Below are 68,215 nucleotides of genomic sequence, written 5' to 3'. Positions count from 1 at the left end.
GTGTGTAAGCACATAATTAATTTCCACAAATCGGTTTATTTTTGATCTGTATTGATTAATTGTCGATTATTGATAAACAATTTCAATATGGCCATCGATCAATGATTTGTAATATACTTAAAATAATGTCTATACGAAATTGCTTCTTATTGATCATGGACGTATCTGTACTGTACAAGAACATTCAATTCATATTGATTTTTTAATTGATTATTAATAAGACAACTCCTTATCAATACTTGTATCGCAGTTTTTAGTACAAAATGTTGTGGGCCTGTAGTTATCGAGCAGCTGTTAACATATAAATATCAGAGTTTAGTCTAGATCGGAATTGGAGTGACTGGCAGCGCCATGTTTAACCAGACTGGTTACGATAACAGGAAAATCCTGACAAGTGTTTAAGTGTATTTATGTTAGGTAAAGAGAAAGTACTTTGATATCCCCAAATCGCACTTCAAACAAAAGAAATTGGTACATTATTGGTATTTTTTTGTCAAATACAGCTGTTTAAAAACTCCCAATTCAAGAAGTTCTTTTATACATACTGTTCTTGGGTTGTAACAGTATTTCCAACAATAATGTAGCCACTATAAATAATCTTTGTGCAGGAAAATCATGACAAGTGTTTTATGTGGAGAAGAGGGGAAAAATGGAACATTATTGATACACAGATATTTAAAAACTTCATATTCAAGAAGTACTTTGTTAAATTTGGTTTTATCAGCATTTCCAAAAATAATCAAGCCACTACTTTTCTGTGCGTTTCACGCCACCCAGTGTCTTGAGCAAGATGTACCCTTCCCCTATCTCTCCGTGACTGTTTGCTTTGGACGTCTTCACTGCATATAACCATAGAGACAGTATACCCAAGCCATTCACACTGCCAATCATGGCCATGAACTCTCCCATGCCCAAAGGCAACCAACGACTTGCATTACCACAGTCAATACAGGCCTTTAGGCTAGCTAGTTTAATCCCGTCATAGTAACAATAGGACGTGCATAACCAGAATACGGTGTCTAAGATGGTGGGAAAAGACATACCACTAATATGACACTTCGCATGACTCAAGCATGGTGGCAAACACGGCAGTAAAAATAATGAATGCATCGCGACGAATTGGTGTAATGTAATTAATCCAATGCATTAGCGTATACAGCGCAATGAACCCAATTTATTAAGGCATCACCTCTGCCATTTTTTTGGTATCTCTAAAGTTCGGTGCTCGAGTTCAGCGTGTTTTGTTGTACAATGCCGTCGGCTTCAGTGGCATTACTGAAGTGGGGGAAGAAGAAGCCACGTCATTAATTTTAGAAGTGGAATAAGCTTGAGCTAACATTCTTCTTTGAATCTATAGTCTGGTTGCCCTCGGAGTTGACGCCCAATGACCTTACTTGTATACGGGATATCGGACGAAAACAGTTTTCCTTTTGCATCCTGTCTTCTTCGGTAAATTTATTATGGTCGATATAAATTTTTATTAGTTTAAAATTGTGTTAATATTCTTCTATTTTTCACCTCTCTTTTCGTTTGCATAATATACTCAGACTTAAATTTAATATCAGATGAAATTCCTACTGGATCTGAAATATACTGCACCCTAACCATCGTTTTGATGTAATTTAATAAAAACAACATTTGTGTAACTTACTTCCCAAAACGCTTAGGCATAGGACATTGGATTTAAGGTCGAAGGTCGAGATTAAAATGGGATGACGTCACCAACGACAGCCCACCGTAACACATCGGTTTAATTTGTTTACACTTAATGTAAAGTGACTGTTTCAAATTATCCAATTGAAATGAATAACTATTTGATTAAATGTCTGCCGTACTGACTTAACCACATTCACTATAAAAGTGCTCAGCTTGCATTTCCCTCTGACTAAAAATATATTGTCATACAACACACAGGCATTGCTATGAGATAACATTACATTCTAATGAATATTCTCCTCGGCTTTCTCTTGAAAATGACCCGAGCTTACTAATCGAAACGTCGAGTTTGTACACCACTGGTTCTTTTAGTACCAACATAACTTATTATCAGAAAACCTTTGGATATAAGGTAAAGGGTGTACAAAACATTGTAAAGGGTGTATAAAACAAGTGTTCGTATTTACACTTTACTGATGGTATAAATTAAGTCGTGGTAGAAACAAATTTCCATGAAATATTTTGCTGGACATGCTGTATAGTTTGAGAAATGTAAAACAACTAGTTTTAATCTCGCGAGTCCATAACTTGATGATGTGATGTTTCAAAGAAGTGAAAACTAAATTACGATATTTGTTTTTCACTATTGCACTACTCAAAGACAAACATTTAAAATGGCGGAATGTGGGCGAAATGGGCGAGTCTCCCCAAAAAGAACAAACTCTGGTTTTCATGTTGGATTTACAGGTTTTTTCCTGCCTCCTCCAATCTCCAAAATGACACTAAGAATCGCCCCTCGCCAATCTTGTTTTGTTGTTTTCATTATTGGAAAAGTTAATGCCTACGGAAATTTCTCACCAGCAGCAAAAATAAGAAATCAGACTGTGTCTCTAATATAAATTCAAATCTTAATGGAGCATCAGCTTGATGAGCAATGTCCAAATTGCTTTACAAACGGCCCTCGCATGTCCACAGTCAATCAGTGCATGTAGACGTAATTACTACAGTCTACACAATAGGAACGTACGTGAGTGCACAATGCTTTTGTCTCCTTCATGACATAACCAGCCAACCTGTGTCACTCGTTCCCCTCTGTCCATCTTGTGAAGATAGTGAAGATAGTTTGGTAATCATTCTAATATTAATATCGATACAAACTTTCTAGGCTCAGACGAACAGCAGTTTTCGAGAACCTTAGAATCTGAGAAGCATTACTGACAGTAATGCTTCTCAAATTGTGTATTTTATTGCAAACTATTTTTCATGCGTGGACATAATCACTTCAGAAATTCGGCAATATTTCACATTTATATAGGACTAAAACAATCATACGGTTAACAAAACAAAGGCATATTTTCCCCGTTAAAATGCATTGGCTTTGGAGAGACAAATCTGTTCAATTTGTAGCTCTCGTTAGACAAATTTAAGGTAAAATGTGAAACTAATCAAGTTAAGTGAATTCGTTTCGGTGAAAACAACGATTCGTTATCGTGAACTTTGTGCACGTTATATAGACACTGGACAGGTTTTCTATGTAAAATGATAATTTGCGAATCTTTAAGTTATTTCTGGACTTTGACAGATTTTCGAAACATTCATTTTTGTTCTAGACGATTTGCAAACATTTGAAAAGTATCATGAGCTTCCAGATGGAAACTTATCATTTTCTTTTCCCCGTAAAAAAACAATCACTGTTACCAGTCTTTAACGCAGACTATAGCCTACATCCAAGGCACACCACCAGTAAGCATGTTGCACTAATCCAATTGCCCTAGACGAATCCTGGTGATTACACCAAATGACATGCGCCTTTTTGTATATACCAAACCCCCACTAATAGAATTGCGAGATTCCTTAGTGAAATCTCATTGCGAGAAGCTGTAAGCCAAAATCCTCTCAGGACAAGAGTTTTCTAGGCATCTTCAAGCAGCCCAAAAATGGTTTGCATTTTTTAAAGCTGCAAGTGTTAAAAATAAAATTGCCAGTGACGCATACCTATTATCAGATACGGTTTCATCTCTATATACCAATGGGGTGTTTGTGACCCATCTTACGGCATGGCTCCACGGTGACGAGTGACCTAATTTACGATAACCAGTAATTATTCCCATGAAAAACAAGCTGTTCAGGTTTATTAGTGGCTTGTCCTCGTGTTTTGTTTACGGGACTGTCGTGCGCTATCAAAATGAAACGAGCAAATCAAGCTCAATAAAATCATCTTCTTTGACAGATATCATAAATCAAGATAAAACCATCTGGTATAAGAGTTGCGAACAACTCTAACTGGTGCAGTAAAATTTAACAATCTTGAAGTTGACTTCTATCTGTTGTTTTTGCAAGAATAATTAATTGATTATAGTTTTCAATAAAAGTACTACAAGCAACCATAAAAGTCTGAGATTTTCATTTCACTGACTTTGCTATGTATCTCATACTGAATAATGTTGTGTTTTGTATCGGTCTGAAATAGTGAGATTTCAAATTGAATTGAGTAAAACAATTTCCAACTCATTAAAAAACTGGGAACTTCAATTTTAAAAGGGAATGTACAATTAGTACAACTTATTTTGGCGTAGGCGTACCATAATTAACGCGGAAGCGCGAAACCATTTCAATTGTAGACATTGGTAAGAGGATCGCTTGGGAAGGTTCTTTTTAACGAAAATCCTACCCCCCCCCCCTCCCATTTGGCCAAGGCTCATGTATATTACTTTTTATTTTTATAGGCTAGTGTAATTTTTGTGTTTATGAAAGCTTGTATTAGCCATTTGGGGATAAGCTCACCCGCTTACTGTGGGACTGTGACGTGTTTCGTAAGTAATGGATGACACAAGTGTCATTTACAAAAAAAACTGTTAACCCATTTCTGCCGATTTGTTCACGATTTTCTTTCAAAATACTATGGCTACTGCGGTAATCTTAAAAGCATGTCACTTATTTTCTTGTTAGATATCAGCTTTATTTTTTATAGGTCCTCGTTTCTGTTTCTGACTATTGTTAGAATTGTTAATTCAATCAGGTGTCCCACTTCTGCGCATCTAATGAACTGGAAAATGATTTGAGTCATGTTATACTTTACGCGCACAAAAATAGGCACTTCGCAAAATCGAAGCCATGTGCTGTGTTTGTACGTTTGTACAACACAAGCTGCACAGTGTTACCAGTTAAATACGTTGTATTAAAAGCTGTCCTCGTGGAAATCGCTAGCTCCTAGCTCTATGGGTATACATAGATAGAATGTCATGGCACTGTTGAAGCTCCATACCTTTTTTATCATGAGTGGTTGTTACAAATAGGGCCTACTCTTACTCCTGACTAAGGTTTTAAAACATATTCATCTTTCTTATATGATTGCTGAATCACATAATATCTCAGCGAAGTTGCCGCCCGGGGTGGAATTGACCTACCTGAAGTTATTATTAAAATTCAATCGCATTGATGACCGCGGGTTACATCTTAAAACACTATAGTATTACAAATTACTAAAACAAAATGTGCAGTTTCTGGAAATCCATTTCTCTGATGAATTATGCCGAGACAAACCAGCGAGCTCTTGTAATTCGATTTGGTGTTTTTTATGTAGAATTAAAGTGATGATGTTTTAGTCTCAAAGATCAGCTTGTGCTTGAAAAGTACAAACTACTATTATGTTAATAGTGGTATATAATTTGGTTGTACTCATACCGATGTGTGTAATAAGCACTGTGAACTTCAGTACTGTCCCCCAATTCTGTGAACAAAACATAGGCTTTTTATACTCAGGTTGGATTCGAACATATTATATTAAAATACTAGTGATATAGGTTGTTTTAAGTCACAAAACTTTATTACTTTGTTCCTTCTTTTGAAATTAGGGTTCATTTGGAATTATCACTTGGGATGCAAAAAGAAACAAAATCACTGTCGTATGCGATTATTTTGTTTAATCCAGTCACTCGAATCAAGTGTGTCTCTATGCAGGACCGCGTGACTTCATTTCAGAATAAAGGCCTAAATACTAACAACTTATGTCCGCAAAGAACATTGCTTGACAATAATAGCATCCTAGGAAGTAACTGTATCTTATAGCCTATATCTGTATTTGGTAACGAGACATTACTTCCCTTTTGCTGCTTTCGAACATTTCAATTTTAAGCTCCGCGACATTTTCATTAGACAGGAAACGTCGACACGTTAGTGTATCCGTTCTAACGAACCGCATCTGGTAACTCGGCCCTTAATGTAACCCTTATGACGAGATCATGCATACTGTATATGAAATACCTCCTGGGTCCAGAGTGTTTCCCACCCACCAGGTTACACGCAGAGAGCCACTTGCCGGATCGATATGTCAGGGCTGGGTTTCATCTCGACCTGGGTTCATACTCAGCTAATTGAGTGCCCATTAGAGAATAGCTACCCAATTTGGAACATTTGCAGGAATTTGTCCATACTTGTAGTTGGTTACAGTTCAACCTTTTTGAATCCATATCCTGTAGTGAATGTTCATAAGCTTTGTCAGGTTGGGGAGGCTCATTGATCCGACGAGTCTGTTCAGGTTGTTCAAAATTCGGCCCAAATGCAGAAATATTGCTTAACAATTGTCTGCTAATCAGAAACGAGCAGGATACCAGTCACAATCTGTACAAGTGACAAGGTAGTTTGGCGCGTAACCTTTCTTTTGGTAAGCAACATTTGTTGTGCTTAGCTACATTTCGAGCTTAAGCAGCTCCATGCAATTTGGCACTGATCGTTTAGCTATCCAAACTTCTCATTGTACAAACGTTTCTCAGCAACTATAATTAAGTGTTCAGGAAACGTTACCTATATGATGGTAATGCTATCAGCATCATGCGAGCTCATCACAACAAAAACTCTGTATAATTCCTCGAAAACAGAATAAACTGAAATGGACAGTAACATTTCCTTCACTAAGTTGGGAATCTATGGGAACTTGCACATAACTTATCATGGTAAAGTATTTGAGATGATCTCACGTAAACAAACAACAGACTGATGAGAAAACATTTTTAGGAAAGCAAAAATACAAATTAAGCACCATGGGACTGCAAAACTGGGGTGTTAAATTGATTCTGTTGGTATCTTAGATGAGACTACACCGACACGGTGTTAATTTCACCAACGATATAGTAATGGGGGATGAATAAAGCACTATGTTGGTGTTGTCACATATAGATTCCAGGAAGGATCGATTTAACACCCCAGTTTTTTCAGTGTGGTGTCATAGTGTACTCCCGTATGCCGTACAGTGTTTCTCTGTGATAAATTAAACCATGTAGGATTATGAACATAATTTTGCAACAACCAATGTAAACTCGTTGCTTTCGTCTCGTTGCTTTCGTATTATGAATTAAACTAGAAGAGGTTTGTGTTGCCGCAAACCTCCCATTATACTTCCACCATGCAAAGTTTCAAATCATACTTATTATGTGTTTAATCAGGACATGATCGAACGACCCTCTGATGACCAGTTCAACCAAAGGGTCAACACAGCTGCATGCAATAACCTTGTCCCTGTAGTGACAAAACCAACACATCTAACTATAGAACCAAAACAAAACAGTGTAGCATGGGTTGGTACCTTCCTATTGTTTCTGACTACATTGGCGCCATTTTGCCTGGCTGCCATCTGTGCTCGACGGTTGAAACTGTACCTAACAACAGATTGTAAAAAAAAAACATTGAAGTTGTTGTTCCACAGACCTGGATGTTTATCCAAGGTAATTTTGATTAAATTGTTCTTTTCAAAAATAGGTTAGACTTCTATGATTTTAATCATTTTAAATTGCTTTTTCAAAGAAGGCTTTAAATTTGTTGGCGACCCTTTTTGCTGACGGCAAAATCTGAAAGCTGCAATTAAATAGTATTATCTAAATTATGCACAATAATGATGTTTGCAGATTTCTGGAGTAATTGCTTTTTATAGTGTACGATAATTATTCCACCAAACAAAATGCGGCATTTTAGTTGTAAGACAAATTAAAGTAGCCATCTTGTTTTTCCTACCGCTTAGATTATACGGTAAAACCGAAGCTATAAATGGGAAAAGGCCTCTGCAAACCAGCCAATCCTTGCGCGTATTAAAACTTCCGGGGATCTTTAGGAATCCTTTGAACTTCAGTTAAGATTAAGGTTGTCTTTGTTAATTAGTTTTCGTTTGAATGGAACACAATCGCACACTTGTGAAAATTTTCGATGAACTTAGATAAAATCCAGCATTTGCTGTGAGAATGAAATCATTTAGATGCTGTATAAAGGGATCTACTAATAATATGCACACCACAATGCAAATCTACAAGTCTTATCTATGTTCAAGAGAGAACACTGCAATAACCAATCACCGTTGCGTAAAACCACCTGGAGCTCAACTGTGGATACGAGGTTAAATCCACGGTTCTCTTCACAATCTCCACAACCTCCAGTGGATGCGTTCTTCACAAAAAAACGATTACGCCTTAATCCCATCCTTGGATGTTTTGATTGAAGTGAATGTGGTTTACAACGAGAGGTTCGCTCGTTGGAAACATCTCGTGATGAATCCATCCGTACATTATGTAACTGGTTTTAAAGGGAGGGTACACGTTTGGTAATTGTCAAAGACCAGTCTTCTCACTTGGTGTATCCCATCATACCCATTAAATAACAAGCGTGTGAACATTTGGGCTCAATTGGTCATCGAAGTTGCGAGAAAATTATGAAAAAACCTTGTTGGACGAATTTGTGTGCTTTCAGATAAGAATAAAAGACTTCTAGCAAGAAGTCTTTTATTATTTTAGTGAGAAATTACCTCTTTCTCAAAAACTACGTTACTTCAGAGGGAGTCGTTTCCCACAATGCTCGTTACCAAGTCAGTTTTTAAGTTAATATTTGTTTTGAGTAATTACCAAACGTGTATATTCCCTTTAATTGTACAACTAATGGGAAGATACAAGTGAGAGCTATGACGTGCACTCACACTTACAAACCAAAGAACTTGAGCAAATAAAGATAAAACAGGGGAAGTAGTGGTAGCACTTGTGACTGCTAATTACATTAAAAAACTGCACAAGCTTTCGTAGCAATAAGTTCGTCATCAGATTTGCATCTGATGAATATAGTTGTTGCTACGAAAGCTTGCAGTTTGTTATGCAATTGGTTAGTCTTTAAGTGCTACCACTTTACCTTTTTTGTTTTATCTATCTGACAAACACGAGAAGGTTTTATTATTGCAAATAAAGATGCACCATTTCGTTTTAATTGATCAAACTGCATGATATGAAATGGTGACAGTTAGTGAATCGTTGCACGGGTGTGTTACAAATTTTGACACCGATGTATGCAATTGTTAAATAATTACTGTTAACACACTAATAATTATAATACTAATAAAGACAAAAATACGCACATATCAACCATGCTGTGTGTTCAATGTGCAGTAAAACCAAACAAAAACGAAAGAAAACAGACACAACAAAATTAGTCCTCGAAAACCTGTGACTAAACTGGCTATCAACCTTTTTTTATGTAGTTGTCGCCTGAAATATTTATGATTCGGATAACATATAGTCCACGGAAAGAAACAAATGTGTTTGCCGGTTGAAATGTGCAACTGGGTGGTCCAATCAATTCTTGAAGCATGTTGATATTTTCTTCAAATGATACTTTCTGCACAGGTGCAGCGTATCAAATGTTCCCACATCTTTCCCGCCAGAAAAAGATGTTCCAGGGAATTACTCATTCGTGAGTAATGATAATGTGCACGTAATGGGCGGACCCATTTCCAAATTATTTGTTTTTCTTTGGAAATGACCTAATGGACTGGAATGAAGTGACGAGTCTACTTGTTAATTTGACGTGTCATATTGGAGCATCACATTAACTGCAGCGTTTATCAAATAATGATATTGGTACACAGAAGTATAAATAAAGACATACATAACAAAATTTAACGAAAAAATAAATACCAAGATACAAAACTTGAAAGTGTGTCGTAGGCTTCTTCTATTAAAAACACGTCACCATTAAGGCATTTGCAAACACCAATTGTCTTTTGTCGGCCTATGTTTTCAAACTATATCTGTATAATATTATATTATTAATGTACATCAACGCATCAGTGTACTCTATTCGTCGAAACAATCTGCCATTTTCAAACTGAAATGCATGTGCATGTATTTTCCCTTGATTCATCGGTTCTATAAAAAAAATCGATCCAAAGAACTTACCCTGAATTTCCAGAATTGCTATGAAGAGCACTAACGCCATCCACTTGTAAAGCGCTGCCATAGCTGCCCACAACTGCTGACCAGCCTGAGGTCGCTGTGAACAACACGTGCAGCAGCTGATGCTTACCGTTCACAAACTTTCCAACCAATATATCGTCAGATGTCGGTCGCGACGAAACATCCATGTGTGCCCGGCCGTCCCCACGTAATGAATTCCTCCACAGCTGCTACTGTCCAGTAATTTTAATTTTCATAAAAGAGCAAACGTTGACGCCGGTGCAGAAGCGGTACTACACGAAGTTGTCATGTTGGACTGCCGGAGCTATCTGAGGGTTGGCGAATCTCTGAGAAGAACAATATCACAGTACGGTGGCATTTTTTTTATTAGGACATGACAGTCTCCGGCCAGCGGTGGCAGCGCGGGGAGTGCGTTGTGTAATGACACCGCTGGGGTTCTTGTCTCTGTTACTCTCTGCGCTCTCTATCTCTCTCTGTACGGGTTTCCTGCGATCGATGCGGGAATGTTATCGTGTATTTCCTAATGAGTGCAACACTCGTAACCTAGATGTTAGGAGCCGCAAGTACTGCTGCTACTGGGGAGCAGTACACGGTGTGGTGTGTAGCTTAACCATGCGCCTGTGCCTCTCGCACCTCGTGGTATCAGGAGGTTTCGTCTTCTCTATAACACATCAATTCCGCTAACCACGCTACTATACATCCAGTACAGTGAATGCAGGAGTGTGTTGTTGACCGTGTCGTGGAGTGTAACCTGGTGGCCTGAAGGACAATCACCGACCCTGACTCGCCAACCACGATCGGCGGGACATCACAGTAATTAATTTGACGGCTCGTTCGCCATTCGGCGACAAGTTGAAGGAAGAAGACACCCTTGTCCATTGCCTGAGGTCTGCGTAGGGAAATCAAATCTGTTAGAGTCCTAAGACATGAAAGTAGATTAGATCTTAAGGTCCGATGAAAGAACCGATGAAAACAAAATTCATACACAAATAAAAAACAAACAAACAAACAAACAAACAAATAAACAATCACCTCCACAAATACAAAATTTACGTTACGTCCATTTAGTTTATAATAGGTGTACGCGACAGAATGAAACCTAGCCCAAAGAAAAAATACCTATTTCATAGAAGTACATGGATATGGGTCGTGTATATTTGTACAGTCCCAATTATAACCCATACTTTCTGATTGGTGCGACCCAGTGAATACACAATTCAATTATGAATATTACATTAGCTAGTCATGGACCATGAGATATACCATTCTAAAGATTTTGGTGCTTATTGTTGGTGTCAGTTTGTTGTTTAAAGCCAAAAGCTGGTAAATGGTAATCATAAAACTTGCAGGGTTGCGGTGGCAAGCGACACATCAATCAACCGAACGTACTGGTCATACTGCGCGTAATATTAATTCTCCCATAACTTGTTCCGTTTCAGTGCTTTGTAGAATAACAGCTCAGTGCATATTAAATGTGCCAACAATGTGTTAGTGTTTCTGTATCCTTCATAACCACATGAACTTTTAATGCCCATGCGTTTGTGTTATGATGCAAACTTGACAGGAAAAGTGGTCGAGTGCCGAGTTCACGTTCTATTTTAAAGTATCATCGTTAGTTGTGATAATATGCGACTAATTTGCTTTCAGGCAAACAATAACTGATGTGTGTTGACGTTGTCTTGCAACGCAACTTTCTAGTTTGAGAGTAGCCTATACTCTAGGATTGGTTCTGAGCGTCAGCCTGGTATTCGTCCGCGAATTCAAACGTGTGGTTCCCACACGTGGGTTCATGACAAACAAATGCAGATGACGTCATACGTGTATCCGACCAACAAATGTGTTGGTGCGCTCCCGTGGTGATTTCTTTTGTTCTTTCTTTTAGCCAACTGACTCAGAACTAATTAATGCGAAAACACAAAAGACCTTATTCAGTTTGTAGGTTGCACAAATTAGGCTGCAAATAATAGCCGGGAGGGGGATATTATTAATATTGATTAGGTATATTTCTAAGAGGTTAAATTTATTAATTTTTAAATTAGCAATGCCACAGTTATCTTTTAAGTGGACGAAAATACAAGCCATATGAACGTAATTTTGTTTTCGCGACCCTGTTTTTACATAGTTGACATTTGGCTTGAAGGGTGTCGTCTTTCAAGTACAGGAATTAACCATCTGGTTTACGGCTTACGCGGTCGGATCGCCGACGCTTCCAATTCTCTTGTGTATCTCTATGGGATTAAAGCTGTCACAGCTGACAAGTGAACATTCATGGGGACTTGAGACTTGTATGTATACTGACTGAGACGTGCTCTGTTTGAGTTCGCTGACTTGGATGCCATAAGACGGTATCATTGCTTTTCCAGACACCTTAAAGGAGTTACTTGAAACCCTTTAATGAATGAAATATTTATAAGACTTAGGAAGAGCAAAAATCAGCATGCGATTTCTATCGCTTCAATTTGCGAACCAGCTTTTGATCGACTTAAATTTTTCAACTTACGTTAACATTAAAAGGCGTAAACAGTATCATGTTTTTAAAAATTTAAACAGAATACGAATATCAGCACACGACTGTTTTACATAAAGGTCCTGTGTCGTAAAAAACAATTATGTTTAATGTATCTGTTATACTTGTCTTATCTTATTCTTTAGTTTCAATTTTAAATTAACTGAATTTCCGTCCAGGGAAACGTGTTTTTAAGAACATTTGTTGCCTTACAAAAACACAGGACTAATATAAGGAGGCTGTTAAGAACGATCAAATTGACTTACACAAAAGCCTCGCTCATGCGGCTGGTGACAATTGCCATACTCTTAACTGGTCCCCCGCTATTGTCTGCTACATCGTAAATCCATGTAAATAGTAAGATGTAAGATCAGATGTGGGCTAAACAACTCCGTTCCCTAGTTTTGTGTGTTGTAATTGGACTATTATCTGTTTGACCCAAATAGCCAAGCTGTATAACAATAACATGTTCCGCTGACATTGCCACCTAATTTATTGGTTGAAAATATTGATTTGGCAAAGCTTGGTTTTGCGAGCCTATCTTTTTTGCAAACCTTGTTTTTCGAAAACAGATTTTGCAGACCTTGTTTTGTGAAGTATATCTTTTTCAAACTTTTTTTTATTTTATTTGTTTACTCTTATTCGGCAACAATTTTTATTGTAAAAACATGGTTTGCAGAACAGAGAATTGGTTGAAAGTTTTCAAAGGCGTTCATGGATTACCGGAGCTAAATTTTGTAGTCACTTTAAGTACACTGGTAATTGTCCCCTGTGGTGTATAAGTGTAATATTGAAAAAATGCCGTGACATAGAAAAATTATGGATCCGTGGCCATTATTATTCTATTTATTGGGTCAAAATGGGGCGAGCCATGGAGAAATGTTGATCAATGAAACCTTCAAATTCTTTTTGTTTAATGCGTCCTCGAAATCAATGGTGCCCAGAATTCTATGTGTTTTTATTTGGGGCACATTGTCCGCATTTTTAGAAAAGTAAATGTTTACTTTACATGAGCTTGGTTTTGCTAAAGGGCCTAATATAGTGCATGTAGTGCATGGAACGTGACAAATTCCATTCGGGACTGTGTGGAGTTCTGGTATCATGGGAGAGAGTGCATAGAGTCAATGTTTTGTTTATTTTAAATTGTTGACCGTATTCACACTAACACAGGTCCATTGAGACTACAAATAAGAAGCATATTCAGAATATGAATATGAATATTGCCCACAACATCTTTGGACTATAATAAGGGTATGGGAGCTGGGTTTGTTATTCCCTACGAAGGGACGGAACCGAAGAGGAATGAGGTAATGTTGAATAAGGTCAATGACCCTTGTACCCAAACGATCCTCCCGTTTGAGATGCCTACACTCCCAACACCAGCAGCTCTGTGTTGCAGTTACTCTGTGGACATTCCTTTGTTGTGTAGTGTACACTTAGAAAAATCCTATTCGTCAACACAGTTAAAACACTGTGTGGACGTTTGTAAGTCCACATAGTGTTTCATGTCTCTAGATGGACCTCTGTTGTTCCGTGGTGCACACTTCGTTCGACACACTTCTTGTGTGTTTTGTTATTTCCATTTGATCCACCTGGTTCAGTTAGTTCTTTATAGAAATCAGTGATGTGGGAAAATGGCAATTTTTATCTTCCTACATTCTTTGCTTTATATCCAAGCTGGCTAACTACCTCAACCAGGTGTCTTTTTAAATATTGTTGTATTTCTCGTTTGAGGTTGCGCTGTACATTAATTGGATTTATCGTCAAGGTTCAACTCTCAAGGGGGTGTCTGTGGTGTTCCTCAGTTTGAGTTAGAAACTAATTCAGCCCGGGCAGAAATATGCGTGTGAAGCAGCCAACGATTTCAGTAAATTGCAGATAATTTTCCATCCCGTTTCCATGAAGCAACACTTCTGACACGAAGGTCATTCCCTATTTTGCATACTTAAAATAACAATCCAAATCGCGCATGCGCATTCCATGGGAAACACTTAACTGATCAATATTTATAGGGACCTATGTGTGAAATTCGGGAACGGGTTATTAGAAATTTCTGGGAAAATCACGAATACTCAGTTAAAAAGCGCTGTGGACTACCGTACATTAAATCTTGTATATATAAATCACGTTCGCGAGAAATGAATTCAATTCTGAGAGTTCCTTCAATTTCTTTTTCAATATTTTAAAGGTGTATACTGCACACATTGTAAGACAGCAACTCATAGATCACTCAGTAATGTTTAATGTCAATTTATATTACTTCTAAATAATATGTAAATTTCTTACATTCATCTCCCCAAAAAACCTTAATGGCGTTGATGAGATATTTATCTGAGTCCCTGCTAGACTGCAGAGAATTGTCTCATGAGATTATGAATCTCTTGATCTTACCTACGAAACAGGTTTTGAAGAAAGTGGTGTCATTTGCCTTATGAAGAGTGGTGCCATTTACTTTTCTGCGCCATAATGGGATGAGAACAAGCCACATTTTCTAGTTCTTAATGGACATAAAATAATTATCGTAATCAAAACCAATCGCCTTGGCATATTTGACAGCTCTCATTGTCATTTGCACTAAGGTTTTAGAGGCAATTAATGCATCTCGCGTAATACATTCCGAGAACTCTAGGGCGTGTCCTCGACATAGTCTTGTTTTCATGGGTTGTAGGAATGCAGTCGTGTTATGCAAAAGTTCTCTGTCAAAAGTTTACACATATTTGAAGAAAACGGAAGTTCTCGGTCATTCTGTAATGTAAGACTGTGTGTATATTATTGAGTGTTTAAGATAATGTAAAGGTTGCCCAAGGTGGCAACAATTTATACTATTTGAAGCAATTAAACATGAACACTGTTGTGTAATCTCTATACACATTAAAAGCAATTAAAGAATTTTGTTAATTAGGTTGACTGCCAACGCTAATCTATTTACTTGTGCCTTCAATCAAATGCATTTTTATGCATTAGCTTACCAGAACAAAACAGACTGCTCAAAATATTCGGCAAGCAACTTCAGTCTTTGGAAGATTATCTCTCTAATTTGAAACTTGACATGAGCAGCATCCTGACCTAATTCGGTGTCGGGTCACTTTAATTTGACATCTGCAATTTGGCCTGAGGGTCAATATTCAAAACTGGTAGAGACTGCTCTGTGTGATGATTAGGTGTAGTCGGGTGCCCGGCAGGAGGACGATACATGACCTTCCGCACATCATTGCGATTCAACATAGTGTCGTAATAAGCAGCAACATGACTATTTTGTTTTAGAAAAACTTCGTGAGTGTCATGTTTGTTGCCGAAGTTAATACTCCAATTGAAACATTTAAACTCGGGTTTCTTGAAACACAATTTGTACATTGTTTACTTAGACCCGTTGCGGATGTGCATACTTTTCAAACCTTCTGTCTGGAACACAATTTTTATTTTGTTCAGCTTTTACAGATAATGTTCATTGGTTACATTGTAGAAATTGTTAACTGTGGTCATTTTGGTTGACCACTGATGGATGGAGTAGGAAGTAGTCTGGTTCGTTTTAAGGCAGTTTCCACCAACGCAATGGATACAGGGTACCCGACTTAATGGACAAAGTCCATGAATATACGTTTGGCAATGGAATTGATAATAGTCAATAACTGATAATTGATTTAATCAGAGGAAGAGCCAGACTATGGCATAAAAATACAGCGGAGGCTCAGAAAGAAGGTCATCACTGATACTACCCCATACGTCCCAGCGCATGACCATACCCGAGAGGCCAGCGCACCGTTCACGGTGAACGGCAAGGGCAATGACACCATGGAATTACCCCCACTGCCAGCAGCTGATATCCGATCGAAACGGGACCTTTTACCCGAGGACACTGAATCCTTACCCGTTTATTGAAGGATAAGTGGGGAGGCAAAAGCACCAAAGATCGGCAAATTATCCTCCTCCCATGGCTTAATTAGGCCTTGTAATCAAATGGATTAAAGCATCTGCCATAAGCGATAAGTTGGTTTCTGTCGTGGTGTATGTAAACCCGAGGTAGATTTTCAGAGTATGGCTTCATTCATGATAATAGAGTGTGAGTCAAGGCCCTTGTATGCTTTCTTTGAGTCCACGTGTGGTTAAACATTGTATTCTGCATGTAAATGTTAAAGAGGCGGGCTCCAAGGTCAAACTGAGTTCGTGATGAACTCATTTGCCAATGAATAGAGTTCTTCTAAAAATGGAAAAACAATCTCTAAATATCACTTTTAAATCGAGTAAAACCCACTGTGTTTGACACAAGTGCAACTTCTTTGTCAAAATCCAAATGTCGATATCTCCTTAGAATTTATTTCCAAGAACATGTTTCCCTCCATCCTAAACACTGGACTGTATATAGCAGAAATACCAATTCATATCATCAGCTCCCTGAGTTATTTTCAGGCTAAATATTCTTTTTTTCGGGCTGCAGACTTACATTAGTCAAATGAATAAAAATAAATAAAAAAACATAGATATACCTCCTGCATCTTACCAAGTGAAAAGGGGGACTTTTAAACGGGCCCAAGGCCACACTCTTTCAAAGTCGGTGGTGATACTTGTTAGCCGGCTTGTGGGTCTTATCAAGATGATGTTACTCGCTCATCCTTAGTACTTCTTTCAAAATCTGAGACACTTTTTTTATAAATAAATGTTCCAATGATCAGCTCATTTTCAGGATAGAGTGCGAAAAGCACAACATTCTTTTGTTTTAATTTCATGGAAGTTGAAAATACCTTTAAGAAGGACCTTTAAAAAAGAAAACATGAAATAAGTCTACGGAAACTATTTAATATAAATATCTGGACAGAATGATTATTTATACAGTATTAATCCAATTTTGCCATGATTTAGGCTCATATCCAAGTAACATCCTTAGCTTATACAATCATACACGAGCCGTTAGTTTTAACTGACATGTCAAGTCATAACGAAGTAAAGGTTGTATCTCACTTGTTTGTTCCCCAAAATGAGCAATATAATACAGGAGTGCTTGCGAACAATAAGATAATTAGCTAATCAAAGCACAGTTTTATAAAAAGAAGAAATTTACCAGCCAACGTCTTAACTTTACTGTTTGTAACTTAACTTTACATAGCAGGGTAGTACTTCAGGCAGATTTGTGTCAAGGTGTAACTAAACTGAACCACACTTCTTTATAGTTCATTCCTTCATCAGTGCTGAGCATTGGTGTGTTTCAGATCTCCATCAAATGTTTACAACGTTAAAATTCACCCCAAATAGGCAATGACCCAATATTATTGATGTGTTCAAGCCCGAAAATATTTTTCTTTTTAAACTAAACAGACAATCAAACACCCCAAGAAACAACAACAGTAAGACAACATAAGTTATTCGGAGATAACTGAGTGCGTACCTCATCTGTGTACACCATCGCCAACAGAGGGCGTTCGGGTACTTACCATTGAAATGCGTAGCACAGATCATCAGCCTATTTCTTATAAAAATTTAGTTTTTTAAATAAGATATTAAAATAGCTTATTTAAAAAGCTTTTTCTATTTTCAGGGGTGTTGGTTTAATTCTAGGTTCAGAATTAATCCAGGGAGTCAAACTATAAGCTGGGTCGGTATAAACCGACTGTCTAGTTAAAATGAACAGGAACCATGGTTAGATTGACCCGAATATTTGTCATATGGAACCATGGGCCATTTTGAACCTTAAATCGGTCATTTGAACCGAATTGGGTCGTGCTAAACCGGAAAGTGACCGTCCTTGACCGGAAGTGGGTCTGACCTACTAAAAAACAGATCTTAATTTTGCGGTTTTCTTTCCTCTTAGTCATGGGTATATATGCATAATTACATGCTGAACGTTTTGTCATTACCAAGGTAAATGGCAGTGCCATTTATCAAGGTCAGACGACATCAATCAATGAACCATGGTCAAGAATTATTAATTAAAGCATCTCTTCCAGCAAATGTTCGGCTAGTGTGGAAGATTTAAAGAATAATCATCATACTTTTCGTTTAATATTGAATATCTTTTTGACCTGTAATTGGAAGGTGGTTCTTAGTTCGCGAGGACCCCGCGGTGACGTGCACGCGCGGCTGCCTGCATGCAGCCGCTGGCTTTTTTCAATTTAATACTGGGGTCACGATATTAGTAAAGTACATGGTATTCCATAAGAAACAGTAAAACTGTCCAAGTAAGAATGATTCCCAATACCAAATCCAGCGTGCAACCTTTCAAGGGAACACGATCCTCATCCCCAAAAAACCAGAGGTTTATTCTGAGCAGTTTGGAGTTGATCGTATAAGTTTAGATATTGAAATAGATTTGCATGAAGGTAACCCATCACAAAATAATGCAATTCACAGTCTACATTGTAACTCTTAAGGGTCTATGAAATTTAGGGATTCATATACAGGTTGGGCTGACCTAAAAACCTCACTTGATGGTTCTCGTATTTTGTGAATATACATTTTGTAAACCAACATGGCGACCAGCTAATAGAGTGTTTAGACTTATTCTTTACAAACTCATGAAAAATGTAGACTAATAATTATTGCTAACTCCCTGTCGAACTCCGACCCTCACATTTTATACGATTTCAAACACACTTGTGCATTTGTACCTCGGATCGACGGCTGACCCTAAAACCGGTAAACTTGAAATAAGTATACTCTCTGAACCATTGAGGGTCAGATTGTTGTCACATGGTATCCTTATACCGAATTCAGTACTGAGATAATATTTGATCCAATGGAGGGTCAATTTGAACTTGGCAAGATCATACACCTGGGTCGTTTCGGTTAATGTTGCACTATCACTGACCCAATTATGGGGAAATCCATCCCCGACAATATCAGACAAAAGGTCTTTGCTCTGTGATCTAACCAGGGTCAAGTGGATAGTCACTGATCTATTATCGGAGATGATCGAACACCAACAATAATATCTTATACAGTGTGATAATCATCATGGTCAATGGGGATGCCCGATGACCTAGTGGAAGGAGTCAGTCGAACACTGATATTGTTAGACATGTGATATTGTTAGACATGTGTGACTTATCCGGAGTCGAATACTCACTAGCCCACTGAAGGGGTCAATATTGATCCCAAATAATGATCTGACGCGTGGAACACTTATCCAGGGTCAATGGGATATTAATGGATTATGATTGGCTTATCCAGGGTCAAGTGGATACCCATTGACCCAGTAACTGGGTCAATGAGCTTCCAATGTGAGACTTATCCAGGGTCAAATGGATCCTCCTAGACCAAGTTCTGGATCAATTGAACACTGATAATGTCTGATTACGGGAGGTTTATCAAGGCTCAATGTACTACTCCCGGTGTGGAGTTGAATCGAATCCAATATTGACACCTGACAGCCTTGTCCCTACTCATTTGGGATGTCTGACACGTTGTCAGGATCAACTGCACCCTTATTGTATGAAGGTGACACAATCATTCGCATGCGTTTATAAGTTAACCATACCTCATACGGGGCCAAATGGCCCGCTAAGACATATCCCGAGACACTGTCCTGCTGAAGATCTCATCCTTGAAGGGGCTCAGATCCACCGTCGGCATCAAAAAAAGAACTGCATCCAAGAAGTCATTTTCATGGGCTAGCAATTGGTTCTTATCCTCATAAGATATACGAAATCGTATACGAAATCTGTGCTTGCTGTTAGGTTGCTTAATCCAAATTCTTCCAGGTTAAAAGCTAATTCAAAATTATTTACTCCTTTGTACAAATACATAACTTACCACTGTCTCAAAGACAGTCAGAACACTCTTAACGAAGTTTCGCTGCACAGCTCAAAAGAGGAGTATATTATATATATATATTATTTATATGTAAATTATATCCACTTGTTTCATACATTGAGGTTTTTTGTAGCAATATAATTCCACACGACTAGAGAACCTACGCTTAGCAGAAAATGTGGATAATAATAGTCTATGTATAATGTATAATGGGAAATCACCGCAAGATAATGCATCAATATAATGTTATTTTCGAAAATGTAAACCATCGGTACTTTGCCTTTATGCAAAAACTGCAGCTGAACATAGCCTGTGGATTTTGTTCTCCACAGCCGTAGAATTTGAGAAAGCACTGAGTATACACTGCCTAATCACTCATCGGTGTAAGGAATTTTGTTTAAAGAACAATTATGTTAAAGATGCTTGTCAAATGTAGGCCTAGCTGTCAGAAAATTGTGAAGGTCAGTGTTATTTATACTTTTTATTCAGCATCAAAGTACCTGGTTGATAGGAATTTAAACGAAGCATTTTTGTGGATGAGACTATACACCTTTCACTGTTACTAATTAAGGAGGGTCTGTTCAACATCAGAGATTCTTCTCTTCTTCATGCACCGAAGAAGAACGCCTTAGCGTGAGGGGACTCCTCTTCTTCATGCACCAAAGAAGAACTCCTTAGCGTAAGGAGAATCATCTTCTTCATGCACTGAAGAAAAACTTCTTAGCGTGAGGGGACTCCTCTTCTTCATGCACCGAAGAAGAACTCCTTAGCGTGAGGAGACTCCTCTTCTTCATGCACTGACGAAGAAGAACGCCTTAGCATGAGGAGACTCCTCTTCATCATGCACCGAAGAAGAACTCCTTAGCGTGAGGGGACTCCTCTTCTTCATGCACCGAAGAAGAACTCCTTAGCGTGAGGGGACTCCTCTTCTTCATGCACCGAAGAAGAACTCCTTAGCGTGAGGAGACTCCTCTTCTTCATGCACTGACGAAGAAGAACGCCTTAGCGTGAGGAGACTCCTCTTCTTCATGCACCGAAGAAGAACTCCTTGGCGTGAGGGGACTCGAATATGATTCCCGCATTGCCTGCAAAGACGGCACACAGGTAGGCGATGAGGAAGATGCGATCCACTACCATGGCAATGTATTTCCAATCTTCCTTCTCCTGCAAGGTGGGAAGAGCAATCAATTAACATTTCGTTTATGTTGGGAAAAGACCTAATAATAGTAGGTATGTCATCACGGGGAAAACTCAGTTTCCATGGGACTCTTATAACACAAACCAACATGAAGTAACGGATTTGTGTGGTTATAACTTTCGGTCGTAACAAGGTGTCGAAACAATCATTGAGCTTTAGTGTGGCTCGTATAAAGTAGTGTCGCATAAATCGAACATCGTTTACGTGATCGTGTAGAATCTTAAACATACAGAGTAACCTTTACTGTAGCTGATTGGCACCTTTGCTGCTTTGTAAATCAACATAAAATTGCTGGAAACATTTGACCGTTTAGGACGCGCCATTCTCAATTGCCGTTTCTTCTCGGGTCTGCGGCCTTAATAATGATAATTAATTTATGTATGTAAGTTTCCCATAGGGCAACTCAAAATGCTTATCACCAAATAAAAGTTCACACAGTGTTTTATCAGCCATTGCCAACACAAGGACAACCCCCAAATTCTCTTATAGAAAAGTGTAACGGGTTTTTCCACATGTATTATACAACACACGGTACCAACGGCTTTACGCCCCATCCGAAAGACGAAGCAATAAAGGTTTTCGAAGCATATAGTGGAACCTCACTTAAAACAAGTGTCCAGACCGAGACTCGAACCCACACTCTGCTGTTAAGAAACACCAGTGCGCTTGACCACTCGATGGGATACTCCAATAATATCGCGATAGCCAAAAAAATGAGAATTTATTTTACCCTTTTATCGTCTTCCTCATTGGAGCATCTTGTTGTGAGATACATGATCTCTTCAATTGCATTGTTGACAATCATGGCCTCGGTACACTCTGGATCTACATGTCCAGTAGGCAAGTACCGCAATGGCTGCATGTTCCCTGCGAAAAAAAAGATATAATACAAAAACATGAAGTTATAGTTATTCCGAAGTTTTCTGAAAGTTAAATATACAATTTGTTAATGAACCCTGCAATGGAAAGAAACAATATTAACGTCCAATAAAGGATACTGTTTTTAAAACGAACGAAGCTAAAATGACAGTGCATCAAATAAGAGAGCGAATATATACCGCTTATGTACAGCATTATTTTAACGATTTACGTTAACTTTTCGGTTGCCTCTCATCACACAACTGACAGATTAATCAGCGCGTGTTTGTTTCTAAAATTGTAAAATTCCTTGGAAGAAATGCCACCAAGAAGTGTCATTCGGAGCGCCAACATATCGTCTTCTTTCTCAGACAGCAACCAGTTTTAGTTGCTTGCATTTAAGACGGGAAAAAATGAACGCAGCCAGGTCGTGGCTGGACGGTAGATTAATTTGGTTCCCTCTTGGTTATTAATTTTGGCTCTCATTATTAATTGACTATACATTGATCAGACATAAAGTTTAATGTCTGGCATAAGACTGGTTGTCAGTCACATATCTGCACCAATAAAGTGCAATGGATTGAAACATTTTGAGGTGTAATGTCATGTGTGTTAAAGAGACAGATAATATTCTTATAACACTTGCTGTAGACCAGAGAACTTTGGTTTTATCAGCAACTGAAATGTTACCGATAGATTGTTTAACTTGGGGTGATAAGTACTTTTTAGAGTGGTTTACATGGAGTAACAAGACATAAATATGAATGTCGACTAAAGACCGGTTTGCTCGACACCAGCATCCACCGGTTGTTTCATATCATTGTGCTATTTTATTCCAAATTGGGCACATCTACATTCCCCAATTGGACAATCACCTTGTAAGTCGTTATCCGACTCGTCATCATTGTCCAGCTCAGCACGCATGCGCACTGTGTAGTTATTGCCCTTGTTCTCCATGACGATTTTCCTCGTGTCCAGGAAGTTGGACGGACCCAGCGCATCTCGTGTGATGCTGACCCCGACATTGCGGTACCTCAAAGAGTACCGCTCCGGTCTCTTCATCCAGAGGTACTTGGGTAGTGTGTCTATCATGAGCCACCGTACCCACTTGGGCATGGTGTGGGTCTGGGGAGACCGGAACCGGATGTTCAGAATGAAAACGGTGAATACGATGGACGAGGACACCACTACCATGGTGAACAACAGGTACTTGACGATCAGCGGGAAGTCAGTGGCGTTGGCCGGGATCTGCTGCGTTACCAACAGGAGGAACACGGCCATGGACAGCAATACAGATGTACACAACGCCATCTTCTCGCTGATGTCCGGTGGTAGGTAGAATACCAGGACCGTGTTGAAGGAGATCAGGCCGCACGGCATCAGCAAATAGGCGAAATAGTACAGTGGCTTCCTCCGCAGTATGAAGTGGCAGGTTATATCTATATACAACGACTCACAACACAGGTACTTTTTGACGTTTCTAAAACACGGTGACTCTTTCATGACCCATTCGCCATTCTCCCAGTAGTCTTTCCTGCCGGCCTCCTGCTTGAGAGGCAACAGATTCAGGGCGTCACCGTCGTAGGTCCATGACCCGAACTTCATGGTGCAGTTCTGCTCATCGAACGGGTAGTACCGGACATTGATACGACACGAACTCTTGTAGACTATTGGCGGGAACCAGGTGACTGTCCCGTTGTAGTTGATGTTCGCCCATGTCTTGGAGGAAATGCCGAACGGCCCATCAGCGCTGAAATGTAAAGTGAAGTTGTCGGTTAACTGAAGCTGTGCCATTTTATAACTTCTTCTTATCCTAACTCTTAACCCAATATGCATCAACTTTGAGATGGAAATGACGAAGGTATTGAATGCAAATCTGACAAAGAAGATAACCTGAACCTGCTGCGTCGTCCCCTGTACTTCTCTATTACTTTTACCCCATTCCCATTGCGTTATTGTGTGAATAAGGCATCCTGTGGAATTGTACGGTGAGATCGGACACCAATTGGAACGAGGTGGCTCTCAATTCTTCTTGCATGATACAGATAATTAGTATCAGATAAGTGTTTCCTTAAACATGGTCTTAAAGAGCAAACACTTTACTATTATAACGACGACCCTGCCTATAGGAAATACGGTGCTTTGAAAACTTGAAACAGAACCAGATCCGAACCTTACTTAAAACCCAAAATCAATTTAAGCTTTGCAAGCATTCATTTTGTTTAGCACTCATGCCTTACAATTTGTCATCGTTTCAATATTGGTTCTTCGCAGAGAGTTGATAACTTTTGATTGATAACGTTTGCTACACAGCGCCCCCAAGAGAGTGTATTCCTACTTGTTCTTACTTGTTATATATGAGGATATCAGGAATCCATATCTTTTGTGTAGGGACTTTTATGTTGGTGATGTCAGCAAAGTCTTTAGGATCCCACCAAAGCTTTGGATCCGTCCAAACCTGCAAGTAATTTACAACATAAATTAATTTAAAGCAGCAGTTACAGTCATGATTAAAAGTAATTATCCAAACGAGGAACAGGTACCCTCGTGTCACTCGGGATTACTCGTTACCAAATACAAGCGATTAAGAACGACTACGCACGATAAATTATCAAGCTTGCGAGCTCCCTAATTGGGAAAATAATTCGTTGTGAACCCAGAAGACTGACACAGAGTTCCTATTTCCCGACACACAAGTTTTGTCCCAGTAAAAGATGGACAAAACTTTATACTATAAAGCCGAAAAATGGCTACTGAAAAACAAAACGATATTCCTGTTCTACCCCAAAGACATCATACATTTCCCTCCCATGCAGAATATGACTTTCCTATAGGATGACTTTTAAATGGCAGAAAACAAACCAAAACTCAACCCAAATTGTGTTCGTAAATGTAGCCCACAGTTTTTTTTAAGTTTAGTTGTCACAACAACATAATTTACAGTGTTTTAAGACTAAGACTTTCAGTAGGAGAACATTGACTCTTCAACTAATCATTTTCCACTCTTACTATTTTCAGAAATGTTAAAGTGGTTTTTATTATGCACATATTCAAGTACCAACCTGTTTCATCCAAACCTTTGACGTAAAGACCTGATTTTTCTCGTCCTGTAAATAAGAAGAAGAAACAAAAACAGTACATTAAAACGCTTGTGTCTCGAATAAGTAGACAGGTGCATGTAACTTTGTCTGCCAGTCGGTGTGGTTTTCGCCGTATTATGTTTACGTCCGTATACCTTAAGGGTGAGATTACGTACAGACATCTGGGAGAAAAATGACTCGTCTGCGTGCATTTTTCAAACTAGTTGAACTATTATTTACTACTATACATTGTGTCTTATCCCTACACATAATAATTGGTCATAATTCAAGTTTGTTGGATTTTGTACCGCCAAATAATGCCACCGTTCATGTGGTACAATATGTTATTAGCAACGTGCGGTTTGTCAACCCATGATCAACCTGTCATAAAGTATTAGGCTTACCTCAACTGTTGTTACATTGTTTCGTTAAACTTTTGGTATACGTTTATATTTATGCTTCGTGACCACTCGCTTTTGTTCGAAAATACAACTACATCACATCTGGAAATGGACCAAATTAATAATTCAATACTCACAACATCAACTATTTGTGTGACAGCCAAGTCGAAATACACAGTCAGGATGTCTGTGGCGTTGACCACCGGTAGAGGGCGCTTGTTATAACCGTTTTCGAACAGCTGATGGTGCAGCCGACCCTCTGCCTCTGACGCCATACAACCTGTGGGCAAAAACAGAAATTAAACTTGTCAGTTATCAATCAATGAAAGTTATTAACAGGCAGTTTACAGTAACAGAATACTGCATTATCGATTGCGTGGATTATGTTCCCATGTTTTGCTCCCTATGAAAGACCTTCGATTTTCGAGCCTATGTTGGTTTTGTGTCATGGCGTGTTATACAGGTATCTTGTAAAGCAGTCCACTAAAATCGTGATTTAATATAATTACAATAACATGATGTTTAATTATTGTACCGCGATCTTTGTGGTTCTATATGTGATTTTGATATGAGTTTAATCAGCCGTGGCAAAGTAGTTTCACGTTCGTGTTACGATAATGATTTGTGCTGGGGAATTAAATTAAAATCGTTATTACGTGAAATGTACGTTTTTGAATACAGAATCCCACAAAATTGCATGTTTCTTATGATTTAAAGCGACTGCATCCAAAATAGCAACAGCAGCAGAATTAATCAAGAACAACCCTTTTTCGATGACTGTACTCTTTATGAACAAATTGAGCTTACACGGTCAAATAAAAACCGAGAATCCTAGCATTGAACGAGGATTTGTATTTGCAGCTGTACCGTCTATAGTGTCAATCGACCGGTAGGTTCGAAGTATGGATGAAGCCCACGATCCTCGTAAAGCTCTATTAAATAAGAAGCTAATCGGGGTGTATGTTTTTTTCGATTGTATGTCGGATAGGCTAAATCATACGGGATTATGGTGGAAATAGTAGTGTGCATATAAATAGTCCAATAATTATGTTAACCTAGTTTCAGACACCATGAACCAAAAGGGAAATAAAATCAGTAACTGTCCGATTGCTGCCTGGTATAGCAGAACTAGTGTAGTAACATTTGGCCCTTAAGCACTTCATAACCGGTGAATGACATGTAGGAATTGTGTACCATCTCCGTTGTTGTTGCTGTGTAAAACTTCTGGTTGATTCTCGCTCAAAAGGTATGGCTGGTTAAAATGTACGTTTGTTTGGCACCACTGCTAGCCCAGGTAGTTTACAGTGGAATTTCGTTACGGTGCGCGTGCAGTTTGCCGTTTCGCTCAAAACCCACAACAAAAACAAAACACACGAAAGTAGGTTTAACAGACTAAGTGATTTTTAGTCTGGTAAACCTACTTTCGTTTCTAAAACCTGCATCCGTTTCTAAATAATAATATGCATATCGATAAACGGAATTATGCGAACAATTTGTTCAGATTCACACATTCGAAAATGGTTCATTCTGCACTGTTACAAACAACTTTGCACCATGTTTACAAATCGTGTCTCCAAACCACCTCTAGCATCATGCACGGCTATGTCCCTGCACTTCACAAAATCTCCAATATTCATATCAACCATAAGACTATCAATCAACGGCCTTGAGTACCGCGGCGTGGGCAATTCACGCCGAGATATGTCCACTAATTACGGCGACGACGACCGAATGGCACGCGCTGCTGTTTTATTGCCATACTTACCCGGTCGGCCGTTTACCAATTACTATCAAAAAAGTGTTTGGGCGGTGAGAAAAAGTCGGGTTTAACGGTAATTCTTTATGGACTTCAACTTAGAAGATAATGCAGGCGTGCTGCTTCGCTAATAAATAACTATGCATCACCAAGCGATTGTAATACTTTGAGTCTCAGTGATGCCACTTACAGCGTTGAAGCAATTTAATTTCGATCAGTACAGCTGAGGTGAACAGTAGTTCTTACTCTCTCTCTTCTCACGAACTTTGATCTGTTCTTATGACTATTTTTGTTGTAGCCGCTCAAAGAGTCAAACGTTGTAAAAGTTGCCACACAAGTTTTTACGTATGTTTTAAATGTATATAACTTTTGCAAATGGCAATCCAATTTAGTATACCCCAAGAATGACAAATCTTCAAGGGCAGAACATTTTGGTGTGATCATTGTAGGCCTTGCAATGTAAATTTTAACATTGTAGCCAACTCTGAAAGGGCTCTGCAATGCAAAAGCACATGCAAAAGGGAGCAGCCAATCAGTGACGAGTAAGCACGTGCATTTTGTAGGCCCGCGAATGACACTCATTAATTGTTACCAGGCAAATTTTTCCCACTTACAGGGACAACTTTGCTTAGGAAAAATGCTTTAGTTTCTTCATTCTTAAGGTCAATAGCAGATTATTTGTATGTGTTACCAATGCGTGTTGCGTGTGAGCTACAGACTAAGAAATTGGTATTTATAAGACAGCAATTCACCCGTAAATCAAGCGATTTAGAGTTTCTTTAATCAGCCTTAAATACGTCATGCTTAGTGAAACGGTTGCTTTGGTTACCCTTGACATTGAGAAGAAATGGCGAACACACTAGCCAGACAGAATGAGGAAGGGCGCCACGACCGTTCATGCATTGAACGCTGATCTATTTATAGCTAACGCATGTCCTTGCAGAAAGAATTATATTGTCGAGGTAGGATTTTCTCTTTCTTCAAGAAAAGCAGGAAGTGAATAAATCCTAAAATAATTGCTGCTCGGCGGATGTTATTTATGTGTTTACTTCACATAGTGCATGGTTAATCAAGATATGATTTGTGCACATAGCGAGCAAAGCTTACCAGCCGGTATTAAGGCACAGACTCGGGTATTCCTGCTATTTGTGTGGCAAAGGTTGTCTCAGGCAACTGCGTGTAAATACCAAATTAACTTTGATGAATACCAGCATTACTATGTGGAACGCACGAGATTGCATTATAATTATATGGATTACAGAAATCTTTCGGCAATGTCATCAACTCAAGAAAAGACTATACGTACGGAATTCAGAAAAACAGAAAATGCATTGACGATTGACACGTAAACCAATAGTATGAATGAAATTCACTGTTTTCCTTTTGTACTATAACGTCCGAGACGAGTTAAATGTCTTGACAACCGTTTGGGCAGGATTGTACAAAATATAGAAAATCAAGCACTCCAAATATAAATTGCCAACGAAAATGGAGAAAACAAAAGAAAACGTAAAACAAACAACGTTTAAAATACTATAGGGAACCTTTCTTTTAAACAATCATAAATGAGAAAAATACCAACAGCGATAATACTTGTGTTATTCGAGCAATGCTTCGTGTATTGGGTTCCACAATCCACACGATGTATAATTTTATTCACAAATAAGAATTCTTCAAAGTAGATCAAGAGGTACTAGAGGTGGCGCGATTCATCCTCACTCTGTCTCCACAAGATGAGCAGAGGAGGATCTTAAGTGCCTCCATCCGACAACATTGACTTCAAGATGAAACCCAGGAGCGGGTTGGTTGAACCCGAGTGGCGTTCGTTCGGGCAGGACCCAGTTTTAGCAAAGATGCCCTGACCCCAAGGCTGTCAAGTTAGTTTGTGTTGGTTGACCGGTGATGATGAAGCCTGGGTGTGGTCAAAGTAGGGTAATAACTCTGGCAATGATGGACATTCCAACATTATGGGATTTAATTAACTTGACCACAAAAAGGTCAAAAAACGTTCAAGCTTCGACCCAAAAGCTGTCAAGTTGGTCCAGATTGACCGGTGATGAAGCCTGCATGGGTGTGGCTCGGGTAGGCTTATGATGTTCCTGGTAATATTGGGCATTCGTAAGAAGGTCAACACACTTCCAAATCTGGATTCTGACAACAATCTAAGATACGTGCTGCTGACTGACAAACAATAATCAACAACATTAAGTGCACAGACTCGAGCTCCGATGACCGAGTCATCTGACCGTGAGTTCGAATCCGGTCACGATGTTTTTTTGTCTGTTTAGGCAAGACACTTCTAACCATAAATGCTTCTCCTCATACAGGAGTAGGTACGTATACGTCCAAATGTGAAGAATGTTGAATCATGATAACCTGTGCGACTATTTGGCTGTCGGTGCTGCATACTCCAAAGGAGTGGAAGATATTTCAGGCATGCTTAAGGCTCAATGTATATAGAAGTAATATAGAGGCGGCGAATTGTTGCAATGGGTGTTTCCCCAAAAGTTACCCATCAACTCCTTGCACCCAAACATGGTTTCCCACCCAGTACCTATTAAGGTGAACACTTGGGTTGTCAGCGCCTTTCATGAAATCTATAGCTGGGTCAAATTCAGGTTGGCTCAAAGATACTGGAAACTCACACCTCTGTTTGTCATTGATGTACCGACTAAGAAGTGGTAGGTTGTACATCGTACATTGACACTCCAGCGCTCTTTACTTCTGTATTGCCAGGTGTTAATGGTATCGTTGCGTAGTGTTGAATTCCTAGCGTCAGACTGTAGGGTTCAGAAGTACTCGTTACATCACATTCACGTATACATGACGTTGAATGACCTGCTCTGGTTTTCTTCATGTAGCATTGATGTTGACATTTACTCGAGAAGAACATGCAATTAATTCGTATGGTGTTTGCATCGATCATTATTAAAGGGATAGATCATTTGCATAGCTATTTTATTGATGACTGCGTCTAAAATGGTACGGCTATACGGCCGTTGCTAAGAGTGTTGCTCGGAACGACCTATGTTCAACGTATGGTCATCAGCCACAGCCGTGTAGCTGCAGTCACCAATTCGGACACGGCCTATATGGAGCTATATTTTAGTTCGGACTACAATACCCAATTGGCTTACCAAAAATGTCTGAAGGTGCGATAAGCGTTTCCTGTAGTAATGTAATCCCATATTTAGTCAAAAATCAGATGTCTCTCTAAATGTGAATGCCGTCTCTGATTGCTGACACCAGGTGCAATATGAGCCGTGCGGAGACCCCGCTCTTACAGCCTCGCTTGACACTCTCCCTGCTCGGCACGTGGCGGCACGCGCCATCACGCTACGCCAAGCCACAGTCCCCCATTGAAACAATCCCCTATGCCTGGTAAGAATAATGCTTTTCTGTGCTATAATCGGTGATAGGGTAATTATCTTAGAAAACAGCCCCTGGGAATGGCCAAACATTAAACACGGAGGGGAGTTATTTTCATGAACGTGTAACATGTTGGGCTTTAGGTGGTAAAACAGCACTCGCAATATCTAAATCGAATATAGAATAACAAGAAAAATATGCGGTTAGGTACCAAGCCGTTCCAAGGGGCCAAGCTCCTGGGTAACTCGGCGGATGTCCGGCATCGGGAAGATTAAAAATAGTGACACTTTTTCCTAGCAAGACCATGGTGGAGATCGGTCATACCAATCCTAGTTGTATAACTAAAATATGGGGTTGAACAAGTCAAATGCAGATTCTTCAAATGCTATTGTCAGACATAACTATTTCAAATGAACTTTCAGATGAAACTACAATGCAGTACTTGTCTTCAATTTTCTGCTTATCAAATCAGCTCCATACATACTTGTTACATTTTTCCTGATTATTGCTAACTTATATAGGATTTGAGGCATTGCATAGTGAGGTATCAATGTATGTTTGGTTTGCGGTAACACCATGTGTGTATCTACTTGCCAGGTAGAGTTTAATCTTAGAGAACTGTCTTGCTTTATTCTCCCGAACCTCCGATAATATCTACTCCGCGGCAGTAGAATAAAGCAAGACAGTTCTCTAGGACCAACCTCTACCTGGCAAGTAGATACACACATGGTGTTACCGCAAACCAAACACATATTGCTAACAAATGTAGGGCCTACTTGTTTGTTACGAAAGTTTAGGAAATAAATGTCTGAATTAAATTGAACTGAAATTCCATGTGTGCGACACGAAAACTTACATCAGGGCAACGTGCTTTTCCGAGTAATGTTTGGTTTAACAAAAATATAGATTCAATGAAATATAGGACACAGTTGAGAACTGAGTTCTATTTACTTCCCAGATACCAATACAACACGAATATTGCTATAATCTAAAATCGTTTGTATGAGCAATCATGTGGCCAACTATATCTACCCCTGCTGTGTTTTTTAATAACTACTGATCGTAACATTGAACTTTCCCTCATCCTGGAGTCATTCGCCGTCTCGGTGTTCACCGTGCGTCACACGCTCGACGGTGGGCGGGCAGGGGCCGCCGGCACCCACGGCTCTCGCCCGGACAAATCACCACTTTTGTTTCTCAGTTATGTTTTAGTCTTCTTATAACATTCATCACCAGCAACTGCTTGGAAATTGTCCTGTCAATTATTGTTAATGAGGAGCTGTTGAAAGGTATCATTTAAAAATACTAAGCACCGTGGAAGTCTTTTTGACTGAGCTCATGAGCACAGGAGAATTCTGGTCAGCATGACCAGTTTTAACGGGTCAACTTGGGGTCAACATGACCTGGACTCTGAGTCAGTTGAGTGTGTTTGGATCAAATGCATGTTGACTATACAAAACAAAAAGTATGACCTATACCGACCTGGGTCAAATCAGCCTGACCCGGTGCCAAAACAACACTGCCCATTGGTGTATCTGCAAAGCACACAGGACAATCTTTTAGCACGTATTATATGCCAAAATATAGTTACAAGTGCTAAACAATTTCCGGGTCCAGACAAACATTCGGATAGATGGACGGTTGGGCAATATTTAGCAAAAATGAACAGTATTTGGTAGGAAGTTTGTGGACATTTTGGTAGCAACAATATTCAACAGGATCGGACAGTATTTGACACTTTTTAGAAATGACCTGATTATTTCTACGCTCAGCCTCCCATAACCCTCTAGTCCCTGCACCGCCCGATTTTGCTGAATAGGTAATTGGTTTTCAAGATACTTCCAGTAAATTACTAGAATCGTGGTTTAAATTTCAGAGGATGCCAGTGTCATTTTCGGTAATATTTATTAAGAAGTAGTAAGTCCCTAGGGAACAACAAACGCCTTTCGTTAATGGCTACCGGTAATTTGTATGGCGATTATTTTGGTTTAAAGGTTGAAATGAACACAATAACCTTTCAATGCTTTTATCTTGCTCAATGCTCATACTGATTAATTGCTAAGGCATTAGTTTTCGACAATATCATCAGTGATGAAAGACAAATTAATTTGGTTGGGTAACAGCTTAATTATTTAATCATCATTAGCTTCGACATTTTACAAGTCAACTGTGAAGAGGAGACTTAATAATGAGCTAACATGGATTGACCAATGCGTATAATGAATATCTCTAGTTACTTATGACGCTACTTTGTTCTACAAAAACAAGCTAGCAAGGTTTCCTCCTACTGCATGTTATAGTGCATCGCTTTAGGCGGCTTGGCTGTACAGTGACAAAAATTATGTATTAAAACAGTTTATTAATTTTTCCGACCAAAACAAATGCTTAATTTTGAAGATAATGTATGTTACGATGATCAAAGGACGCACAGACGGCTATGCTGACCTTATGGTAATGTACGGATATCAATCAGCAACATGCGAGAGCCTTGGCAGGGGGTGCACTCTATCTGACCTATCGATGTGGACATAACATACACTCATCATACATACACTGGTTGAATAGAATCGACATGATGACTGCATCGAGAGATAAAACATCATTGGAAGGGTACAACCATTCATGTTATCCTCTGGCTTCCAATCAAAACACTATAATGCAATCAATGTGTGAAACTTTCATCAAATTAGGTGAGCATGCTTTTCGTGAGAACATCAAAATGTTCCTAGTGTTTTTGTTATAAACGATTTGTGTAACTTAATCTCGTGTTAAAGTCACCTGGAAATAGATTTTTTTCTTTCTTTCAAACATAAGAGTATATGCTTATGAACCATTAAACAATTTTTTTAGTAATTGTTTAAAGTTGTTTGGGGGCTGACTCCGCCTACCCCTTTTGTGACGTCAATCGAGGCAGACTTTGCCTGCAATGCGTATAGTAAACACACGTGCAAAGTGCATGTATGTAAAGTCGTGAGTTTGTACAATTACAAAAATGTGTTTTTCTGCATTCGGCAGCAATACACCTGGTCGGCATTGCCGGAAAAATGCAAAACAATCTTTTTTTGAAACGTACAAACTCACTACATGGACCGTACATGTACTTTGCAAGTGTGTTTACTCTACGCACTGCAGGCAAAGTCTGCCTCGATTGACGTCACGAACAGCGCCGTCTCGGGTCGGGGCCTTCTCTTAAATTTGTAAATAACATAAGAACTAATTTGTTTAAACCTTACTTAACTGTTTATTCACATTCCACTCATCAAAACACATATATTAGTGACAAAAGCTTCATTTTGAAAAAAATACCACTCCCAGGTGACTTTAAGGTCGATGACAGCAGGGCGCGTTAATTTATCATATAGCCATATACTAGCGTAACCATAATAACCATAACCATAACAGTAACCATAAACATAAACATAACGTTAGCATGACCAAAGCATTACCATTACCATAACAATAACCATGCAAATATTGTTTTTTCACATTCATAAAAAACGGTACAAAACCACATGACAATCAAGCAATCATGTGTACAGCGTGTGTCTTTTTAATATAATATAAAAGATCGAACATAACATTCATGATGTTCCCGGTTTTGCCTACAAGATCCCTCTGACAGTGCGTTAAGGGCTAAACTTAATTGGCGAGATCAGTTTCCTCGTCATCGAGATCAATACTAACGCAGATTCATCGTAATTTCAACTTAAATTCTCTATGATTATTAATTTATTTCAATAAGTTACACTGGTAAACCAATCTAAATCAATAAGTTAAGAAATTTTAACCTGACGCACAGTACAAGAGATGAAGCGGTTAATATGTTACTTTATTTGTGTGTCTTTTTCCTGTCACATGAGATCAATGATGAGAATATATTCCTATCGATATTTCCACCTGACTTTGCCTTAATGTGATCGCAACGTAATATCCATTTCACTGTTTTAATTCAGGAACTCCTACCAGATCGATCATGAAACTCGGTAACGACTGACATTCACCGTCACCCTATACCCCACCCATGCTACCCTCTTCAAACACTCTTACAAGCAATGTTGCAAAAAGACGCGAAATTGAACCATGTAATGGAGATCTTAGCCAGTCTTTTCACAACATGGGTTGTCATGGTACTCGCACGGTGATTGGCTTTTTTGTTAGGAAAGTTCTTTTTTAAAGAGAAGTTTCAGCATTGTACTTTTAAGACTGAGTGCATTTCAATCTGGTCGTTTAGCAGAAGCGATCCATATTTTGTCGCTTTTTAACACACAAAAATGTTTCATGTGTTTCGTCATACATGTTGTAGTAGGATGTAAGCTAACTCTTGATTTATGGACCACTATGGGTCATTGCTCTTCTCAATTCCTCTTTCTTCTTAAGTCAGCAACAGATTCTTCTTCAGCCAAAAACATAATCAAAAGTAATCCGGACAGATTGTCTCTAAGCCAAAGTTCTATACAGAAGCTCACGGTGACATATCTTCCAATTTATCAACCCATTCCCCTGCCGTTATCCACGTCTAATCCCCCATACAGTATCATCCTTTTTTTCTCATACTATCTTCCATGAATGAGTAGTACCGGTTTGCTCAAGACATGATGCTATGTCTCACTGTGGAACCATTTCCGCTGATTGCTACAAGTTATGCTGCAAGCAACGGCTATTTTGTTACCGGTCGCCCTGGGACCACGTAACGCGAGAACTCCGTAAACCCAAAGGCGCATAAATACTCCCAGGAAACTAACACAGAAAAGTCGACGGGGAAAATCCCAAAATAAACGCGCCGTGGAGCGAATTCTCAAATCATTCAAGCTTTCGCAAATAGTGTGGGAGAAATATCCACGCGAGTAAATGGTTTTCGCGCTAAAATAGCTGCCAATTAGGTTTGGGTTTATACTTACTAACGAAGAGGGTCTCAGATTTTAGGTAGGGAGTAAGAAGGGATTGTTTTTCCTTTTAGATTATGAAATTCCATCGGTTTATATTTGAAATTGTGCATATTGGTGTAGCATTCGGCAATTTATAAAGGTTGGCAGACGCGACCTGAGATCCTCAATGGGTTTATCTTGTCATATTATGTGCTAATTCCTTGAATATTTGGTATCAACTAGATATCGTGTGATGTTATTTTACTTCAACATCAATGACTGACAGTAGGTCGTTGACGGGCATGGTAAGACATAGCTGATGGTTATTGTTAGCCAATATAAGTAAAGACTGCAGTTGTTTCAGTTCGAACTGCTTATAATGATACTTGAGAAAAGTTGTGGGCCTACATCATTTTCCATAAACTGCCTGTATTCATTAAGATTACCACTATTTATGAAGGATTTGATTTGAAGATTGTATGTATTAACAGTATCTAAAGCTGCTTCACATGACATTAATGAATACTGTAAAGCGCCTCAGTCAGTAAAAAGTATTCATATATAATGGCAGCTACTGTAGCCCATAAATGCGTATATAGTCCGAACCCATGAATGTAGACTGGATTACACCCATATCATATTGCTGAGTGTTGATACAGGCATTCTTTTAAAGACCTGTTACTTAAATACTGCTTAGCAAAATTTTCTTTGATTGTTCTCTAAGTTATTGGTATAAAAGTAAAACTTTAAAGTGTACCATCTACAATAGGTGCACCACTATGACGTCACTTAATAACGAGCCTGATGCAAGACGTTTGTTATTCGTAACCAAACTCGGGTCGTACTTCAAAACTTCAAACGTGAATTTTTTCAATAAATGTCAAATGTTAAATGTCAACATCAAAACAACTTTGAAATTGGATCAGCACACTTAATAATAATCAAGAGTCCCATGCCTGGTAACGGAATTATGCACCAGTTGGCATCACACACCATAATATAGAACGCCAACTTCCGGGGCCCGTAGGCAGGTCTTATGATCACCACCCTATCCCCCCTCTCCTCCCCTAATAAACACAGTGGATTCCATGCCAATTTCTGAACAGTGTAATTTCCAGTGGGTGTCTGGTTAAATATGTTATCTTGGTCCGAGACGGCTTAGATTGAAACCTTGTCCTAGGGCTGAACAATCTTTATCTCTAGTGCAATGCCCAGTGCCCCGCGCCATTCTCTTCACAAAAGCAGCAGCCGCGGCTCCTTTTTCAGTCTGCATTATTCCTGATGAATGCTCCCAGTTTGGCATTACAGTGCATTATTTTGATCGATGTGTAGTTTCTTTAAATAAAATAATCAGGCCACTAGACGTACATGAATAAGCCAATTTTGAGACATGGTGGACACACTCATATGACACTATGGTTTAGGTAAATTTGTCTGCACCCAAAGCAAACAGTGCGGTGCTATATTGTCCACCATAAAAAAAAGTTAATTGGATTATGTGTGATTTGACGCTTTGGTCTGTGTGTTGAAGCAGAGTTCGTTTGAGTCAATGAAACTGTTGCAATTTAGTTCTTCCATAAATGAGCCTAAATCTATCATTCCAGCTAAAAACGTTTACCAGGAAAAACATAATCAGCATTCACAAAATAAACATTAACACTGTATCAAATACATCAAACTATACACGCTCTTTCTCCGCCTTCAATCTTCACAAATTGCCACTGTTTTCAAGAAGAGCCTATAACTTACTTAAGTGCCTTGTTTTGTTTAATCAAAAAGGGAGGGCATATATTACAATAATTGCATTTTGCACTTTCACAAAGGCCATCCCCAAAGATACATGTAATGGATTGCAAGAGAAGAGTGTAAATCTAGGTTAAATCGTTTTTTTCAGGTGTCAAGAGGAACCACTAATGTCAGTGAGCGCGCCCCATCCATTTCAACACGTTATTCAGTTGTTGTTTTGTATGGCATCTCTCTTTTAAAGGAATATCACAGAATTGGTTTATGCTAACAAAACAGTTGCTCGCAGTGTAATAATAAGCACTTTATGTAATCCACCATACACATAAACTGACAAACCTGTGGAAGTTTGAGATCGATCGGCCATCAGTGCAGTATAAAAACACTATGGTGATTATACCTGGTGATGAAAATCTACGTTACAAATCACTATACATGTAGATCGATATCTCTTTCTATTAAAGTGTTTTGGTGGGTAAAACATCAGTACATTATAATCATTACTTTAACTCAGACACAATGAAACTTAAAGAGACAGAAGTGTTGTAATCGAAGAGAAAAACATGTGAACAAACATGTGCACACTGTTTTAAAAACAGATACGCTATCGTACTGAGAAATTTGATTTGTAAAGCACCAACCTTTGCGTTAAGTAGCCTATGATCATAATATTATCTTGATTCGTGAAATGCGTTTTTGTTTCAGAACCGTATACATACATTTTACATTAAAGACTACCTAATATAGTCCATGTCACAAAGTTATGTTTATTTGTTGTGCAAAAACGGAGAGTTTATAATAAGTTTATTCAGTCTTTCTATATTCATTGCAATGATCATTAATGTTTAATTCAAATATTCGATATACTTTATTTATACCCTCTTAATGTATTTAGATTTTTGCTTAATTTAGAGTGCAATGATGCTCCCATCAGTATTAGAACGATATGATGCTATAAAACGTACCTTTGATTTGCAAATTGAAAAAAAGCCTCCGGCTGTTTTTACCAAATTAATTATACGGAATTATTCTGCATACCGGTGTGCTGACGACGGGAAATGTTTTCCAAATGCACACCGGGTTTAATGTTATTCAGCATCTTCTTAAAATGTATCATAAGGGAGGCAAATTTGCAATAGTCTTTAGTATTCTGAAGTATTTTACTCCTGAAGAACGTCAAGACCTACGGCTCTTTTCAGAGCCAACACTCCCGCAAAGGAGATTTATTCATAGTTTCTTCCATGGGCAATATTTTTTTTTAAAGACTTTTGAAGAGTTTCCATATTATACAAACGTACATTTTTCAGTGTTTCAATGCACATGCCACCATCAGTGGAATCGTAGACTATACATTACAATACTAAACATATCCACCCGGCCACAACTGTATGTCTCATCAGAACGATAGTCTGTCAGTGATTAGAAGAACACTGTGAACATTGACTTTGTATGTTGGTAAACTCCCAACCATCACTTTAAACCTAAAGTTAACTTGCGAGCTAAACCCATTGCCGGCACATGCGTGTCATAAATATTTACAACTTGCTAGAGAGTTTGAGATATTAGTAATTTGACAACGCCTATTAGTATTAGCTAGACAAGCAATGGCCCATGGGTATTACTAACTTGGGTATGTTTAAGCCGATTAACTGTCTGCCCAAGATGTGATGAAATTAGGAGTGTACGGTTGAGTAATATGTTGGCCTAAATCCCTGGGCAGTACATGTGCACAAGTAGATGGATGAGCTGCAACATCTTAGACAGTTGCGACTTGTTGGGGCGTGAAATCTGAATAGACATTCAAAGAGGGGTTTCCTTGTGTTGTGAAAACATCACCGTCATCAGGATATGTCCAGCCAATGTTGGATCAATGGTTGGATGATGCCCTTGTCCTGTTTACCCTTGTCTCCTGTATTGTATTTGATGTTAACCTTCAGGGGACATGATCAAAACTATCAGGCTGTGACTACTTATTTAGACAGTTGCGACATGTTGGGGCGTAAACATCATCGTCATCAGGATATGCCCCAACACTGTTGAATGTTGCCCTTGTCGTGTTTACCCTTGTCTCCAGTCCATTGATGTTAAACTTCGGAACTTCGGTATCAAAATCATCATGCTGGGTCGTTGCACTGCTTTGTTGGATGTAGTCTTCATAATTGTTCAATACTGAGCATATCAATGGTGGGCGCAGTTCTCCTCATTTCCCTTCCCGTAGTTTAATTTCGTTTCTTTGTCAACCTTTGTGTGTAACATCATCAACGTCAACACCATGTCCGTATAGTGTAAAAGATCCCACGATGGCCCCCCGTAAGCCCACTGTGGAGTGTAGCCATCCCAACCCAGTGCACCGCTGGCTATTATGTACGATGATTATAGAATAAAAACTTTTAGGGGAAAATAACAAAATAAATACATACATCTCTGCAGCAGGGGTGCTTGAAAATGATTTGATAGAAAATGGTATATCTAGTTTGGAATCTTATGGATAACAAACGCAAACCTTCGCGTCATATTGATGTCGGCCCTCCAACGTCGAGCTCAATTCACAATACACAGTTCAATTCAGTGGACGTTTATTGTCAGAATTCATGGCACCCTTTAAAAGAGACTACTAAATAAGCAAACAATCAAAAAGAAAACATGTAATGCAGATGGCTTCGGGGCATTATAGCACCATCTTAGAAATCGCACATTTGGCGATTACTCTGCATTCCAATGATTATGGCAAGCATCTATCATAACGACAGTGTGGTATTTTCATTGCTCCGGTTACATCTTGTGTCTCTGTGGCTTGAAAGTCGGCCAGCCAGATAAAACCCTTGTCTTGAGTATCAACACAAGAAAGTGCTCTTCAAGTGTTGATGTGTGAATATTAATCTTTAAAGGTGTGATACATCAATGATGCTCTAAAAGATCATTCCCATCAGCTATAGTGTTCGATTTACAGAACCTACCAACGAAAATTCAAGTATGTCAAAAAAATGTTTATTAAAACGTGATTAAAAGTTGGTTTCTATTTTGTGGTGGATTACGTTCGATCACGTGCATGTTTATTTTACTAGTTTATGCCCGACCCATGCAGTTGGCGGAGAATATGCCGCAATAATACATTTTATGTGTCGACGTAACTTGGTTTCACACAAGCTTCACATAATAACTGTTGAACAAGAATGTACTAGTTGAGAATGTGTTCCTTTAAAGGAGGCGACTGCAGTGAATTATCTTTAATTGCATCTATCGCTATCAGAATCCAGAAGCGAATAGTGAAAGTCTCATAGCTTTCAAGTTGCAGTTAAAAAAAAATTCAAATAATTGTTTGGAGATGAAATTGGAGATGTCTTGCTTGTGTGAGGTGCATACAGCAATTCATTTAGACTGAAAAGTGCCCATTTTAAGTTCACTAGAAGATGAAGATTGAGTAGTTTCTGAAGGTGTGGAACAGCCCTTTAAATTTGTACAGTTAACCCGCCAACTAAGAAGATGGATTTCCTATCGATTTGCCAGAAGACCCGTCCTCCTTCCCCTGCAATTTACTCTTGAAAATCAGCCATTTCCTTCGACCATTGATCAAAATGACATTTCTGTTTAAATGCGTTAGTCCCATATTGATTAGTGTCTACCTCATGTTTGCTGAGCCCTCGCATCGCATTTCTCAGACTACTCCTTTACGTCTCTGCCGTCTGAGGTATAATTGGGCTCTGGGTGATGCCATTTAACATGTTTAGTGGCCGCATGTTACTGCATTAAACTAATTCAAAAAGTTAACTGGTATGCAGCATGATTGTCATATAACAATGAATATATCCGGACAGCGACCAATGAAGGTCAAAGGTCAAACTACCTTCAAAGCAAGGCCGGTGTTCAGCCGAGAGCCGTTTGATCTTCAGGCTAGGGATTTCTCTCTCTATCTAATAGATAGAGAGAGAAATATGCGACTATAGTACAATTTATATTTGATACAGTGTTATTTACTCAGATGTCACGTTGTTATTAGCGTCAGGCATCTGGTCTGTGACCACGCATACTCTTCGATCTCATCTGGTCGGAGTTTTTACATACCCTCAGGCTTCTCGAAGAAAGACCCCACCTAAATATTGCTGTCATATCTAATGTATTGTAAGGAAGATGTCCCTATACTTGGTACCTTTTGAGAACAGAGAACGAGAGGGATTCTCTGATGGGGAATTCTAAAAAGAGGGAAGGTCCACTATAGGAATTCTGCCTAAAGTTTTAGGGGAAGGTTTGCATAGGGACGAAGAGAAGAACAAAAGAAGTCTCAACAGGATGTGTCTCGATTTGTGTCTTGAAACAAAAATATAAAAAAGTATAAAATAATCAAATCGATGCTTACCGCACTTAGCGTTTTCTTAAGGGTTTGTTAAGCTCTATTTCTAAATTACGTATTTCTAAATTATATCGACCACTCTATACTATTCATACGAAATTAAAATAGTTTTGTTTGGTCCTCTAGATAGAATTTCAATGTACCCCAATTAATGCTGACCGAAATCCAATCCCGCGTGGTGAGGAAATTAGATACGATAGGGTTAATTGTCTGAAGAAGTTTCAGCTCGAATTAAAATAAGAAAAAGTTACTACTGTCTGTTTTAGTTATTAGTTTTCTGTTTACATGAAAACTCGTAATCGTACCATCTGGAGAAACTCTTAACGGCTGCATGGCTGCATGCATCTGGAAGCACACACCTTTGTGCAACAAGGGTGTGGGTTTTATTTAATCCTGCAACTTCGATGACCAATTGAGCCCGATTTCGTATTTAATGTTAGGATACACCAATGGTAATACTGGTCGTTGACAAATACCAAAAGTGTCCGGTGCCTTTAATTTGAATATCTATTTTCCATGTGAAAATTGAAGCATAAGTAACACACAGATTAGTCTACGTGAACTCGTTTCAATCTAGTTACTGATGGCACAATTAATTGCAAACGCAATTAAGTCGAAATTACGTGAAGAGGATGGTACATCATTGATTTATTTTAAGAGTACATTCGCCAAGGAAACTTAAGTTAAGTGTAGATTTCCATCAAGTCAATTACGTTGGTGACTCGCTGTAAAGTCTGTAAAACTGTCTTGATTTGTGAATGTTTTCGTATGGTTCATGATGGTGATTTACATGTAGCCTACATTGAGGATTTATGGCAAACAGTATCGTTACATGTACGGGTATCCTGCAGGGCGTTGGTGTTAACTAGTTCCCCAATGCCAGCAATAACAAGAGTAAAGATTCACAAAATAATTATGGCAACTTTTGCACAGCCTGTAGCATGTAAAACTTTACCAAACAATTAGGAGGTTCGTAAATATACAACATTGCAAACTTTTAAAATTGTACATAACCTGTGTAAACAAGTTTGTGTGTATGTGGTCCCCCATCCTTTTCCGCGTCTTTCTTCTCTTTTTCTGTTGCCAATCCTTTATTCACGCTGTCGGTATGCTGTTATTCTCCGGTGATAGTGTCTATAACATCTCCATTAAAGGCAGTGGACACTATTGGTAATTGTCAAAGACTAGCCTTCACAGTTGGTGTATCTCAACATATGCATAAAATACCAAACCTGTGAAAATTTGAGGTCAATCGGTCATCAAACTTGAAAGAAAAAAACACCCTTGCCACTTCTGTGCGTTTAGATGGTTGATTTCATGACCTCAAGTTCTAAACTTAAGGTCTCGAAATCAAAATCGTGGAAAAATACTTCAATCTCGAAAACTATGGCACTTCAGAGGGAGCCGTTTCTCACAATGTTTTATACCATCAACCTCTCCCCATTATTCGTCACCAAGAAAGGTTTTATGCCAATAATTACTTTGAGTATAATTACCAATAGTGTCCACTGCCTTTAAGCTGGTTGTATTGTCCTTATGATGTATCTTAATCCAGTTGTCTTATAGGTATGTCCACTCCTCTACCCCAAAGTTCCTTTAATATCATTTTGTGATAGGCAACGCGTAACCAAAGTAGCTGATTATCTCATAGGCATAAATCTGTTTTCATATCGCAGTGGCTATCAAGTTCAACACTTTAAATCAATAGTCCACGCACTTAGCAAGCGACTGCCATAATACATTAAGATCGATACAAACTTATTATGTTCTTGTTTTCTGAAAATGGAAAACACTTAAGGTAAAACAGGTTCTCCGTAATGGTTTACTTCATTTACATCGTAACATCCATTGACCCTTGAAATAATAAATCAAAAACACGTGCATTTTCTTAATGTTTAAGAGCAAACATCAATGGTTATAGTATTGAGAAGAAGAAAAAATGTTTTCATTCTGAAAGCTCAGTTAATTTTAAGTACATGCTCGAGACGAATTTCACGGCTGAGCTTAAGGCGTAAATTTGCCCTTGTGGTCAAGGTTCTCCGCTCAGGGTTTGTGCAAAGTTTCAGCGCAATGTGTGAGCGAAGTATGCTCAGTATAAAGCAGAGCCATAAACTTGGGCCAAGTACCACGCTTAACAAAATCGGTTAATCCGGACGTCACAGTTTCAAATGCCCTCTATGCTCAGCCTCAAAATAAAAAATTAAAAAACATGATGTACAGAATATGTTTCTATTTTTAATCCACAAGTATCTATCTCTTGTATACGATCAGCAGACATACAATGTTTTATTCTCCTCTCCATCTACACGTTGATGTAGTTCGATAAGATGTAAAGTGAAACACAACTCTGATATTGTGTGTTCATGAGGAGCAGAGGGGACTTTATCAATATGGGCGAAGTGTGCAAGATGACAGGGACTCGGGCACCCGGGGGAAATAGTGCTTAATTGGCCGCGTTGTAATTGCGAAATTAATATGTAGACCTTGCTGGAATAAATTTGACGGTTTGCGTGAAAACAAGTTACAGCTCTCGCGGATCAGTCATCCACATTTGACTCGCAACAGCGAGAAACATGATTAAATAAACAAACTGATTTCCTTTGCGCACCAATTCAATGTTTTTAGAGTTAACGGGATTTTGTTTAATTAAGAGTTTGCATAGCATATAGCTTTACCACAAATATGGTACACTGTACACGCTATCAGAGAACCACATCGTGTGATACAGAACTGAACGAACGAGCGAGCTAGAACTACAGTTTGTACCATTTGCTTATATGCTGTTATGTTTGTTCGTGGAGTTTAAACAGAATTACGTTGACTATTAACGTATACGGAGGTCACATGGATTTTTGGCGTAGTTACGCATGATTTTTACGCTAAATTTGTACACCTTTTTGCGTTAATTAACGTATTTTTACGCTCCGTTTTTCCTCTTGCAAAACTGAAAGATTGGAATTAATAAAAATGTTAGGATGGTAACAGCATTTCACAAGGTTTCGTCAGATGAAGGATAATAATTGTATAGCAACAATTATATATCTTTACATAGGGCCTACTTCCATTCTACAAGGAAACTCAATTTATAAAACCCTACTTGGGAGCGTCTTTCCTCATTGGATTGAAAATGGGAAACATGCATTTAGAGCATATCGGACAGTCAGACAGACGGATCAAACCATTAGAAAATAATATTCAATCAAAAGGAGGGACATTCCTTGTTCGAGCTATAGCTACTGCAATAGCCTCGACCGAAACCAACAAACCAAATATAATATTTTGATGAAGTTATAGTAAACGAAGCCCCGAGGCCATCAGATTCCTGTCCCAATCGGTAATATAGCCTAAAGGTCTTCGGCTAGATCTGCATGCACAGTTAATGCATGCATGGTTTACATTTGAGCTAGGGGTAACACCTCGTATATGCACATCCCATCGACCCAGTCAACTTGATTCAATATCTTGTCTATAGAAACATGAGCAAAGATGTATCTACAGGGCAAGGTAAATTCCTTACAAATGTTATTAAAGTGAAAGTACATCATCGCTCTAGGTAGGGATATATTCATTGCAACACTCTGGTTCTTCTTGATAAAAAATACCACACAAACATTCTGTGTAAACTTCATCAAATTCTGTGATCGAGTTCTAATGTTATAACAGGTTTCGTCAGGAATTTGCGTGTTCACATGATCTGGATCGCAGCGATCGAAACAAACAATTTTGACCTGGGGTCTTCTGGGCTTCAAGTGTTGTTTACTCGACTTTGAAAGTATTTCAGACATATACTTTTCTCTGGAGGATCGGCACGTCATCAGATTAAAGCTAATTTTTAAATGTTGTCTTCGTTTTAAAGAGCACAATAACAGAGAATGTAATCTTGTGTTAGCAGACGCTTGTGGTATCCTTCATCCAACTGTTACCTAGATACACTGACAATTGATATCTAAGTGTATCCAGCTGTCTCGCATGGATTTTTTTTATTTCTAAAGGAAGACCGGAGAGCATGTATTATATAAACATATTTTTAGGTTATTGAACATTGAAACATTGCTTACATTATAATGAATATTTAAAAAAATTATTGAAGTCTAAGTACGCCTACATCTCTAGCTTATAATATTTTATGTCCAAGTCACAAAAGAAATTGAAAAAAGGTTGCGTGCAATCTCTTGTATAGAGAAGTGTTAATTTGTTTTTAAAATTTAGCAATCTGTAATAAATCGAATATTGTTGACCTGATTCAGTTTCATTCTGATAAACAAAACAAATAGAATATAATACCTTCACAATGGGATTTAACACCGCCATTGATTCAGAACAAACACCCATTACGCGTTTCACAACCCAATAGCTGGAGGGATAAACAACCCAGTATCGACTCCCGCCTGGGCCTAACCTTGCAGAGTCACTGAAGCGAATAACTGCAATTCAATCAAAGCCCTCCTACAGTGTGTTTGTCTATTTGTAGTTATCGATCCCAGTAATTGAATAATGTGGCCACAAATGGAGGGTTATTCGGGGGAGATTTAGTCCCAGATGGAACTGCCATTAACGATGCCCGCGCGATTTGCAACATGTGTAGCCTACATGCAACAGTATACTGTAGACGAATATAGTCAAAGTGACAGATCGACTGTTTGAATAATTTAAAGATACCTCGACAGATTCACTAAGATACCCAATCAAGTTATTGTTTTCCTTCTTCACCAATGTGTTAAGCATTCACGCAAACGCCAATAGCAATCCCATATACAACATGAATTCTCCATATGATAACCTATAACCAATACTAGCTCATCCACTGACGAACTTACAGCACGTACCCAGAGATTTCTGTTAACTCTTAAAATCACCAGACCAAGACTACAAACTATAGTCTGGTTCTACTTGCAGCTTTGGGCGAAGACGTCATCACTATATGTATAAACCGGGAACATGAGAAATACTGTCAGCACACACAAGAACCTACTTGCTCATGAATTTTGGAGTAACTCCATTAATTTAATATCAATTAAAGCCTAGTCTAAAAAGCGGTTTGTAAACTTTCTTTGTATCAGATAATGTCAACGCAATGAATAAACCTCGTTGAAAGACTTTTTCGTTAAGCTACGGTGATATTAACATTAAATTTGACTTCTGAAGTAACATTTTATTTTATGCTAATTGAATATTTCATTGAGGATTACCTGGCCACTCAAACAGTGTATACGTTCGTCGCTTGATAAATAAACATCCACATCATTCCTTGCTTCACGTGGTGATGGTCACCCGACCCCAGTCTTATGTCACACCACGTAAATATGCATAGTACTGGTGAGGTACTTGTACTGTACGTCAAACCACACAGCAAGCCGACATCAAAACTCAATAATGATTATAAACAAGTGGACAAATAAGATTCCGATAATTTCCCTCCACAAACACCACCTCAAGACAGACCCATCCGCCGAGACAACCCTCAAAAGTTGCCCGGAGCAATACGGTAGACCGGCCGGCAACGAGCTGGAAACATACCCGCAGGAAATCAAACACTTATCAAGTGGAACGACTGTCTTTTTGCTTGTGGTATACAGTACCTCCATGATGTGGTATGCCTACTACATGTATACGCATAATATAACAGAGAGCACATTACAGATCCGATACAGCATTGTGTTTGTAATATAAAACAAAAAAGTACCATGTCCCCCCAAAAATTGCGTGTGGCCATTTAGGGTCATACCCTATAGTAGTAAAGTTACTGCTTCCTTATTAGTAGGCCGGCTGTTATAATATTGAGGGAACATTTTAAGACAAAGAACGAGATTTGTAAGGTTTACAATTTCAAGCTTTATCTGAAATTCAATTCAGTATACTCTAAAAGCTTCCGGGTCAGACCCAAGTTGACCCTGATTGTGTCAAAATTACCAAAAAACATGTCAACATAACCCTGAAATTGGTCCAAAATGCAGTTCGAAGTTGAAATCTTAACCTCTTTCCGGGTCAGCCTGATGATCCGGAATTTGGTTAGGCCCCGTTAGACCAAGAATCCGGATCAATTCTGACCCAGTGTTTTGTTAGTTTACCGATACTAAAAGAAACAATTGAGCTATGACATGGTAGCCGTTTTCATTTTATGGTTTTATTGATAAACAGTTTACAACAGCTATGTTTATTTTTTTTTTAAGTTAAGAAAACGGTTATTGTTAAACTGCATGCTCTGTCAAATAACCTTATTTATTATGCATCTTTATTTTGATGAAGTGGTATAATAAAATCCGTGATTTATGAGATACTTTATCTTGATTCATAAATAATGTATCACAGAAGACTTCAACATCTGTTTGCGAACATAACTCAATATGATATCAGCTATACGCTTTACCATATCTTGACTCAAAGATGGCGAGTACAACTACACGTTACCCCCTTGAGCGGACACATAATTAGAAGAAAAAACACTGTATTTCTCCCGATTCAAACGAATACACTCCCCACGAACGGTCACAGTGTTCCATTACGCGTGATGCCGACTAACGATTAATGAAAGTTTAATGAAATGACGATTGACGTAACCAGGACTTGAATTGTAAATAATTAAAAACAGACTAATCACAACCGCTTGTTGTGTACCATTTGTACCTTCGAATTCAACCGGATTTTTTTGTGACGCTTATAAATAATTAATTACCATTGTTTGCCTGGTGGGTTTTAGCTTCCGGTTAATTGGAGATAATTAATAGGTTCGTATTAGGCTTGAAAGGTTCATTACTGAAGAAAGGGCTTTACAACTTTGGGTCTGTAGACTATATGTATAGACTGATTGCCTAAGTGATTCCTGGTTAATTAATGCTAAAACATAAAGTTGCCAATTTGACAACAAAATGTCTTACAGGATGTGATACTTCTTCAGCCTTAAAATGGCGAAGATATTGAGACTTGATAACAATTTCGTGAGTACGACTTATCGAGCAATATTGTTTTAGCACATTATATTTTTGCTTTGGTACATCAAGACCGACATCTAGCAAAAGGCAGTTGAGTCTACGTGTGAGTTCTAAGACACTGGATACTGTTTTAGTACATTTGCCTATGGGTACGATCACATACAATAATTAGTACTATAGTTTGCAAAGTGATAATTGAGCCCGAGTGCGAGTGCCAACATCCTGGTTTGTAGTTTTGTTTTCTTTTCTCCAGTATGAGTACGAGAACAAGTGTGAATAGAGAAAAGGGGTATTTAAATAACGAGGACTAAAAATTAATGTACAAATGGATCATTTAGACTGAGTACCAACTTTTGGATTAGTTTAGTACCACTACCACGGGTGCCAAAGAAAGAGAGAAAGGAGGGTAATCAATGAATGAGTAAGCCTACCGTACCAAAATCTGGAGAGGGAAATTTGATACATTGGTGGTTGAGTGCTAAAATCTTAGTGGGATTTAGTACCCATTCTTCAAGGCGAGTCCAAGTGCGAGTACAGGAATTGAAACTAGAATACGAGCAGCGAAATCTAATGAGGCAATATTTTCCCGAAGGTCAGTGTGAGTGGACAACACATTAGGTACTCAACCGCAAGTACTTAAAGTCACCTGGAAGTGGTATTTTTTCAAAATAAAGCTTTTGTCACGAATATATGTGTTTTGATGAGTGGAATGTGAATAAACAGTTAACTATGGTTTTAAAAAATCAGTTCTTATGTTATTTACAAATATAAGAGTAGACCCCGACCCGAGAGGGCGCTGTTCGTGACGTCAATCGAGGCAGACTTTGCCTGTAATGCGTAGAGTAAACACAAATGCAAAGTACATGTACGGACCAAGTCGTGAGTTTGTACGTTTCAAAATTTTTTTTTTTTTTCCGGCAATGCCGACCAGGTGTATTTCTGCTGAATGCAGTTTGACCAATATACACGCGATGATGATTCCCATAACTACCTGAAACTGAGTAATTATTTTGGACGAGCAAACCATTTGAACCAAATTTGATTAAATCATAATGGGTCAGTCTGACCAATATACACGCGATGATGATTCCCGTAACTACCTGAGTGAAATTGAGTAATTAGTTTGGACGAGCAAATTATTTGAACCAAATTTGATTAAATCATAACTTTGTGTGTGTGTGTTCATGTGAAATCACGTTTAGCCAGCAGTCCAGAAGACAAACTACTTCAGTTAAAGTCAGCTCATGCCCGTGAGGTTTGTGTTTTCCTGGCAATAGTGCTGAACCGTCACGTTCACCATTCTGCCGGGGCATGACGCTTATGTCCCCCGGACAGTTTTGCTAGTGACTCGGTGGCACGCGGTAGCATTTAAAGGGTTAATACGGGGCCGCATGAACTGGTTCAACGTACTTAGTTTTTAAGGGACACCGTAGTGTAATAAATACGTCCATTTAAAATAATCACAACAAATGAGTCAATTCTGTTGAAACTGTTTGTGATGATGACTTTGGTTCTGTAGAAATTCAATCTCCTTTTGAATTGTCCCCGTCAGAAAACCAATCAAAAAACTCCATAAGTATGATAATTGAAAACACTTATGTTTAACACATGCTTGTTTCGCTCAAGTAGCTGTTTAAAGGTAAAGAATGAAAAGTTATTCACATAAAACTTTTTCTTGATACCCCTTTAATCGTATAATATCTCTGAAGTATATACACACAATTAATATTCAGTAAATACTGACGCTTTAGGGCCTGCGGAAATGGAATACCAGCTGAATATCAGGAATATGTCAGCTTAGTTTATCTCTATCTTTCCTTGGTGCCGGATAACCAGCAACTGGCCGAGCAGCTGCAGTATCTATTTTACACGGTCTCAATTTAGGATCATTGACCACTTTGAATAATGCGTTTCACATTAAAGGGATTACACAACATTGACTTATTCATTTACCTGAACCAAACCATACGGTTGTATGGTTGCATCCAATCTGTAAAGGTCGAATCCAATTTGGTAGTTACGTTATAGTTAAACAACGAAAAACTCTTTTCGATTGGAAACGTTCAATGTTTTTAATGATTATCAGTTTAACCTTTAAGGGATAAACGTCATATAAACAACATATTTCCAAAATTAGTGGTTGATCTCTAACAATTAAGTAACGGTTATAATCACAGTGAAACATATCTGCCGTACTGCTGTTTCCCGTGAGAAAACGTTGAATGAATACCTTACGGAACATGTAACAGTCGTACGATGTTCCTTTCACACCCAACGTGACGAAACGTTGTTGATACACGTGGATTGGAAGGAGTATACTCATACTTACTTTGGTAATATTGGTAGTGTGTTAAAACGGACGTCAACCATTTACGTCAATATGAACCTCAACATGTATTAAGTGCAGAGATTTATACCAATTTGGCACCAAGTCGTTCTACTGTCACTGTAAAAATAATTCATGTGTATATTTACGTGTGAATGTTCTCGACTTTATTTCCGCCTAATTACGTAGGTTTTCACGTCAGTTTTCCAAATAATAATTGGTTTGTGCAATGTGAACCCCACTGATTGAAACGTTAAGAAAATACTCTCACTGGGATGATTTACGTTAACCGCAAGTCACATAAAATTGATTTTTGTTTTTAATAAATATTTCCATTATTAACGCTCATAACGTATAACTTGATCCTCAACTCGCAACACTCAAAACGTAAATCCTTCCACTTGTATGCTCCCCGTCTGTTTGCGTTCCCACTTTATCTGAGATAAGAGCTGATCCAGAGGATGTTTACGTTTGAAAATGAAGATGTTCGGCGAATCTTCCAGAGGTCGAGTTAACAATTTTGACATGATTCCCTTCCCGTCCATCTATTCAGGTGTTGACATATCTAGTCATGGGTGTCTGAGGGTTTCCTGCGGCTAATTTAGTCTCAGGTTATGAAAACCCACCCACAGTGTGGCTGATGATTTCTCTTGGTTTCGCTCGAAAACTTAATGGCTTGCTTGTCATCCGTACACCGGGGAAAGGGTGATATTCGAGCTGGCACCGTGGGACTTTTTGTTTCCGCTGCTGCTTCACTTAATTAGCACAGAACCATGTATTGATGTTGTAGGAGAGGCGATTTAGCAGAATGCAAAACAAAAAAGTGCCTACTGCAAGGCGAACGTAAAATTGGTCTTCAACAGATATAGAAAAGCCTTTCTGGTGACGTTCATTCCAACCATGGTTAATTTAAACCCTTGTTTTGCGGACTAATTATAATTTAATTTAACCTCTGAAAATGCCATAGTTGAAATCAGGTTTGAAAGGCAGCATTTTCAATGTATAGTCTTCGAATATATAAAATCATTCTATTATCTCGCGAGAGACATGGACAAAAAAAGAGATCAACTCATCATCGTGTATATCCAGCCATGAAAAAAAAAGCTGATACAAAATAGTATAGTTCCAGATGTTATTACTAATAATAACTGTGATTGTTCATGTGGTATTTACGCATTTACGTACTATAAATTGAAAGGGTATCACTGTTAAGAAGAAAACGCATTCAACCAAAATGAGAAACAATCACTAAAAGATGGAACCACGAAACCAAAAAGAGTGACATATATTACATAACAAAAGGAAAGTGAAACAACTTGAGGGAGAGGACGGAACTGCCCAAGGAAGAGAAAAAAACACTGTGAAACGTTAACACAAAACGGTAGCATACAACGACGTTTCAATAGAGAGGTTACCTGTCATAAAAATTAAACACGGCAACACTGAACAGCTGAAGCAAATTTTGGACCACGCCCCAAATGCTCGGCAAGCTAATGTTTGTTTTGATCTTACACTCACCTATCCTGTATCCTTCCAGCAGTAAGATCCATGTAAGTTGCGCTAAAGCGTTCATTAGTAATAACATGTTGGTATCTACCGACAGATTACAGCATTCATCAACCGTTCAGTTCTATTTATCATCCTCGTAAACCCATAGACGTCAACGCACAATAGTACTGTGTCTGCAAAAAAAGGACGACAACACCTTGAAAGTATAGCTACAAGTCCCAGGTTTAACGATATTATGGTATCTATGAACTTGAGTCAGCCACGACGATAGGTACGTACTACTCGACAGAACCTGATCGCACACCAACCCTAGTGTGGAAGGTTGGACACATTTATTTGTCAGTACACGATGGTGCAACGGTATGTATTCAAGCGTCATGCGAGCAGCTGCCCTGGTTGTCCATGCCGCGTGTGCCAAATATCCTCACGCTGTGGAACAGTTGGTATAGTCAGGATCAATACACACCGTGAACAAGATGGGGAGGGGGATGATAACGATGATGATAATGATGAGGGTCACGGTGAATGGTGTCTCCTTCATCAATCGTGGTATCCCCAAAAGTTCCTCACTATTGTTGACTAATGCACACTTTGATCAAACCAGAAGCAACACGTCACAGTGACAACCAACCAAGGGGTCCGACGGCATTTGTTGATAAGCAATTTGACAGAATGGTGTCGGTACACAGTGGCAGACTTTCGCTAATTTGCTCTTCCAATAGAAAAATTGTCATACTAATCAACACACAATCAACGTGTATTACCGCCGTTGTGTAATTAAACAAGGGGAAAAAATACAATTAATTGAATAGTCAAGCTAATGATGGCCCTAATTCATTAATAAAATCCCATTGTGTTGGGTCCAATTGAATGGCGCTGCTTACCACCGAAATGTTTGCTCACAATGCGTGAACGTTGGAGACCTAATTTGCATTTTGGATACGTAAATCGAAGAAAAAATAATGGCACGGCGACCTTTTTTGAACCACTGTATTTAAGCTTGATTTACAACGACTTCAGTTATAAAGAAGGATCCTATCTCTTCAACGACCGATTTGTGGAATTGTGTTTCCCGAAATGATACAAAATAGGTTTACGTGAGACTTATTGAAAATTGGTTTGACTCGCATTTTGTGATAATATTAAGTTTATTACAGATTTGACTTCAACTACCTGTTTTAAACTAGTTTTTGTTCTACAAAAAAACCATGATAGCCAATGGGAGACCTTTGGGGACACGTTGCAGCAGACTCACTTTATGTAAATCCATTGTTTTCAGCAATGTGCGCATGCTCAGAACTACGTAAACAACAGAAATTTCATTCGGTCCATTCAGTCTCCAAAACAACTCCGTTGAAAACTGAATCATATTGAAGTAAGGTTGATTTCCGTGTACGGTACATTTACCATTATTATAGCTGTAACTTGTACGGTAATTATTTTTCATTGATGCTGCCGGTAAACAACCGTAAAGCTGTGAGACTTTTCTTAGGCGCGCTTTCAACTCTCAAAAACAATGCCGTAGAAAACTGCGTCTCTCTACAAAGTGATGCTCAGGACCCAATTTCATACTTAACAACATTCTGTTAAGCAAAAACAAGCAGGATACCAGTTGCAAATTGTACCATGTGATATGGTTAGTTTAGCTGGTAACCTTATTCTTGTAAACATAAATTTGTGCGAAGCTATTTTTTGTTTTGCTTAAAGGGTCTATGTAACTTTTGTAGGACAAAAAACACAATGTCCACAGATTTACACTAAACTAACACAGTTTGAAGATAATAATAGTAGAAAGCTTCCCTGAAAATATGATGAGCTGAGGTGCTGCAGTTTTGGGGAAATGAGTATAACAATGTTTGAAAATAATTTTCGTCTCATGAGACGAAAATTATTTTAATCATTTACAAACGTATTTTCATGACATTGGTTTACTCATTTCTCAAAAACTACAGCACCTCAGTAAGTAAAATTTGAAGGGAAGCTTTCCACTATCATTATCTACAAACCCTGCAAGTTTAATGTAAATCTATGGAAATTTTGAAAAGGTACCCAAATCCTTTAAGTTGACCAGCTCTATGGCGATGATAAGCTCTATTATGGCATCCCATCATTCCTCAAGTCATCACTATTTCCATCAACGTCACATCCTTTTCCTTCTCCTTCTGTCATCATCATCATCATCATCATCATCATCATTCTCAAAGCTCCTTCATGCTAAAAGCTCCTTCTAAATGAATATTTATATTTCTACCGTAAATAAGGAAGCTGCTCTCAGCCGACGCCCCTTAGGCAATACAATGAAGTGTTCTTGGCTCGTGGTCAAGTCGTCAGCCTACATGTCGTTATCACCAGCATCAAGAATATTAAAGAGATTGCGATTGTGATTTTATTTTCACAGAACTCGGGAACTATGACAGTGCTTACTACACACGCTGGTGTGAGAGTAAAACCAATGATATTCTTTATCCCCGATGCAATTCTATGAAATCGTTGTGGTACACCCGCTGCTAAATTGAACTGCCCGTACCGGTCAATTTCTGTGGTCTAAAGACATCTGCTCTAGATTGGCAAAGGTCGTGGGTTCGAATCCCACCCTAGAAATATGGCTGTGAATATTTTTCACAGAACTTGGGAAAGCACTGATGAGTAGCAGTGCTTACACAAATCGGTGTGAGGGTAAAACCAAATAATAGAGAGGGTTTGAAGATTTCTTATCAGTTCTCTAACTCACAAGAAATAAATGACCGTTCAAATGGAGCTTATTTCGTTGTTGGGAAATAGCAACCTTCTCGTGACCGTGCAACTGTGTTGTAGAAAGAGTACATTAATTTCAACCATGATTGCTTTGAGAAGAGTAAGCGTTTTCAATCATCCAGCTTTCCTTAAGCTTCCCCCTTCATCGAATCTGATGCAATGTTACTTGGAAAGCTCACAGTGCACGTTTTTGTAATTAGTTACACTTTGGTGTACATATCGTTTTATTTCTTGTACTGTATACCACTGCATACCTATAGGCTACTGTGCATACTTATAACCATTACGGAACGGAACAAAAATTAGCATTGTGGAAAAGTACATTCATCTCAACTGTCATAATGGGATGTCACATCGGTTTTGCTTATGTTTTGTTTTTGTTATTTTAGATAAAAATCCTGCAGAAGTGACAAATGGCATGTCATTTGGAAAGTTAGACTGTATCAGTTACAAATTAAACCTCGGATAAAACAGATGGCATAGTTATCGATAGCTTTACATGTTGAATGCATTTGCAGTGGATACGTTTTGTCTTGATGAGGGTATAAGTGATTTGACATCATCCCAATGACTTTTTTAACAACAAATAGTACTTGGTACGGTTGTTAATATCTGACAGCATTAGTGCTTAACAACTACAAAACTCTGTTTTGTAATGCATTGTATACAAGAGAATCAATAATAAATGGCGTACATAGTGTATTGTCGTACAATATAACTAAAAAACAAAACCTTCCGAGTCCCTCACCTGTTTCTGGGTCAGCATGCGAAGGAACATGTGTCAAGATAACCCATGAAATGGATCAAACTGACGTAGAATTTGACTTAAAATGCCAATTCATAACCACCCTTCCGGGTCAGCCTAGCCCTCTAATGAGTCCCTCTGGGACCCAGAATCCTTGGAGTTTAACTATATAAATAACCCTTGTCGACTCCATAAAGATACAAAGCTTGTCCGCCGAGGTGCCAAAATATAGGATGTACATTATAGCTCCTAGGCAGAATGTTGACCTGGTTTGAGTTGACTAATTTCTGGGTCAGTGTGACCCGGAATCTATATCAAACTAACCAAGAAATGGGTCAAACTAAAGCAGAAACAGCACAGCTTCACAAAAGTTTCTGGGACCTGACCCGGAAATGGGTGTGACCCAAAATCAAGGTCAACTCTGACCCGGAAATGTTTAAAGTGTGACACGTGAGAACACGTGTTCCCGATCAACTGACAAGTATCTTTGTGTGTGGCTGTTCAATTATACGCTTCCATTATAATGTTATGTCACGTGACTCCTTTACCTGACACACTTGCGCGGGTTCTTGGTTCGAATCCCGCCAGAAATAGTATCTGGACATATTCTAATTTGTTATTATTATTTGTGTGTGCAGGAAACAGAAAGAAGAGCTGATCACACATCGGTGTTGGGTAAGACTAAAGCATTATGAGTTACTTAATTGTCACTTTTGGATCGTTTCCCCCCGCCATATTGATTAACCCATCTCAATGTGTCATCGCCTAAAGGTGTCCGGACGGCTTCTTAAGCACTAAACATAACAAAATGGTTGTCATCAATCTGTGGGATAGTGTTTATGTCAAATCACACCCACAGGCCAAAGGTACATGTCCAGAGAAGCAGCACGTGATCGCTTGTTCAGTTTTCAGTAAGTTTTATCCATCTGTTCGGGTTTTTTTTTATGGGGGGGGGGGTACCCGAAAATAAAAATGATATTTTGTATAATGCAATTATACATTTTAAATCTTCTGCCCAATAATTACAATATAATTTAAGTTTTTCGTAGATTTGTTGTCAATTTGTTGTTTCTCCTGTTCTTATATGCCTTTGGCCAATAGAGAGTGGTGAAGCACTGAAAGACGGATTTTTTTCTGGCTGAGAAATTTCGGTATCATCAGTTTATGATTTGTAAAAGTCATTCATTATCTATAGGCCTATGTTTCACTAATATTGTAAGAGTATTTGTTTAACATTTATTTTACACATAAAAGCTAGGCATACATCACTTAAGATCAAAATGTGTTCTCGTTTGGTAAAACTTTTTATGATGCAAAATAAAAAATACTAGACACTCCTAGCATTGCGCTGCAGCAGTATCTCTCCGTGGTTTAAACAATTAACAGAAGCTAATCCACCATGTAATGACACTTCTAATTCTCGTGATAATGTCATGCGTATGCTCTCTAATTAGGACGACACAGGCATGCCGAGCAGCGTCAGACTTTGGGGTTGACATTTGTGTGCGGGTTGAAGACCAGGGACGATGAGAGGAGAGACAGTGTTGGTATCACATGGTGATGGGGCTCTTGTACAGATCCACTTTCTCGTCTGTACATCTTTTAATTAGGTCAATGGAATACTTTCCAGTCCTATAGTTTAACCTTGATAAGACACAGCTGCCTGCTAGTTTTTCTTCTAATATTTCTCAGGTTTTTTTTGTGTAAATAATTATTCATGTAGGCCTACTTGAATTGTGTACCTTTTCGTACCCCTTTATTTCTGCTATAACCAACATGAGTATAATTGTCACTTTAGATTGAAAACTTTATTTTTGTTATATAAAAGTAGGAATTACGCCTATAGCACCGATATCCACACTAAGTGCTCATGGCGCTTGCTCCAAAGATTAATAATAAAGTTCCTATGTTGCTGTCTTCCAACTGCACACATGCATGCCTGGGATGTATGATGGCAGACATAACAGGTGGGGTGGGGGGGGGGGTAGGTGGCTCGATGGTAAAATACTTTTCTTTTTTCAGCAGCAGAAGAATAAGCAGTATACTAGGCCTACTGTTTAGAAATAAACTAAGTTTGTTTTTATTATAGAGGGCCTACTTTCATTTTATTTGTATAGGCATATAGAGTATTTTAATACCATTATATTTTACTCCAAAGAAATTGAGTAGGCCTACGCTAATATTAAATTGTCTTAGGGATCTGAAAATGTTGTGGCGCCAAAATAAATTCGGAAAATGTTCAAAATATTTTGAATGAATGGAAATATGCCATAAAAACGAGTAAAAGATAAATTGATGATGCGATGGCCTCTTGTTAGTCCAAAGAGGGCGCCAGACCAGTGACTTCCACGTAAAGAGAAAGGAGCAAAAAGCGCCCACACCTGCGCGTGCGCAATGGAGTTTTCAACGAGGGGAACATCATGTGAAGAAAAAATAAGCAAGGTAAATTCATTTATTTTCATTATTTACTGCAATTTTCCCTTCATTACAATGAATGATAACATACCTTAACTTCTTTAGATATTTCTTAGCTCAAAATTTAAAACTGATACTGTTGCATAACTTCTCAAATAATACGAACAAACTGAGAATGTTTCGCCCGTGGAGGTGTCGAATTTACCCGCCATACGGCCGGGCTTAGTACACAAGAGGTTAGGCTACTTGACTAAACAATAGTCCGTTCGAGAGGTATTGCTCGCTAATTTGTTAAGGTATTCAAACGTTTTAAGTATATTGGGGTTGAAATGGGAGGTTGGCTGTTGTTAACTAATCTTAACAATTGCAACGCCGATCCTCCCCCCCTTTCACTAGGCTAGGTACAATCATAGGCTGTCAATGTGGGAAACTTGGGGATGGGCGGAGTGGGTTACACAAATAAGTGAGTAAATGCATAAATTTTAAAAACTATTAACAAATAAGTAAAAATAAATTAAAAATGTCTGAATGTGAACACTTGGAGACATTTTCCCCTTACTTTTTTTATTTGTTTCATGGTTCATATGGTACATTAATAATAAATTTTATATTGCGCTTAATGACAGCCCGAGGGCATATCAAAGTGCTTCGTACATGATAACCCCTGTCACTGCGCCATTAATTGAACCATCTCACAGAGCCAATATGGTCGTTAATAAATAAGTTTTGGATGGCACCATACCCCCCCCCCCCCATCCCTTTCCGAGTGCATCTCTTAATATTTCTGCTAATCGCAGTTAAATAAGTCTGAGAAATGGGTAATCTGACATCATTTTCATTAATGTCGTATAATTATAAAGATTTTTCATCGTTAAATTTGCATCAGGGATACAAAATATTCAATTTGGTTTTACCACTTCCTCCATGGTTTTACCCATAAACATAGATGTGTGTTGGGACTGTATACTCATCAGTTCTTTGCCGAGTTCTGTGCAAAAAAATCACAGGCATAGTACTCAGGTGGGAATTTTGGCTGGTCATGAGTTTTTTCTGTTCAATAATACTGAAATCCCAGGTGTAACGGATTTTATCTAGGTAATTATCAAACATGCAAACTTATTCCTGTCTCGTGCCATGCAGGTAAAATTTAACTTGGTATCCTAAAGTCATGACCTTAACATCACAATCTTTTTGCAAATTCAAGTATATTATTTTTACCCCTGGAATAACAGACCCCCATCCAGCAAGTGCTGTTATTTGGTTTAGGTGCATGTTGTTACATGTATTGTTTGATGTTTTCGTTGCAGTCTTGAAAGCAGAGTAACAACTTGTGTTTCTTGAAGAAGAAAAAAATGTTTTATTTTATATTAAATCTGCGTCATCAAAAAATTCCATGAAAACATGTGTTGTGTTTCTGTGTCGAACTATTTGTGTTGTGGTTGTAGATAGTGTAAGCCAGAGGCCTGGGGTTCCTGGGTCTGTTGGATACCCCGTTTAAGGTAACAATTCGTACACTAGCTTGAAAAATTTCAGCAAATGTGGACATCCTTTTAAAACTTGGCTCAAACAGTTTTTTCTTGCTATTTACTGTAGGCCCTATACACTTCCATCAACACTTCTTGTGTGGAGTGAGGAAATATATATACCCTAATTTACCTGAGTGACCCCATGAAATGAACTGGTAATATTCTGCATGTTAATGTTATCAAAAAGTCTGGAGTTTATAGATGATGTACAGTCCTTTTGAAGATTCAGAAATAAATTTGACATTTGAAAAACTATGACCCAAAAAGTGTATTGGTTTTCATTTTGTGTCTGTTGTTTTTTCTGGTGTGTATTCAAGGTTCTCCACAGGGTTAGCTTTTGTCCGGATGGTAACCAATTCTGCACGATCGGCAAATTGCCCAAACTATTCCTGCACATTAGGCCATTTGCACAAACCATTCCTAAATGATCTGCGATTGTGCAAACTATTTCTGCAAGATCGACAGAGTAATTTTTGCACGAACGACACCACGGACCCAGACTAAATCCCACTTTGTGCACAATACCCGGTAGTTTCTGCATGAAATGAAAATTTCAGATTTGCGTATTTTTCTTATTTTGATCTCCGATCGCCATTCTTGCCTTTTACAGCCTTCGTCTGAACATCCATAAAATTGTCAACCTCGGCCCCTGATGGACAATGTACAATCTCTCAGTCTTAAGATAGCACGGGGGGGTTGACTCAATTATTGAGCCTTGTACACAAGGTTCCGTTAATCATCGCAAAAAGTTTAGTCAGCTTGCCTTTCAGACACAAAGAAAATTGCAGTCAAAATGCCGCTACAAAATATCTGGCTTCTGATACCAGCGGCCGCTGTACGCAACTCTTTAGAACAGGCGCATTTGGTGTTTTTTGAGAATTTTGGTAGTGTGCCGCTTGTGGAGAACCATGTTGTATCAAAGGAATTGTATTTCAGGCAATTTGTCAGACATAATGTTTCTTGTTTAGTGTCCTCTTTAATTTTCAAATTTCTTATTTGTCTGTGTACTGTAGTGAACATGATCTGAATTAAGTTTCAGGAAATTTTGTCAGAAAAAAATGTTTCTTGTTGAGTGTCCTTTTTAATTTTCAACTTTCTTATTGTGTTTGTCTGTGTACTGCAGTGAACATGTTCTGAATAAAGTTTAATCACAGTGTTTGAATGTTAAACATTGAGGAGCAATTCCTTAGCAGCTAACTGCATCTTTTGACAGGTTATCAATTCAAGAATGAGATGGTAGAGGACTGGTAGTCATCCAGCTATTCTGGAGTTAACATAGGCTACTGACTGCATAGAGTGATGCAAGGGATGGAGTAGATGAATACACTGATCCAGCCAGAGTTGTGAAGTATGACTGTTTAGACCTGGATGAGATGTGAAGGACTACGTTAGTCGTATGACATTGTGTACGGACACAGACATCATCATCACCATCATCCTTCGGCTGCGGAGCAGGCAACTACCAACTAAGCTGATCTTGGGCAAGCTGTGCAGAAATTTGTGCATGGTTGTAGCATGCCTTCATCATATCCAGGCAGACACTGTACAAGTCAGGAAGGATGTGTGTTGCCTTTCTGGTTTTCTTTTCCCGAAGGTTGGAGTGTATAGAGCGTAAACCTTGGCATCCGAAGTGCGTGCCCAAGGAACTTGAGCTGATGACTTCTTACACGCTCCACAAGAGGTTTTGAGCTAGTCATACAGAAGACACAGACACTCTCTGGGAAGGAACACAAAACCACAGACCCTAGGAATGTGTGCGGCAAGATGACCTGAATTGGCTTGATATGGCCCATGACAAACATTGAGACCTTGCCCACAGCTTGAAGAAAAATAAAACTAAGCCTGAGCTACAGGTGTAATTTACTGCTGGACTAGATGCACCTCCAATGGTTGCAAATTTATTCATGAGCGACACAATTGGTTCACAAAGCAGGAAATCTTTTTTTTTTTTTAGTTGAGGCGACACGATTTATCGACTAATCGCAACTTTAACAAATCTCGCACTAAGTTGCCCAGGCTTAATTAAAACTAATCTTCCCAAATAACAGTTGGTGTAATCATCATCATTATATTTACACACACTTTCTATAAAGTGAACAATTGTCTTCAAGTAAAAACAATGTAATAAATTAAGTCTGATACTACTGCACACAACAGTGCCAATGCTATGTCAAGTAAATATAACAATTGTTTATATTATACAAGTTGTGAAGGAAGCATAGAATTCCAGAATATTTTTAAATGCGTTCCCATTTTTAAATGTGTTCCCATTATAGAAAAAAGCAACATACCAAAATAAAACAGTTGAATGATTTCTTGAGGATTAATTAAGGCACTCTTGTTAATCACCTACATGTATACAATGGGGGACTACTACATTAGTCGTATCTGTTTTGTTTTTAGGATTAAACTGAGGTGTACATACATGAGTCACCAAGATTAACTGGCATCAGCTGGTACTGTATTATTGAATGTTAATGGGAATTAATTTGGTTTGTACATGATAATGACATGTCCCTAGATTACCAGTTATTTGCTTATTATAAATATCAAAGTTTTATAGCGCACATATCTACCAACAGGGTACTCAAGGCGCTCAGTATATATGTTTATACAGGAAGAGAGGTTATTTAAAGTATATAAAAACTAAATGTATTGTACAAAAGAGAAGTGATCAATAAATTTCAGCTTTTCAGATTAAACATTGGTCTGGTTGTATTTAATGTGAGTGTAACATGTCAATGGCACAGAGCGAGATAAGATGGCGATGAGACTGAGATCCAGAAAATGACTTCAACTGTCAACTTCCAGTAGAGGGCCCCTAATTAGAAGCATGACTTCAGCGGAGAGTAATAACAACATATCTAGTGGATGAGCTCGGCAACAGTTGATGAGACAGGAGTGAAACTGAAGAAGTGAAGACAAGGGTGCTAAAGTTCGAAGGACCAAAGATGAGCAGCATGATGGAAACGGCACAAGACTCCTTAAACTGAAACACGAGTCTCAGGACAGCGACACAACGTGAGATCCAAGCATGAAGAAATAACATCAAGATCCCTGGAGTGTAGCCCTTGCAGTGTTGGATTATGGTGCTTTGAAGTTCAAGAAGTCTTAACATGTTCTGATGTGTACCTACTAACTCACTAAGGACTGCAGCCACTCGGACCTGTAGGATGGAGAAAAAGACCTGATGATTGTTAACATACTTGTACATGATGCCAAAATGGAAATCTCTTTTAAAGTGTTTTTCTTGGCAGTTAAGCGTTGATGTACAGTGTACATCCTAGACTGTAATGTGGTAGGGTAACTGTCAGGAGACCCTCCTAGTTTTTGTATTTATGTTTTTGAGACAACAATGTATCATGAGCACAGTTTACTGAACCTTGTACTTTTTTGCATTTTCGGGGCCTGATTTTTTATTATCCCTGATGCAAATTTAGCATCTGTTGATCTGTTGAAGTATCGCTCCTAAAATAACTGCCTTTTTAGCTGCCGGGCAAGCTCAGTGGTCTAGTGGTATGACATCTGCTCTACAATAAAATTTCTAAATATTTCTTTAACCATATCTATACCTGACTGGTCCTATAAAAAAGTACATGTTTATTTTTCTTGCCTGAGCTCAATTTAGCACCTAAAACAAATTCATTTAATATTTTTGTTTAACTTAATGATCCAAGAAAGTAATAGAACAAGCAAAAGTTCTTTTTATATTTTTGACTCAATTCGTTGCATATTGTCAGTCATTTTACAGAAAAGCAACAGTAAGAGAAACCAGGGTGCTGGATGAAAACTACAGTGCACCATGAGCCCAGAAAAACCTCTTTGTAGCCAAAGAGACTCTGAGGCTGACATACCTGGGAGTCGGGTCGCTGGACAGGTTGAAATCCCATACTATCAGGGTAAGTCTATGCAGTTATGCAGTCTTTCAATAAACTAAAATTTACCTTCCCTATAAAGTTCAAAATACAAGATTGTTCTCGCTGGGATGAGTGGTGAAAATCTTCTTCCTTATGGAAGATTGGTATCAAGCCCTCAGACAGATGTGAGTGAAGCGCCCACATAAACTCCTACCCTACATTAATTTTTCTTGTAAACAATACATTTATATATTTATAGCCTTGTTTATAGCCATCAAAAACAATTAATAGTCTCTATACGAGGAATGGGGTTGATGACAGGATTGTTAATCATCAAGTATTAAATTGATTAATATCATTCTTTCTGCCCATATATCCACTGTCGGATATATCCACCGTCTGACTGCTGCCCCGATACCCTTGGATGGCTGCCCAGATATCCATCTTCGAATGGCTGCCAAGCTGTCCACCTTCGGATGGTTGCCCAGATATCAACCTTAAGATGGCTGCCCAAATGTCCACCTCCGGATGGTTGCCCAGATATCAACCTTAAGATGGCTGCCCAAATGTCCACCTCCGGATGGTTGCCCAGATATCAACCTTAAGATGGCTGCCCAGAAATACACCTTCGGGTGGCTGCCCAGATGTCCACCTTGGATTGCTGGCCAGAAATGTACACCTTCAGATGGCTGCCCAGATAAGATATCAACCTTTGAATAGATGCCCAGATATCCACCTTTAGATGGCTTCCCAGATATCCACCTGTGAATGGCTGCCTAAATGTCTACCTTTGGATGCCTCCCAAGATATCCAACTTGAAATGAGGTCTGATACACGGAGAGGATGTGCTGAGACTCAAACATGGTGAGTTAATGCTAACAAAACTTGGCAAACATGTAGCTAACTTTGATAAAAACTTCAACCCTCAAAGTCTAGAGAAGTAACACACGTCTACATTTAAAAATATGAACAACCACCCTCAGAAACATACCGATATGGCTCAGTTTGGTCACTAGCCCTGTGTACATTCACTAAGAGTGGGAACTGTATGAATTGCTTCTTAGGTAGCCCTACAACATGAAACATATTTAGGTACATGCTTGAGTGAAACTGTTTCATTTCTCATGAAAATTGTTCACAAGAATCACCTGGGTCTTTCAAAATTTATGCAGATTTTTCAGGGGAAAAAGAGTTGTGCAAGGCCTGATAACCCAGTGTTGATAAAAAATTACTACTGGACTGCTCAGTCAAAATACTTTGAATATTTGTCAAATTTTTCTGTAGGATTGTATAAAAAAAGTTCTATCTGCCCTCCACAAATTCCTGATTCCACAAAAGCTGTACATTAATTTTTTTGCATTCAATTCAGCATGCAAGAAAGTGGACAATCTTTAAAGATTGGATTACAGCAAAACATTTTTCTCGTAGAATTTTTCCAATTCATTCAAAGAGATGGTTGGTGTTTTTTCTGTCAGGTTTGAAATGCTTTGGGAAAAGTCCCTGTGGATGCCTCATATTATTCATGTAATTTTCTATTTGTTTTCATTCTGAAAGACGGAGCATCGTGGTGAAGTGTCTTGCTTAGGGACACAGGTGTCACGACTCTCGACCCACATTCTTCCGAACACCAGAGCTTGAGTAGTCCGGTGCCACGAACCACGAGGCCATGACACAACAAAATGAAAGTTACGTACTATAATTATTGGAAAATTAATAGACAAGGCAGAAGCCTTGTCTCCTTCAGAAAACTAGGTGCTTTACAAGTAAGATATTGCAGTTTAAACTCAACAGAAAATGTAATAGTAGAATGATGGACAGACTTTATATTTAAAAGCACCGTATACGTTTGGTAATTGTCAAAGACCAGGGTTCTCACTTGGTGTATCACATCATAAGCATAAAATAACGAGCCTGTGAAAATTTGGGCTTAATCTGTCATGGAAGGTGCAAGGAAACGATGAAAGAAAAAACACCCTTGGTGGGCGAATTTGTGTGCTTTCAGGTAAGAATAAAAGACTTCTAGCTAGAAGTCTTTTATTACTTTAGTGAGAAATTACCTCTTTCTCAAAAACTACGTTACTTCAGAGGGAGTCGTTTTCCACAATGTTTATACTATCAACAGCTCTCCAATGCTTGTTACCAAGTCAGTTTTTAAGTTAATATTTGTTTTGAGTTTTTACCAAATGTGTACCTTCCCTTTAAAGGTAAAAACAAAACCACCCTTTGTCAACAAAACGCCCTCCCTCTCTTTTTAATCTTTCACAAGCAGCATCAGTCAATTGAATTCTTTTAAATTGATGATTGATTTGAAAACAAACAATAACACTTACAAATTCGCATACTATGTTTAACCTTGTCCTAATCAATTAAATATCCTGGCGAGATAAAAAATATTCCACCAAAATGCTTCCCCTAAATAAAATTTGCATTCACCCCTGTTAGAGTTGTTGCACTTTAAAATTGATGCTTGTATTAAATTCTGTATCTGTTAACTTGACCTTTCAGGGCTATGAATCTAATAGTTCTTTGAAATCAACTGTGGAAGGAATCACCTCTACTGACATTGACAGCTGCAGTGTATAAAAAGGGAGCAACGCCTTTGCAGAGATGGGTTGTGAGAGCTAAGACAAGGAGAGTATGCAGTGAGTTATGAGGGTGAGTTTAAAACTCAAAGTTTCTAATTGCAACTTCAACCACCGCAACTCCTGAGAAGTGACTATAGATAAGAGACATGACCAATCAGTGGAGAAAACAATCTTAGGGCTCAAGTTAGTCACTAGTAGAAACACTGAGTGCTGAGAGCTAGTAAAACTGAAAATTATAAAGGACCTAGTAAAAATATTACACATGAATAACTTAGGTTGGTCACAGTTTATGTTTTGTAAATGCACAGCCGACTGGAGGTGCTACTTTTCTGTAGAGGTTTAAAAATTGTGTGAAAGTCCCGGGTTGTTCGACACAACACAAATTCTTAGCTCTGGGTATGTCATGTGCTTTATAGGTTTCATTCTGAGAACTAACTGATGAATTAAGTTCATATCAGCACCCTCATAAGAACTGTTCCCAACATTTGACATCCCCTTGAGTTGATGTTGCTTAATTTTGCACCAATTCAAATTGTCATGATGTGCATGAGTTCAGCCAACCATTTCATTTCCGCTTTCAATTACTCATCAAGTCATCGTTTTTGTTTTGTGATTGAAAGTATAGCAAAATCATCTATTTTACCAATGAAAATTGTTTGTCAAACTCTTAAATGTTGCAAATTCGTCCATTTTTGTTTGTATTGCATTCTGGCTTCGGAATCTCAAGTGTGACTATCCGTCAACAAGCAAGACCAGCTTCTGATACAAGAGCTTCACTCTCAGGTAAAATTTCCTTAAAATATCCTTTTAATATTCACCCCAGTGTAACACAAAAATTAACTGTTCAGAAGAGATGTCAGGTGTCAGGTTGATTTCAATTGAAGGCAGTGCATTTACAAACGCTTTGATATTGCTCTTGTGTGATCCATACGGGTGCATTGTGTTCCTTACTTTCATGGACCTTGTATACCCAGAGTCTAAACACAGACTGAGAGTCTATCGGTGCCTCTTGACGTTACAACAATTTTTGCAGTCTACGATTGTGGAGTTAGTCAAGCAGCAAGATGGCCAAAGATTTGGAATAAGTTTTATTTTCACTGGAAAGAATGTACGTGCACAAACCCTCCTAAATCCTCTCAACCTGAATATTTTTCATTAATTACAAGGTTGCAGTGAGGCTTTAAGATCTCCATTAAAGCCATCTACATGTACAAGTCAACAAGTAGATGTCCAAGACCCGCCTTTGAATAAAGGAGTTGCCCTATCCAGTAAAAGGTGAGTTTAAAGAAAAGCTGTTCTAATATTCACCTCGGTCCAAATTGGAGCTCTGATATAATTATGCAGAATACAAGTTGCTTTTGTTTGGACAGAACTCGGATTCAGTTTTAACTTTCTTTGTAGTGACTTGGCTAGGTTGTGTTTTTATGTCAAGTTGTTGTATACTATTGCTTATTTTCATTGCAAAAAAACCTGAACAAAATAATTTCCTCCAATCATTTGTTTCTAGAGACTAGACCTTGAATCCCTTATTATGTATTTTGTGTTTTTTATGCAGGTTTTGAATAAAAAAATTGGGGAAATCATTATGCCCTTTTAAGATACAAACCGAATTCTTGTACTTGATTCCTGTACTCAGACATTTCAATCATGTACTACCAAATTTATTTTATAGATTGACTTTCAAAGAAAATTATAACTCAATTAAAACGGTTTATAAATGTAATTTTGTGTTTTGTGTGCGGTACGCGCACCCTCTACATATGCACACAGCCTTGCAGCAGCCTTATCTTTGTGTACATGTGCGGCCACTAAAGCATTGATATT

General features: G+C 38.5%; 1 protein-coding gene across 1 annotated transcript; it reads right to left on the bottom strand.

The window, feature by feature from the left end:
* Nucleotides 1-17,270: 17,270 nt before the first annotated feature.
* LOC117290365 (neuronal acetylcholine receptor subunit alpha-4-like) lies at nucleotides 17,271-53,352 on the bottom strand. Its single transcript, XM_033771725.1, has 7 exons — nucleotides 52,519-53,352; nucleotides 25,802-25,944; nucleotides 25,246-25,290; nucleotides 24,532-24,641; nucleotides 23,059-23,933; nucleotides 22,056-22,192; nucleotides 17,271-21,291 (listed from the first exon to the last, which is right to left on the bottom strand). The coding sequence occupies exons 1-7, from the start codon at nucleotides 52,583-52,585 to the stop codon at nucleotides 21,154-21,156; spliced, it is 1,515 nt and encodes a 504-aa protein (XP_033627616.1). The 5' UTR covers nucleotides 52,586-53,352; the 3' UTR covers nucleotides 17,271-21,153.
* Between the last annotated feature and the right edge of the window lie 14,863 nt (nucleotides 53,353-68,215).

This window comes from Asterias rubens, chromosome 5, assembly GCF_902459465.1.
Source record: "Asterias rubens chromosome 5, eAstRub1.3, whole genome shotgun sequence".
Classification (NCBI taxonomy): Eukaryota; Metazoa; Echinodermata; class Asteroidea; order Forcipulatida; family Asteriidae; genus Asterias; species Asterias rubens.
Note: the sequence above shows the minus strand (reverse complement) of the source record. Positions and strands in the feature narration are given on the sequence as shown.

What these genes read in the sequence shown, in the direction of transcription:
- LOC117290365 (XM_033771725.1), bottom strand. Translation starts at nt 52,585, where the DNA reads ATGTTATTACTAATGAACGCTTTAGCGCAACTTACATGGATCTTACTG. An exon ending in CAAAGGTTTGGATGAAACAG is followed by an intron (nt 24,642 to 25,245) that starts GTTGGTACTTGA and finishes AATTACTTGCAG; the next exon opens with GTTTGGACGGATCCAAAGCT. An exon ending in GATATCCTCATATATAACAA is followed by an intron (nt 23,934 to 24,531) that starts GTAAGAACAAGT and finishes TTTACATTTCAG; the next exon opens with CGCTGATGGGCCGTTCGGCA.